Source organism: Esox lucius, chromosome 21 (genome assembly GCF_011004845.1).
Source record: "Esox lucius isolate fEsoLuc1 chromosome 21, fEsoLuc1.pri, whole genome shotgun sequence".
NCBI classification, from domain to species: domain Eukaryota; kingdom Metazoa; phylum Chordata; class Actinopteri; order Esociformes; family Esocidae; genus Esox; species Esox lucius.
Window position 1 is genome coordinate 19,647,082 of NC_047589.1, and position 57,371 is coordinate 19,704,452.

The 57,371-nt window shown below is 41.4% G+C and overlaps 3 protein-coding genes and 2 non-coding genes across 6 annotated transcripts; 3 read left to right on the forward strand and 2 right to left on the reverse strand.

Annotated features, from left to right (window-relative positions):
- Positions 1–5,136: 5,136 nt before the first annotated feature.
- mtrr (5-methyltetrahydrofolate-homocysteine methyltransferase reductase) lies at positions 5,137–30,114 on the reverse strand. 2 transcript variants are annotated; one of them, XM_010885670.5, is made up of 15 exons: positions 29,986–30,114; positions 29,523–29,670; positions 29,208–29,361; positions 28,958–29,075; positions 27,607–28,123; positions 27,354–27,467; positions 26,965–27,118; positions 26,697–26,785; positions 26,362–26,542; positions 23,175–23,217; positions 22,239–22,422; positions 22,027–22,145; positions 14,565–14,657; positions 5,633–5,818; positions 5,137–5,529 (listed from the first exon to the last, which is right to left on the reverse strand). In XM_010885670.5, the coding sequence occupies exons 2-15, from the start codon at positions 29,664–29,666 to the stop codon at positions 5,385–5,387; spliced, it is 2,241 nt and encodes a 746-aa protein (XP_010883972.2). In that variant the 5' UTR covers positions 29,667–29,670; positions 29,986–30,114; the 3' UTR covers positions 5,137–5,384. The 2 variants fall into 2 exon arrangements, with proteins under 2 accessions (XP_010883972.2, XP_010883973.2); XM_010885671.4 differs by having other exon boundaries at positions 29,990–30,107.
- A 2,136-nt stretch (positions 30,115–32,250) lies between these two features.
- Positions 32,251–39,732, forward strand: cct5 (chaperonin containing TCP1, subunit 5 (epsilon)). The gene is made up of 11 exons (XM_010885669.4): positions 32,251–32,355; positions 32,996–33,056; positions 33,216–33,380; positions 35,044–35,242; positions 35,443–35,635; positions 36,012–36,161; positions 36,658–36,777; positions 36,885–37,070; positions 37,243–37,380; positions 37,475–37,655; positions 39,265–39,732. Exons 1-11 carry the CDS (start codon positions 32,251–32,253, stop codon positions 39,390–39,392), a joined length of 1,626 nt encoding a protein of 541 aa, XP_010883971.1. The 3' UTR covers positions 39,393–39,732.
- LOC114829949 lies at positions 33,535–33,668 on the forward strand. Its single transcript, XR_003777752.1, has one exon. It is a non-coding gene; the product is annotated as a small nucleolar RNA SNORA49 (small nucleolar RNA).
- LOC114829952 lies at positions 35,777–35,910 on the forward strand. The gene has a single exon (XR_003777755.1). It is a non-coding gene; the product is annotated as a small nucleolar RNA SNORA49 (small nucleolar RNA).
- Positions 39,733–51,839: 12,107 nt separating the features above from the next.
- LOC105019453 (high choriolytic enzyme 1-like) lies at positions 51,840–52,619 on the reverse strand. The gene has a single exon (XM_034289430.1). It carries the CDS (start codon positions 52,611–52,613, stop codon positions 51,840–51,842), a length of 774 nt encoding a protein of 257 aa, XP_034145321.1. The 5' UTR covers positions 52,614–52,619.
- Positions 52,620–57,371: the final 4,752 nt, after the last annotated feature.

Consider the following 57,371-nt stretch of genomic DNA (forward strand, 5'->3'; position numbering starts at 1 on the left):
TCACAGCAGGAAGACTTGTGCCATCAGAAATGGAGAATCGACAGAGCACAAACATTGTAAACATAAGAAAAATGTATCTATTCTTTCTTTTACCATGTCATTCATACACATGAGTATTTGCACATTGTACATTGCACACAGTACTGGGCTAATAAAGTAACATAAATGCTTACTTACAATTTCTTATTTCACTTGTTTTAACAAAACCAACAAATATTTCCTAACCAAATAAAGCCCTTTAAATGGAATGGAACTGAGAGACAGAGAGTGAGAAAGAGGGAAATACAGACGCTTTGTCAACATTGTTACCATGGCATTGTCCTGAACATTGCGGCCTCAGAAATAGCCAGACACTGTCAGTTGGAATGACAGCCACAGAGATATGGGTTACGTACAGTATGAGTGGCTGGCCCACAAAGCCCTGGCACTGTCATGCATTCTGTACTTCTTGGCTGGAGCCCTAGAGGATTGATATTCCCTTTCAGAGGTGTGAAAAGTGTATTTGTACACACACACACTTATTTTTTTTGCCTCTAATTAAGCATTGCAGTGACGCCAATGCTTAATTAGAGTGGGGCCTCATTAGTCGTGTCGTCTCTGTCCCTGCAATTATCCCTGTGGGACCCAGCCTCACGATTCTCACATCATTACAGAAAGCTGACCTGGGTTTGAGGGGGTGGTTGTGTGGATGTGTGCACGTTTTCAATCCCTGCGTGTGTTTGTTAAGGCCAAAGTTATGCTAAGCACATACTTTTCTGGGGGAAAATAGCATCTGATCAGTAAAGGGGAGGCAGCCCTGATGCTGCAGCAGACACTTCGATATCTGTCCTGTCAGCACCGCAGATACCATATCAGTGACAGGACAGACCTGCACACAAACAGCTGAGTTAGAGAAGGAGGATAGTGTCTGTGTGTGTATGTGTGTGTCTGTGTGCGTGTCTGAACACTGCAGACTCGATAGTGCTTAAGAGTCGAGCAAGCGGGATTAAAGATCTTATGGAGTCATGAGGCTGATTTATATACCTAACATGTTAGGGTTATGTTAGCCCTTCCCTATAGGGCTATTGTTACCATAGCAATGTGTCATGTGACCATATCATGTTGTGAAAATAATAAAGCTAAAATTCTGTCAAGGGAGTAAAACTCGCTAATGTCGGATTGCCTTGGGTATTAGTACTGTACATAGCCTGAATGCTTTAGGTTGTAAGTGGTAATTATTCAGTGTATATATAGATTTTTCAATTAAACAGTAATCACTAAGGGAAGTCCCAGTGGACTCTTTGCATGCATTTGCTGTCGCTTTATACGGCTATGATTAATAACACAGGCTGTATATTCAACCCTAACGTATATCTTTGCTCCAAGCTCAACGTTCAACTATTAATGTTTGACGCAGACACAATGCAAAGGTACAATCTGATCTTCAGCCTTTGATTTATATTGTCAAATTCTGATGTAGAAACTGTACATTACAGACATTAATTAGTATTTGATTAGTTCCACACCCACAATGCGTCCATAATGTCCCCTGTGGTTTTCATGCTTGATATTCCATTCCCTCCTTCAGAGTTCTAGGAAGACGAAAACTCATCTTTATGTCTGGGTCACAGTGATCCACAGGTTATTGCGACCAGTTAGAGATCACTTAGCAACGGTCACCTTGACACCTGCTGTGGTAGTAACAAATAGCATCTACTTACCACTGCCTGTCTCTGTGTGTGTGTGTGTGTGTGTCTCCAACCATGGGGAGAGTTGTATGAGAGGTAAGTTGGTGTTCTGCCTTCCTGTGTTTGAGACTTTCTGCTCGCTTGCTCTTGCCTCCATTACCGCCACTACTCACACACCCCCTTGTCTTTTAAGTATTGTCAGTTTTTCTGACATTTATGCTCTGCACTCACTCTCTCCACGTCTCACTTTCCCCAGCACATAACACCAGTCCTGATGACACTACGTTCCTCTCTTCCTTCCTAACTGTTTCTCTCTGTCCTGGACATTAACCTGGTCCCGGATAACTTCATGTTATCTCAAACATGACACTTCTCCCCTAGCAGCTTATTTAGATCAGGATTAGACTGGAATGTTAGATGCTTCTAAACTTCTTAAACAGTAGGACATATAAGCAACCACACAAGAGAGTGAGACGGAAAGAGAAGAGAGAGAACGTCCAAAGCTCTCTGTATAAATACAGTGTATTAAATGCCAATACACTATGCGTGACGTGAGGCTACAGCTGCACTTGGGTCTACAGAACATAGACTTCCATGGAGGATCTTAGAGTCCGTCTGAACATATTGTGACGTTTGGAAGAGCGTATGCAAAGCTGCACCAAGCAATAGCTTGATGCAGATGTCTATGTGGAAAGCCTGCTGCGATCACCAAATTATCTGCATTTTTTGGGAGTTGTTGCTGCGATGATACAAGGCCATAGACAAACATCCACTCATACACACACACACACGCACACAGTCCACCCCTCAGTTTGAGCATGTGCCTCACTGGCCAACACACATCCCTCTGAAATCCAATTAATCACTCATTTGCATAAGTCATTATGTCTGTCAGGACGCAGATTGTCGTCAGTCGTAGGAAACATCTGAATGCTGCCGGTTGCCAGTTTATACACGCTAAAGCGATTTATGTTTCTACATCTTCTTGTCTTTGACTAATGATAATTGATTTTCCACAGTCAAATTTTTTATTGAGACGATGAGTATGTTTTGTGGAATCATTAAATAAGAGGTCCATTTCTTTCTGAGAGATGAATCCATATTTATCCATTAGCTTTCGTACTGTATTTACACAGCTGGACGTATTGAAAGCTGGGAGGTGGAACAAGTCGAATTCCTCAATCCGGCAATATCAATTATAACAAACGTTTGCTCTGTTTGATGTGAACCAGAGGTGTCCTCTGTCAATAAACCCAGGGCCCCATAGATAACATACATTTTCTAGTTTACACAGTGAGGATGGAGCAGAGCAGGGAAACAATAAGACAAGCCTCTGCTGTCTTGACAGACGCTGCAGAGAAAATATGTTGCCTCTGTAGTGCTGCTGGATCTCGCAGTGTTTGTACGTTTCCGTTTTGTTTTATGACTGAACAGACTGCAAAGTCTAGACAACATTTTCTCATCCACTTCAGGCCGGGAACTTAAATCTTATATCTATATTCATCTCACAGACGTTTATTACTGCATACAAAGCGGCGACTGAGCGTCAAGAAAAAAACCTGATCAGCAATGCATGATCAACAAATTAATGGGAGAAATGGATATAATTTGACAACTTTTAATGGCGCCTACCGGGGCTGACGTTTGTTTATACAGTGGCACCTCCATGACATCCCTCTTAAAAACCAATGACATCTCCCACACTGTTTCACCCTCCACTTCCACCTAATGACAGTCATTACCTTCCACACCCATCTTTCTGCTTCATTTAAGCCATTCTTAGACAGATCTATCATAACAAGATCCTCTGGGCCTTGCTACTCTCTCTCTCTCTCACTTTTCTCTCTCTGGGGGGAAAAGGCACCTTGAACCTTTTAATTAAGGAAAAGTAATTTAAAACTTCATCAGCTCTTACTGCGCCAAGCATCCCAGTGCCGGATGATCTGCGGGGCTCTCTGTCTTCAGGTGAGGGGGTCATTTTTCAGGTGGAGGTGAGAGGATGCTAATAGGCTAGGAAATATAAACAGTGGGGCGAAGAGTGATGCCGCTGCCCGCAAAAAAATCACTCAGCAGCGAAACAACATTGAGGGGGTGTTGGTTTCTCAAAGACATGGTCAAACTGACTGAAGGCTTGTTCTTCTTTATTACACTGTGACAGAGTTTGGTGCCACTTATCAAGCTTTTGTGTGTGTGTGTGTGTGTGTGTGTGAGAACATCCTTACCTGTGGAGAATAGACTAAGGGCCTACTTTGCTTTCTCACTGTAACAGCAATACTTTAATATTTTCCTACTTTTTGGTCACATGTTAGCGATTGCTAAACTTGGCTCAGAGCAATCGTCGATTGTAAATCATTCAAAACTAGGTATTTCAAATCCTGAATGCTGATTGGGTGATGACCATGGTATATGAAACCTCACTTTCTACTGCTCTAATTGCATTGTTACCTGGTTAAAAATAAGACCCCTTAGGGTCTGGCGGTATATTGACGACACACTGACGTGTTGTGCCTGAGAACAGCTCTCATCTGTGGCATACTGGCCACATACCACACCCTCCAAGCCTGATGTCTTAATTACATCTCTTAAACACTCTTCCGCCTCCTTCAGTGACATCTGAACCACCTGGGTTCCAGCAAATCCAGCATGTAATTCTGCCCTGGCCCTCAGATCGTCTTGATGGCAGCTTGGCTCATCTTTAACCAACTCCTTGTCTACAGACTACCGGTCGGCGGTCATAGATTAGTGACGTCAATATGTAGTAGGATGACCGTGGCGACTCAATACTAGCGTTCTATTGGATCCACCGACATGGTCATCATATACCCAGGCTACAGCTGTTAGTGGCTACTGAAAAGCTTATCCAGCAGGACAAATAACATCCAAACCCACTCTGGTATTCATCCAGCAGTGTTCAATTTGTACATTCGGAAAGCAGTTCTCCAGCCTGATCTAACGGACGGTCTTATACTTTTCTCTGAACGACGGGTGCGAGTTGATTTGTTCCCTTGGCATAGCTTTATTGAGCGTGAGGTTGTTGTCATCAACTCTCACCCACAAGCACGGCTCATCAGTGGAGACCGTAAAAGTTGTCCTTTAATCCTTAGAAGAGGCTTGTTGATATGAAAGACTACCGGTGCTTGAAGATTTCATTGTAAACATTCTCTAAGGTACAGTGAGACCCGACTACAGCTTCATCTAGAGGAAAGTCACCTTGAGCAATTGAATTATTCCCAAATTAAAACACCATCATCCTTAATCAATCAAAGCTCATTATCTTTGATGGTTATCTTTGAATGGGTTTCATCTAATCTTTTAAACAGGCCGAGTTACGTTTCAAAAAGCAGATCATTCATTACCATTATACAGCGAGAATCAGAAAATACATCAAAAGACTGTTTGAACGGACACATGTACACACACCGTGAAGAAAGAAGTATCGCATAACGAGGACATGAAGTAGGACAATAACGTGATTGTGACACCTTTATTTACTTGTGATTCAAGGCTCAGTTTCCCTCAGCTTGTACACAGGTGTAGTCTGTGGTGTACCTTGGTGATCTTCTATCATTTCACAGTCTCCTGTGTCCCCATTGATAACTACCTTATAAATGCAGCAGGACTCAATGGCCAGAGATGTGTGCGTTAGATAAATCCTATATGCCTACAGTGTGGTCCGGTGATGAGGTTCACAGTCAGAACCGAGACGCGATCGTCCAGTCAGTTCCATATGTCCTGTAGATAGCGTTTCTCCTCCCTGAGTCTAGCCAGTGCCTTCATGGCTTCTAGTTTGTCCAGCTGAAGCTCTGCTGCAATCATCTCCATCAGGGCGTCATTCACGTCTTTAGCCATGTTCTTCGCGTCACTGTCAGAGCAACGGGGACAAAAGCAAAGAGTTCAAATAATTAACTCAACAAAACAAACGGTTCCATTGTTCCCCTACTGACATCCTCATAAGCTGCGCTTACCCACAAACATATAGGTAACCATTTTCCCTGAGGAGGAGGTTGGTGATGTCTTTAGCATGGAGCAGCAGGTCGTGTTGGACGTATCTAGGTCCCGTCCGCGTCTCTGTCCCCTCCGGAGGGTCGCGTGAGAAACAAACCTTCAGATGGGTCAGGGTTCCGTTACCCACAAACCCCTGCAGCTCCTCTCTGTGTTTGTGTGTGAGAAAGAAAGTTATTTATACTTCAAAATTAGATACTCACTTCTAAAATAACATTTAAAAAAAACACTTCAAGCTCAATAAAGTCCCAACCCAGAAGTGTGTACAAGGCTACGCATAAAAACAAGCCGACCAATACATCTTATTTAACACTGGAGAAATGAAAAAAATATGGATTTCACAAACAAGGTCGAATCCCTCCTATAAGGATCTTTTTACAATCTGTCCAACTAGCCTTGGTGGTAGATAGAACATTCAGAGTGCGTGTGTGCCTCGCTTGCCAAGACTTGTGCCTAAACTTTTCTTTCTTTTTTTTTTTCTTTCAGGGCCTTGGGTAGGCAGAGGCAGGAAAGTCTATTGAGCTTTCTGGGCCAGTGAAGAACCTAACCCACGACACCATGGAGATGCCAACAGACAGACTAGACAATGTATGATGTGGGGCCCGGTGAAAGAAAGCAGGTTGAAGGTCTTCACCTGAAGAAGGGATGCAACGCTGCAGCTGGGAGACTTCCAAAAAAGTATTTTAATAAAATATGGAGGCCATGACAGGAATGAGAATAAACCACAGACTTAGACTTTTCTTTGCATCTGTCATATTGTGGCATCTGGAAGAGCACAGACAGCCCCATTGAGACCACCTCCATGTTTAAACATTTTATTTTATGTTTGATAAATGCATACAGCTTATCTTGCTGATTTACCACCAGCCGCAGACCGAGTTTGGAACTAAACATGATGCATCACCTCACGTCTGGACTATGGTATCTCACTGTTAGTGGAGGTTTCTGCATTTAAACCCACGCAACTTCTTTCAAAATGCCGTAGCCAGCCTGGAAATCAAGTTATCCCATTAAGATTAGTCAAGGTTTCCACTTCAGGTTAGGTAAGCGTTAAGGTTGGGGTTTGGAATAGGAACGAACACTAACCCTGGTCAAATGTCTGTTAGAAAATGTAAGCTCTGCCCTTAACAATGAGATAAGCAATTATATTTTTTGTCTTGGGTGGGGGAAAGTCTGCTTCAGAAACAAGAAAGGTGATGAAAAACAATAACCTGTCAATCCAGAAAATCACAATGTATGATTTTTAAATAATTAATTAGCATTTTATTGCATGACATACGTATTTGATCACCTACCAACGAGTAAGAATTCTGGCTCTCACAGACCTGTTAGTTTTTCTTTAAGAAGCCCTCCTGTTTTCCACTTATTACCTGTATTAACTGCACCTGTTTGAACTCGTTACCTGTATAAAAGACACACACACACGGTCCACCCACAATCAAACAGACTCCAACCTTTCCACACAGTCCAAGACCAGAAAACTGTGTAAGGACATCTGAGATACAATTGTAGACCTGCAGAGGGCTGGGATGGGCTACAGGACAATAGGCAAGCAACTTGGTGAGAAGGCAACAACTGTTGGTGCAATTATTAGAAAATGGAAGAAGTTCAAGATGACGGTCAATCTCCCTCGGTCTGGGGCTCCATGCAAGATCTCACCTCGTGGGGTATCAATGATCATGAGGAAGGTGAGGGATCAGCCCAGAACTACCAGACAGAACCTGGTCAATGACCTGAAGAGAGCTGGGACCACAGTCTCAAAAAAAAAACATTAGTAACACATTACGCCATCATGGATTAAAATACTGCAGTGCACGCAAGGTCCCCCTCCTCAAGCCAGCACATGTCCAGGCCCGTCTGAAGTTTGCCAATGACCATCTGGATGATCCAGAGGAGGAATGGGAGAAGGTCATGTGGTCTGATGAGACAAAATTAGAGCTTTTTGGTGTAAACTCCACTCGCCGTGTTTGGAGGAAGAAGAAGGATGAGTACAACCCCAAGAACACCATCCCAACTGTGAAGTATGGAGGTGGAAACATCATTCTTTGGGGATGGTTTTCTGCAAAGGGGACAGGACAACTGCACCGTATTGAGGGGAGGATGGATGGGGCCATGTATCTCGAGATCTTGGCCAACAACCTCCTTCCCTCAGTAAGAGCATTGAAGATGTGCCGTGGCTGGGTCTTCCAGCATGACAACGACCCGAAACACACAGCCAGGGCAACTAAGGAGTAAGAATCATCTTAAGGTCTTGGAGTGGCCTAGTCAGTCTCCAGACCTGAACCCAATAGAAAATGTTTGGAGGGAGCTGAAAGTCTGTATTGCCCAGCAACAGCCCCGAAACCTAAAGGACCTGGAGAAGGTCTGTATGGAGGAGTGGGCCAAAATCCCTGCTGCAGTGTGTGCAAACCTGGTCAAGAACTACAGAAAACGTATGATCTCTGTAATTGCAAACAAAATTTTCTGTACCAAATATTAAGTTCTGCTTTTCTGATGTATCAAATACTTTTGTCATGCAATAAAATGATAATGAATTACTTAAAAATCATACAATGTGATTTTCTGGATTTTAGTTTTAGATTCCGTCACTCACAGTCGAAGAGTACCTATGATAAAAATGACAGACTTGTACAAGTGGGAAAACCCACAAATCGGCAGTGTATCAAATACTTGTTCTCCCCACTCTACATAACTGTACATAGCAGCAGTTTTTTAAAAAAGTACTGTAAACTAGGTACTGTAACGTAAATCACATCAGTAATACACAATTTTATTTTTAAATGCAACTGTGAATTTAAATCAGTGCTTCAGAAAGGAACCAGTTACACTCAATATGAGCAAATTACTCTGAACTGTGTGTTGAGCTTTCTGGCATCCAAAGCGGAGCCATCACCCAAGTGGGTAACACACAAAATGGAAGAGAGGTCCAGCAGCTATAAGACTCGGCTGTTCTGCAGACCTCTACAAAACCACCAGCTGACTCCATCATCTAACATCTCCTCTGACCTCCACTCTCCACTCAAACCATGATGACTCACCTGACCTTTCAACTTCAGAGGATGCAACATTCTAAGACTTGACCTTTACTGGCTGACCAGTCATGAATGTTTTTTTTTTTTTGTTGCTATTGAAGCCTTTGGGATAGTATAAAAAAGTACTATAGAAGTTCAATAGTGAAGTGTCATTAATAATATTAGTAATAAAATAAAAAAATCCTTCAGGCAGACAAACCAATGCACCATCTGTTTGATTGAGTCTATTTCCGCACACTCTTCCCACTTCTCTCTATAAAATAACTTTTTTGGATATATTTTGGGTTAACTATAATAAGAAAAGTTTGCTCTTAGATCCAGGACATTGCTCCATTAGTCTCTGGGAAACAGGCCTTTAAATGCCCCCAACTGGTTTGAATATTGATGTGGATATTTTCTTCATCCAGTTTTTCTCTTGATATCCAATTTGTGATTAATGCCCTGTTTCATCACAGCAACTACCAGCGAGGTAACAGAATATCACGCTACACTGGTATCCTTACACAACCGAAGGAATGAACTGCCATGCCTTCTACCTTGATTCAAATCACAGCCACCACAAGGAGTCGCTAGAGCGAGATGAGTCAAAGTAACCATTTTGGATTATTAATAGTCCAAAACCTTGCTTAGCATATAGTTCGCCCAGGAACTTATGTGCACTGGTGTACATAAACAGTACAGTCTAACCTTTTTCTGTACAGTGAGTGTTTTGTCCGTGATGAGATTAATCAGATCCGTCTCTTAAAATGCATATTCACAAACCAAAAAATTTTGAGTATTAAAGACGTACACTTCTATAATATACATCAATATGAAATAAAATACTTTAGATCTCCCCATCATTTTATGCTAATACATGGAAGCCTAGCAGGCTGATGCTGTGAACGCACATCTGTTCCATAACACAAATATAATGAGGAAGGTACACACGGATGACACGAATGGAGTAAGTGCTTACATATCTCCCACACGTTCAGGCCTAATGTTCTCATTTTAATAGGCATTCAGCACCTGCTAAAATATATACTGTATATACTGTGAGTGTTAGAAAAAGCTTACGTTAGTATAAAAGAAAAGTGCTTATCAGGAGATTAGTTCATCCAGCAGTTACAAAGGCCATGTCTGCCATCCTCGCAATTCCAAGAAAAGGCAGATGTCGAACTTGCACTTAGGTTAGGTACTGCAAATGTACTCATCAGCTTGTATTCCTAGCAGTACAATAGCCCAATAGTACAATGCCCAGTATCACAACTTTTATTTTAAGGGTTAACATCCTGAAAGCAGGGGACCATCCAGGCCCCACTGTGCTGAGCTGCCGTCGGAGTCAAACCCTGGTGTGTCGGCAGAAGAAACAGCCCTGGTCTGGAGGTGGTGGCACTCTGGCCCTTATTAAGAACTCCACAACCCCATTTCCCTCCGCAGTGAAATCTCAAGCCGTGAAAAAAGGGTAAAGTGAATATGTAGGGAAGGAAAGAGGGAGGGCAAGAGAGAGGGAAAGAAAACAAGCGTAAACTGCCACCGGAGGGGGGTCTGCGCGTCTGGTTGAGCATAGCTGACTGGAGCTCAGATTGATGTTAAGTGTTGGGGTTGATTACGAGTGATCCCAGAGCCTGTGTTTATAGGGGACACTCTGGAAGGAACGTTATAATGTCACCCTCCGGATGTCAGGTCTCTGCCTCGGACCACAGAATGTATTTTGCACCAAAGTTACCTTTCAGACACCCAGTGATGGCCAGCATCGAGTTAGGTCAATACTAATTTTACAGCACCATGTTTCCATAATCGGCGACCGATTAACATAATGAGTTTGTTGCACTTTGAGAGAGGCGGTTTGAAATAGCACGCCGACGGGCCTTTTGGCGAATATAGTTTCATACTGTACATATCAATGAATCCAAAGGTGCCTTCCTACAGCGCAAGAAAAATCTTGTTTACGTCTTCCCAAAAATGCAGCATTTGGTTTTGATTGCTACAGCTGTTTCATGCTCGGTAGCACATGTTTAAATCGTCTCAGTTTTCACTGTGGGGCGTCCCTTTTGAATTTCCTCAGATAAAGACCCATGCTGTGACCAAACACCCATCATCCCTGGATACCTGGTAGCGAGGATGGATTTAACAAACAGATAAGATGGAGGGAAATATCCGAATACAGGAAGGTTTTCTTTGATTAAGTCTTCCGTGATTTCCAGGGAAAATTCATGAATTTCAGATCTGGTGAGGATACGGCTTTGATTGGTGCACTGGTCTTTAGAGGTTGTGTTGGACACTGCTAGGGGTTGTTTAAGGAGAGTTTTGGACGATATACAATCTGTTGTTTGGTTTGAGTCCACTGCAACTGCCTTGACAATACACTGCTGTAATGCAATTGCAGTGTTCCACTGGAAATAAAGACACTGGATACCAAAAAGGAATTTATCATGCGTTGGTAAAAATCTAAATAGCAAAGCAATGCTTTTTAAACAGCTAAAAGCTATACTCGTTTTAATATTCCAGGCATCCTTTTGTGTTTTTAAATGAGACTCTGGTTAATACGTTCCTGTATGTAGTAACTACAGTGGGGAGAACAAGTATTTGATACACTGCCGATTATGAAGGTTTTCCTACTTTCAAAGCATGTAGAAGTCTGTAATTTTTATCATAGGTACTCTTCAACTGTGAGTGACGGAATCTAAAACAAAAATCCAGAAAATCACATTGTATGATTTTTTTTATAATTAATTTGCATTTTATTGCATGACATAAGTATTTGATCACAAACTGTTGGCGCAATTATTAGAAAATGGAAGCTGTTCAAGATGAGGTTCAATTTCCTTCGGTCTGGGGCTCCATGCAAGATCTCACCTCGTGGGGCATTAATGATCATGAGGAAGGTGAGGGATCAGCCCAGAACTACACGGCAGGTCCTGGTCAATGACTTAAAGAGAGCTGGGACCACAGTCTCAAAGAAAACCATTAGTAACACACTACGCCAGAGGTGTCAAACCGGTTCCACGGAGGGCCGAGTGTCTGCAGGTTTTTGCTCTCTCCTTGTACTTGATTGGTTAATTAGGTCACTGATTGGTTAGTTTCTACCCTCACCTGGTTGTGTAGGTATGAACTAGGAACCAATTTATAGGAAAAACCAAAAACCTGCAGACACTCTGCCCTTTGTGGAACCGGTTTGACACCTGTGCACTACGCCATCATGGATTCAAATCCTGCAGCGCACGCAAGGTCCCCCTGCTCAAGCCAGCGCATGTCCAGGCCCGTCTGAAGTTTGCCAATGACCATTTGGATGATCCAGAGGAGGAATGGGAGAAGGTCATGTGGTCTGATGAGACAAAATTAGAGCTTTTTGGTGTAAACTCCACTCGCCGTGTTTGGAGGAAGAAGAAGGATGAGTACAACCCCAAGAACACCATCCCAACCGTGAAGCATGGAGGTGGAAACAACATTCTTTGGGGATGCTTTTCTGCAAAGGGGACAGGACGACTGCACCGTATTGAGGGGAGGATGGATGGGGCCATGTATTGCGAGATCTTGGCCAACAACCTCCTTCCCACAGTAAGAGCATTGAAGATGGGTCGTGGCTGGGTCTTCCAGCATGACAACGACCCGAAACACACAGCCAGGGCAACTAAGGAGTGGCTACGTAAGAATCATCAAGGTCCTGGAGTGGCCTAGCCAGTCTCCAGACCTGAACCCAATAGAAAATCTTTGGAGGGAGCTGAAAGTCCGTATTGCCCAGCGACAGCCCCGAAACCTGAAGGATCTGGAGGTCTGTATGAAGGAGTGGGCCAAAATCTCTGCTGCAGTGTGTGCAAACCTGGTCAAGAACTACAGGAAACGTAATTGCAAACAAAGGTTTCTGTACCAAATATGAAGTTCGGCTTTTTTGATGTATCAAATACTTATGTCATGCAATAAAATGCAAATTAATTACTTAAAAATCATACAAAGTGATTTTCTGGATTTTTGATTTTAGATTTCATCACCCACAGATGAAGAGTACCTATGATAAAAATGACAGACTTCTACATGCTTTGTAAGTGGGAAAACCTGCAAAATCAGCAGTGTATCAAATACCTGTTGCAGTAGCTGGATGTACTAATCAGCATTAAGCTAAAGAAGCATAATCCCCTTCAATTTATATTGTACAGTGGATTGCATAAGCATCCCCCACCACCAGATTTTGTTTTACATTTTGTATCAAATTTGTTGTTGATCTATACTAAATGTCAAATTTCAGTGAAAAACATTATAGAAAATTAACAAATCATGTAATAAGTGACACTGTGTGAAATAATATTGATTTACATTTCTCTTAAACCACCACCCGTTTTTCTTTACCGGTTCTGGGGCATGTTTTTATCAAGGATCTGTCTATACTTTGTCCCTTTAATCTTTCCCTTGATCCTGACTAGCCTCCCTGCTCCAGCCGCTGAAAAACATCACAGCAAATGGTTGTTGGAGTGCTACAGAGGTGGTTGTCCTTCTGGAATGTTCTCCCATCTCAAAACATCATCGGATTGTTGATCACCTCTCTGACCAGTTTTAGCTTTGTTATTATGGGGCACTGTGTGTAGATTGATGAAGACAAAATATAACCAATCTATTTTAGAATAAGGTTATAACGTAACAAAATGTGAAAATGTTAAATTAACATTGTTTGCAGGCTATAAACAATGCATTTGGAAAGTATTCAGTGTGCCTCTCTGACATCTGAACATTGGTTTTCTGTTTTGGAAATTCAAACTCTTGGCTATACAATACCCTAATGTTATATACCTTATATACATCAATGTTACAAACACTCAACATTAAATTCCATTAGAAGAAAAGCTAAAACAAACGAAAATGCAGCTAGTTACTGTCAATCTAGTTGTTTGTTTGATGTGACTGATCTAGCTAGCTAGCTAGAAACTGACAAAAATGTTAGCCAGCCTGCAGGAAAATCCGTCCATTTAACTATATATGGCAATGGCATTAACAACATGACCAGACAATACATTTTACAAAATGAATGACGTGTGAATGTATTGTTATTTGTAATTTCAATAACAATGAATTGTTAACAAGCTAGTAACAGTTTATAAAAGGAATAAGGCATGCAAAGTCCTGCTGTATCAAGAGCAGTTACAGGTGAATTGGTTGACTGGCAAACAAACCCATTTACTTGTGGCTGTATTCATTATAGAGCACTGCCTTGCATGCTTTAGTGCACAAACACATTAAGATGAAGAATTATTTACATAGTTAAAGCATGCTTAAAGGCAAATAGCTGTGGCCTATACACATTTTGACAATAAATGTTCCATGCCAAGCTCAAACAGGAAACATTCTCAAGTAAAGTGAAAAGTTAAGGTACACATTATATAAATGTATATCTCCTTGTGCTGTTTATCAAACTTTCATGAATGAGAAAAGCTTCTGTATCCTCCAAACCTAGCTATCAGCTTACAGTACCAACTCATGGGTACCTCCACTTCGCTCAGGCCCAACTGCGAGGAATTGATAAGTCATATCTGTTCCTATGGGGCAGCCAGAACATAGCTAATCTTGTTACATAAGTCATATCTTGTTTAAAATGTTCAGCATCTTCCCAAGGACCACTTTAATCTAACGGTCTTCTCAATCACACCACTGCTTTCAATGACAGAGGCAGTGACATGTTCCAGGATTCAATGACATCATGGAAAACTGCCTCCAGGTGCTTAGTTTGTTTGCATGACAACCTGCACTCTGACTGGCAGAAAGGTCCAAGGCCCAGAAAAATGGCATCCTCATATCATTTTGCAATTAATTTGATGCCTGGTCAAATATAGAATAATTGAGTAGGTAATAAAGTGCAATTTGCAAACATTATAGTCATAATTGTACTCACCTAAACAAGAAGTCTCTATCTCTATGGCGACAACCAAAGAAAAGCCAGGTTTCACCGAAAACCACTTCTGGGTTGTCTTCCCTCTCCTTCTCCCTGGAAAAAAAGATTAAAACGTAAATGCATACACACGCACACACGTGCACACGCACGCACACAAACACACACACGCACGAGGAAAGCCCAGAACCCAATCAAGAAAAACGGCAAGAGAGAAGAAAACGGATCAGTCCTGCTCACAGCAGAGGTGGTTAAACAGAGCAGTGACACTCCCCACAGCACCGACACAGTGGAGAGCCACAATTACCTCATGCATGATGGGAATGATGTAGTACAAAGGGGACCCAAATGACACGCTAGGAGAGAGATGGATTACACTTCACGTTACAGGGGGAAATGACAAGGAAAACAAGAACGCAGGCACTCCGGGTGTGTCTGTATCTCTCCCTCCACACCGCGGCCGGCTTCTACAAGACTGATTCCTCCTGTCGCCAGTGTGTCTTGGCAGGACTTCCAGAAGTCTTTTACGCTGACGCCCATCTGCAGCCATCTGCACCGCACGCCTGCTGGTCAATGTGACCGCCACGGACCTTTGGTATGAACATCTTTCTGGCCACCAAAAGGCAGAGCAACATCTAGGTATAGAGAGGGATCGCCCCGGACCACTATCAACCAATGACCCTTGACCAGGTCCAACTACCTACACCCAACCCTGCTTAGCTGGAAACACATGCACGCAGTCAAGCCTAGAAAACAAACATACGCTGCCACCTGTTCACGGGGTCTTCTACACGGCTTACGGCAAGACCCTAACTGGATTTCATGTGACATTTTAATCGGTGTCCTCCTCCACGCCACTGTTCCATAAAACCCAGCTCTAAAGAGCACTCGGTTACTAGTTGACATACGCACGGTCTCTCCCATCCTGACCGTGAAACTCTAGCACCGACTGTTACAATGGGATTTTGGGGGCTTTTCAGACTGCAGACCTTCTCGTCCAGTCGTTCAGTTTCAAGAAGGGCCTACTCGAGGCAAAGCCGCGTTTGTGCCCTATTCTCAACTGTTATGTAACAGTATTGAACCCTAGTCCGGGAATGTTGGCGTTGGCTTGCTTTATAAACTCCTTGGTCTTCATTCTGTGGTTGTTTGGATATGCTCTTTACCGTACTCTGGGACCTTCCAGGAACAGGTTCATTTAATCTGAGATCACGTAACACTGATTTCACCTAGATGGACTCATTTAACTGTGACTACCTTCTGAATAAAATTGGCTGATCCACTGCTAGTTTAAGTGTCATAGCAAAGGTGTTGAATCAGCCATGTTTAGGCTATGACAGTCAGTTAAAATTGTTATAAGTTTACATGAAATAGTATGGTATGAAGTGCCTCAAAATGGCATTGGGAAAAACAAAGTATTGTAATAATGCAGAGACAATAAATACACAAATGAAATATTATCATACTTGTGTTTGGCACATTAGTGTTGAGACTGTTAATATCATCAATTTATCATTTGTACTTGGTTTTGTTTACCCAGGACCTGCAAGTAAGGGTTTTGCAGTGTGATTTGCCTTGTCTATCCATCTGTACGACCAACAAAAGCATGCAATTTGACTTTGAATGTTTATAATGTAATGTAGAGACTTTTGGGACTGGACAAGGATTCTGATTTGGTCCAACTGTAAACCTTCCCAGCTCATGGTAAGTCCTTTAGGTGCACCAAGAGCCAACAAAGAACTGACATCACTCACCGTTGTACATCTGCAGTTCCTGAGCAAAAGTCAGTAAACTGATTTAAACTGGGCTCTTCACCACTCTTGGGTTGCCACCTCCCTGCAAGGATCAATATTAAAATGAAAAATCTGGCTTATATTTCTCCATTTCCACATACAACACTGCCCCCTCCTTCTCAATCCAAATCCCATCTCTGTATCAAAGCCATTTTGGGTCTAAAACTGATGATGACTGTGGTGTGGAATATGATTCAGCAAAAGCAAGGTCACAGCAAACCCACAAATTATTTTGATTTCTTGGCCCTTGATAACACTAAAACAGGTTTTGACACCCTGCTTTAATAGAGTTGAAAGTTTGAAGAACCTCATAAAATGTGCGCTAATTCCAGGAACTGCCAGTGGATTAATGTATCTGTACCTGTAATTTTTAAAGTGGGTGGTTGAATATCAAAGTAATTTACAATAACAAAAACTACCATCGTCATCAAATGAAGAATTCCAATGAATAATGTTGATCAGACCTCCTGTTGCTAACAGCATGTTTCACTGCATGTTTAAGTTTGTTACAACCCAGCCTGATTGTAAGGGAAGGTTATCCTGCTCCATTACTCATCCTTACGCTCAGACACGACTAATCAATCAGACAGCCGGAGGTCTCCTGGAAATCTACAGATCCCACCGAGCCAGTTATGACCTTTCTATCCATGCTTCACTTACGTGGTTACAAAGTGGCCCTAAGTACTTTTCAAAACATCGATTGACAAAGAAAGACAGAACGAGGCAGCAGGGGAGGGTAAGGGAGCAAGAGTTTATTTAAGCAGACCCATATAGTTTTGTTGCTAAGAAGAGGCTGACTGCCGATACATTACCCTGCTGTCAAAATGGCCGCTGTTACCTCCTATTAAAGCACCCACTGTTTGGAATGTAAAGCTGGGCATTGGACAAAAGCTTTCCTCATGACAGCTTCTTACAATCTGCCAGAACTATGCCCATGCACCAGGCAGGGGAAAGAGAAAAAAAAAAAGATAGAAGATAGGAAGATAGGAGAGTAAAGGAGAGAGGGCCTCAAAAGAGACAAGGGAGAGAAAATACAGGAGAGTAAAGGAGAGAGGAGACAGGTGAGCAGAAAGACCATTCCACACAGCTACTTCCTGCTCTACCCACCATGAAAAGCTTCACATATAGAAAAAGATTCTAACAAATATTACAATAAAGGCGAGAAAAGTAGTGTTTCTGCTATGCACTTGTAGTTTTCGCTACCTGTCTCCATTCAAAGCCAATCACCAGGGTTTCCTAAAAGTTGCAGAGTACCTGTATGCTACCGATCGGTGTTATTGTCAACATGAAGATGTTCACAATGCTATGAAGTACAATGTACCAGATATAACAAGGTGTGAAAGGAACTTGACAGCTATGTAGTCTGAGAAACCTTTCGCCTGTAAGAAGATTTTATACAGGGACCAACAAACTAGACTGCAATCATTTTGCAGTGCCATATCGAAAGACCCTATTACGATAACAATGTACAATGCATTACTACAGTCAAGTTGAGTGTCCTCTTGCATTTCCTTAGATGTATGTGTGTGTGTGTGTGTGTGTGTGTGTGTGTGTGTGTGTGTGTGTGTGTGTGTGTGTGTGTGTGTGTGTGTGTGTGTGTGTGGTAGGACTGTCAAATAAACACACACACACACACACACTTTGTCTGTCCCTCGTAGTCTGGACAATACTATCAAATTTAACTGGTCTCAACAAAAAGGAGTCAGTGAGGTGAAATGTGAGTGGGACCTTTCCCCTTCCCTATAAAAGTAGTAAGTGGTTGGTAGTAAGCACTTACAAATGAATTGGATCATCTCAGTATTTTGTTATGGGATGGTTTTAACGAATTGCTTCAGTGTCACATAAGATGGCATGGAATCTCCCATCATTCACAACTCTGTGTTTTAGGATAGAGTAGAGCACCTTCCTCTGTAGACAAATGAGACTTTCACCCACTTCACCATGATGCAACCCAGCAAGGGGATTGAGGTTCTACTTTATTCCCTTTGATAGCAAGGCTCCCTGCATCTCGCTGTGGTCCAGATAATGCTTCTCTGAGCTCTTATTCAGCTCCAATGAAACTTGGGCCATTATCAGACCTTATCAGACACTTTAACGCTGCGATAGATACATTTTGGCACAACATTAATCTTCTGTTTTCTAACCTTCCCCCGGTGACAGCTTCAGACCACACTATCAGGAATTACTTTTCTGCAGTCAGAGTTGGCACTCTTAATCCAAAACCAATTGTTCCTTCCCGCACGTCCCAGCTTGTAAATGTACTGTAGGGTGAGTTTTAATGCACGTTGATCCATTGACAATATAACTGCGCGCTTCATGTCTTCAGGCCTGTCTAACTTCCAGTCTCCCACACCTAATAACACACCACCTTTCAGCACAGGATCCCGTTTGAAGACATCACAGTCTCCTTTTACTGTGCATGATCCGTTTTCCAATACAAATATCTATGCAGCCAAACGGATATTGGTTATCCATTTTGAAAAGTGAAATCCTCCGTTTGAAAGCACAGTCAGGTCCCTCAACAGGCTGCTACTTCAGACAACCATCCAAACAGATATGGCAATGCCTAGAATTAAACATAGCAGCTACAAAGGGTCCTACTGTACTCATTATTCTTCAGCAGAAACAGCTTGGTAATGATTCGGTAACAGCACCAGCATCCTTTAATTCACTTGGGTGCTGTGTGACACTTCCAACAGGCAGAGTAAAGGAAAAAAAAGAACTACACTCACAAACATGTTCCTTTCACATTTTAATATCCACTCATTTGGCAGCAGTGATCATCCAACCGGTTTACATAACATCAATTGTCTGACCAGTTTAGACATTTCTAACAGGCCACCACAGAAGTTAAGATAATTCATTGACCCTTAGGTCAAAGAACACTTGGAAGAACAAACGACAAAAATCCAAATGAACATGGCTTGTATGTCTGCCATCAATGTGACTGGCTCCAAGGACAGTATTTGTGAGTTCTGGACCAGAAATCAGTAATAGTAAGTACCCTTCACTTATAAAGCAGCCAACAACGATGTCAGTGCTGAAAGGAAAAGTGTAAGCATTAGTTCAAGGAGTGGATGTAAGCAAGGACTAGTTATTTACCAGCCTCAAACAAATAATCCATTTAATCTTTTTGAGTAAGTGTTCCCATACATTCATGTGTTTGACCGAGGAAAGAAACCCAACCATCCACATACAGCATAACCTTCAAACACCTAGGTCCAAATAGATCATCTGATGTATTTAAGTCACCATGTCTGCTCCTTGTTGTCTAGAGTGTAAAAGCCTGAATAACAAGAGAGTAGAAGACACACCAATTGGCTCCAATGCACAGGAAAGCCTCTTATCTGAAGATGGGACATTGATCGTTTTTTTTTTTTTTCCTGGGTCTAAGTGTGTGTTGTGCCAAGAGACATTCATTACTTAGTCAATGGGTCACCTCAAGAGAATGTAAAAGCTCTGAAAGCACCGACCATCAGATCACCCCTGAGGTGACGTCATATGGAAAACCACGATCACCACCTTGACAGCTCGGTGTGGTAGCGGCAATATTAAGCATTCACCAGCCACACCAACAGACACGTAGCTGGTGCGTGGCGTGCCACTGTCACGGAAGCAGCGGTGTCCGTTCATCAGTCCAGTGGACTACAGGTGCAGAAAACTGACAACTCACCCCACTGAGAAACATAACACACTTTCTGGAAAACTCACCATTGTGCAGGCAGCCGCGCGCGCACGCACGCACGCACGCACCATTAACAACGCGGTGTGACCAGAAAACACTCACACAATTAACAACCAACCCGCATCCCCTCAGAATACTGAAACACAAACACACAAACAGCAATGAATACCAAACAACAGTGTCACCTTGGAAGATAAGACAACAAGAGCTGACTGGAAAACAGCTTTATTCATTTGGATTTGTCAAGTCAATGTCTGAATTACTTTTTTAGTTTTAGTATGGAAATAACTGCTTTTCTTGTAAAAACGCCTAGTGACTATGACTAGACTATTGTAGCTTGACAGTAATTATAACATGACAAGGCAAAAACGGAATAAGTTCGCTCCCCCCAGATGACCCACAACATTTGTCCAGTCAAATTACAGCAAGCAGCAAGTTATTATTTATGTCTTCCATCATTGTAAACGTCTGTTTTTTTACAGGGCAGACACAAACGCACAAAATGCACGCAGACACGCGCACACACAGGTCAATATGGCTTTTATAACTCCCCATTAATCACGGGCTATGATTTCAATTAAAGACAGACGGCCTACAGGCCTATTTACATTCAGATCAATATGTCTCCATGGGCCAGTGTGATCCATAACTGTTCATTACAGACCAAGTCATAAACAACTGACAGACACCAGCTCTGGGACGGCTTGACTTACAGCCAGAGGTGGGAAGTCACCTGTAGGCAGAGACCAAGGAAACCCTATTCAAACCCAACCAAACCTTATTCATTTGGGGCAGAGTGTAAAACAGGCCGCATATCACTGTTTAGAAAAAATATCTCATCCATGTCATTTCAGTGTCTTCTGAAGCAATGGCGTATTGCTTCAAACCACACTGATGGCGTAACCAGAAAGTGCTCGCCAGCACAACCACATAGTCTGACAACCATGATTACGCTTGCAGGCAACCCACCCACCAGAAGGAACTGCCCTACAACGACGAGAAAGGCATCCTTTGTCCAACACCAGCCACGGCAACACAGGGAGGTGTGGTGTCAATTTGAACAGTGATCGGCGTTAATCCACCGCCATGATTCACCTGCCCGTAATGACACAGCTGCACTGCGAGGGAGAGATTTTACCGCTGCACCATTTGGGAGCCCCAAAGTACCAGTGTTAATGCCAGATGTGATAACAGCCCTGTCTGCCAGATAATATTAAAACCACAATTATACCACCATCTGAAACCTATTGGACAGAGAGCATTGCAAATCCTCAATGGGATCTCTAGTGATGGAATGGACATCACTTAGTATTCGCCGATGATGTACTTTAACAATAAACACTTGACTACATAACACACCCGCTGAGACTACCTTTAGCATCATGGTTGTTATAGCAACTAGATGACCATGTACTTCCTGTATGTTCTTAACCAGCGGCTACAGAGTTAGCCATTAAAAGGAGTTAGTCATCTAAACTCACACTAGCATTCAAATGTTTGGGGATAGTTAGACATTTCCCTGTTATAAATGAAAACATACATGAAATGAGTTTGAATAGGAAATATAGTCATTGACTATAGGTTAGACATTTTTAATTAAAAGGATAATTGTTGTCCTTCAAACTTTGCTTTCGCCAAAGAATCCACCATTTGCAACTACAGCCTTGCATACCTGTGGTATTCTAGTTGTCAATTTGCTGAGGTAATCTGAAAAGATTTCACCCCATGCTTCCTGAAGCACCTCCCACAAGTTGGATTGGCTTGATGGGCGCTTACGTGCCATACGTTAAAGCTGCTCCCACAACAGCTCAATAGGGTTGAGATCTGATGACTGTGCTGGCTCTCCACTATAGACAGACCACCAAAAGTGACCCCAAACTTTTGAACGGTACTGTATACAATATTTACCCCTCATTACTTCCACAATAGGCATCCTTTAGAACAGTAGCCGGGTTACTATGAAACTTCAATTGTTGTAGGCTGTACATACCTTTGCTGTAGGAAACCAATGAAGGGCGCGACCCCAGTGCCTGGTCCAATCATAATTAGGGGTTTGGAGAGGTCAGAGGGCAAGCGGAAGGAGCAGTTCTGACGCAGACTTACATGGACCTGGGGTCAAAGATCAAGATGTGTTCATATATTTGTGTGTGTGTGTGTGTGTGTGTGTGTGGACACATGAAAAACACAGGGTTGAATGCATACCTTAGGGACACTGGACGAGGTGCTGGAGGACTGAACCTTCCCAGGGTGCAGCAGGATGGGATCGACAAGGTCAGAGAGCCAACCTGTACACAGGCCCCGCCTCCCACCAGGTCTCTCAATGCACGCTGGGAACTCAATGATGTTGAACACAAAGTGCAGCTGGCCTGGATGCCTCATTCTGGAGCTGGAGGAGAAAGGGAGGGAGACAGAGAATCAAAGTCACTACAAGGGGAAGTGATGAGAAAACATTTGGAAGACACAGATCTGGTTTTAACTAGGAGTATATTTAGTAGGGGATAAATAAACACACAGTACACTGTGGCTGACTGCATACCGCACTAAGGAAATATAAGAGTCTTATTAGTGCTCCACTAATTAGGCTATGGAAATAAGTGTGAAAGTTAATGCAGTACATCATTAGATAGATGAAACTGCCTGGGATTCGATATTCTACACTACACAGTATAAACAGGAGTTAACAACTATGTGGTTCTAATCCACAAACACAGCAACCAGACACGCTTTCATCTCCCCTTTCCCTGCCTGTCACCCTGATTCCTTTTGGGTGGGTGGGTTTCTCTAGCTCTTATCTTGTGGGCCTCTGGGGACCTCTATTGACCACAGTATCCATAATGCAGCAGACTAATGTCCCAGCTGTAACGAATCAACAACAGCCTCTCATATACACACCTAATGAGGATAATAGACCAGTGTGGACGTGTGTTTAGATGGTGTTGGTTGCACTTGAGTTGGATATGTTACTAATGGACAGTAACGTAGACATACACATCAACCTAAATCCCTGCGGCATTCACCCATATTAGGTTTGAGTTGAAAATAATAATGACAAAAATTTTAAAAAGCAAATGAAAGCCCAGGCCCAAAAATGAAGGAAAAGCAATAAACATTGTAAAGGACACTACTAGACCAGCTTACCTTGCCGCGGAGTACGGTCTGGGCTGCAGTTTGGGCAAATGTTCTAAAAAAATAAAGAAAACAGGTCAGAGTATATTCCAGTGAGATACCTCCAGCCCACTGTCACTAACTCTCTCAACGGACGGGATGGGTTGGGAAGCTACTTCGGCCATTTGACCCAACCACCAGGTCGTTTACTCTGCAGACACAGGTCCATCTGAGGGCTTACTTCTGTATTCATGAAATCATAAAACTGTAAAGTTCTACAATCCCCTGAGTGCAGATGTAGTGCCTGTAGGATGGAGATAGTTAATGTCCCCTCTATGTCAATGTCAGCCGGGAAGGTGCCCTCTTTTGGTGTAATGTGGTTCATGGGCATAAAGCATCCTCAAGAGGAATATGGTGTGGCGAAGGTTACTATTAATGTCCCAGGTCAATTCTCAAAATATGATTTTGGGGACAATACGAGATATAAGAGCAGGGCACAATCAACTGAAATCTAATCTTATCTGCTATTATACCATCAACCCTAATTTGTTCCTTATACAGCTCCGGAAACAATTAAGAGACCACTGCACCTTTTTCTTTCCTTTCCAAAAAAGTTGAAAAGGAAAGTTTTAAGGGAGGAACAGAAGCGTTCAATTTGCAGGGGTCTCTTAATTTTAACTCTTCTCTCAAAACCATCCTTTTCAACTTTTTTTTGGAAAGGAAAGAAAACCCTGTGGACTCTTAAAAATGCATCAGTTTGCATTTTTTGTGAATTCACAAGAGCTGTGGATGTCTAGTCCAAATTCTAGGCTTTGTGTTAGCATTTGGAGTCGGTTGCTTGTGGCTACACCAGAGACATATAGAAAGACAGAAAGCACTGGTGAACACCGCAATGACAGGTGGCCTTGCAGACAATCATTACCCACGACCTCCACAAATAGTATAAAAAGTATTCAGAAATGCCAATAATTCTTACAGAATTACCGCTGTAGCAGCCCTTGTTCCAAACAGAAAACCTTATCCAATAGCATCAGGTTCTCTCTCCATTTTAGTGCCCTCATTCTAAAGTGTGTCGCCACTAGCTGAAGTCTAATTCAGCCGTCTTAGGTTAGAGATTCACTCTAGCTAAAGTCTAATTCAGCCGTCTTAGGTTAGAGATTCACTCTAGCTAAAGTCTTACTCAGCCGTCTTAGGCTAGAGATTCCCTCTAGCCTAAGAAAACTGATATAGAAAAGGAGAGTGAGGAAGTATGAGGGAGAGCCTGCAGAACGCACGTCAGGGACAGTCAGACAGAAGCAGAGGACCAAAACATCTGTATTAACTGAGACCCTCTGGGGGGGGGACAGTACCTTGCACCCCCAGGCACTGCTGTAATTCTCTGTCCCTGCCATCCTCATCTCCTCGGTGGCAGGTTTAACATGCCCATTAACAGGCTCATTCCCTGTCTGTCAGTTTACTGCCCAGCCATGACTCATAGTTCTGACAGTTGACTTATTACCAAACACCATGACAACATGTCAGAACTGGGGACAATCCAATTATTACTTGATATCATTGGCAGGTTTATACAAGTAATATATTCTTGTAATCTTTTAAAAAAGTGATGCTGAGAATTCTCCAACTGTGAGTGACAGATTAGATGCCTAAAAAGAGAAAAATAAATATTTTGGGGGGGGGTGGGGGGGGGGGTGTCACATCATGTGAAGTGCTGTTGGTTTTATCCAGCACATTTAAATCAAATGAATAACTGGCTGATAATACAAATCAGGTTAGCTACACATTTGTTTATGTACAAAAACCTACATAAACCTAGCCCAGAAAACAGGGTTGGAGGTCCCTGCCCAATATCCAATCACACACCTCTAAAGTACCACAGTATCTAAAGCCAGGACATTAAACGAACCCCTTCTAAGCACAAAGCTTTACTGAACCTTAAACAAGTAAAGGTAATGGGGCGAGCCTAGTAAATTAGTTTTACCAGAAAGACAGTGAAACCTGCGGTGATAATTCACCCCGCCATGGCCTGCCCGAACCTTCAAAACTCTGGAGCTTTGTCCCTTTAAATGTAGTAGGACAGTCAATGACATGCCCATAGCAACAGCTGGTGGCCCCAAAACGCTTCCACCAGCACATTCTTCACCAGGGTATTAATGTCCCCATTTACAAACAGACACATTTCTGCTTCGTTTGGTTTCACTAATGGAAAGGTGCTGCAGTTAGCAAAAGTGACCAAAATAACTTGACATTGGATATTAGGCTGTGACACTGGTCTTTTGGAGGAGGAAATGTCTACCTACAAGAGCAAATGAGACAGTTGTGTACATATCCCATTTGAAATTGAACATTTCCACTCAAGCATTTGTCATGAGTATACGGTTACTAAAATTACTTTTGTGTATTGATCTTGTACAAATACCCCATAGGCTACAACCAAATCTACACAAGTCATCATCAAAGCAAATGTTATGCCATGAGTCTAAAATGAGGACATTCTGCAGCAAAATGCCTAACCCAAACACTGACATAGAATCCACTAGTTGGTCACAAGGAGTATATAACAATGATCTTTTTAGATTTTGATGCAGGAACATTGTTTGGGTCATTTGGGAATAAGTTGGGTAAGACAGAAAAATTAGCTATATCAGAGAAACTGATCTACATTAATTTACATTGAATTTCTCTTTACTGAAGCTATACTGCCCTCTGCTGGTTATAAAATGAATAAAAGTACATATGTTTATTGGTGACAGTTACAGGCTAACCATATGACAAGCGCAAGAACAGCCTTGCCCCAGAGAAACCCATTACTGTCAAAACAATGTGTAGCTGCTCTTTTCTAAACTTCCACGCACAGCAAGGTGGACACAGTGCCCAAAAATAAAGTTGAGTTGCACTAACATGAACTTTGACATGCACATTTTGACCCCCAAAAGCATAACCTTACAGTATGAGGTCAAGTGAATCCATGAACAAAACAGGTGTTTGTATCAGAGTCCCCACAACGATACAACACTCCACTGAATGCATGTTGGGACCTTAATAAGAAGGCACATGTATGGTAAGAAATGAGCAAAATGCAATAAAAGTACAGCAGAAATCCAATTTGAAGTTATCCATTGTTTGGCATATTAGAAACAAGAGAATTTCTGTCCCTCTAAGAGCTAAACAATGCACTTTGAATCCAATATTGTGATTGACAAGAGAGGATGGGTGTTCTGACCTATCAGGAGGCTGAGAGGGGGTTGGCAGGAGGGGAAAGCCCTGAGCAGGTCCAATATGCCAAGTCTGGGGTCTCTGACATAGAGGTTGTAGTCGGCTGAGCCCTGTTTGCTACAAAGCTCCTGTAGTCTCCTTTTCTCACCGCTTTCTTCTGTACACTCAACCAGAGACCGAATGAATGCCTAAAAAAATAAATAAAGCAGTAACGTTCAGTTAGGACATCCAGTAATGTTCAGTTAGGACATCCAGTAACGTTCAGTTAGGACATCCAGTAACCTGTAACAGGCTGGTTCTGGACACGGTAGTTCAGGTATAGGAAGTGAAAGTAACATGAACCTTTTTAAGGACACTCCTGATCTCCAGACACCAGGTGAGCAGGTACTGCAGTGTGCTGTTCTCTGGGATATAGGAGGGGATCTGAGCAGCTGGGTCAGAAACAAAACACTGGGTCACACTTTACACTGACTAAAGGTTGTATGCGTCTGTGAGGTTACAGGCAGTTTAAATAGTGTTTAAACATCAAGACTTAATCAAAATGTCATTAAGTTACAGTAAATAGAGACTACAGATTAAACTGTCTTGTGGAGGAGTTAGAACCGCATACCTTTCTTCTTGGTATCTTTTTGCAGAGAGAGCTGAATACAATGGCTCTTCCGGTCCATTAGGCCCAGTCTCAGGAGCAGCTCACCCACCTCGGAGACTCTATTTGGGCAGAGCACATCAAGCGAGTCCCCAGGCTGGTAGTCCATAGGATGGGCCTTTGTACACAAAGGAGGTGGTTTATTTATTTTCTCCTAGCAACAACTTTGCTGATACCCACCACATTGGTAGTTTATGTGGTCAGCCTCACTATTTTAAGATTGATGCATTAACTGTAAATTGCTCTCACTAATTACTATTATTGTTTTTTTAAGTTTCACTTACACTTTATTTCTACCGGTCTATTTCGGTCTCTTCATCAAACGACGTATTGAGAGAGGGACTGCCACTCACCGAGATGTCAAGCTCTACCAGAAGGGCTGTTTTAACGGAGTCATCACTAGTCAGCTTGGCTGACCTGGAGACGGGAACTTCCTGAAAGCCCTCCTTCATGACTGGAACACCCGTCTGCGGACGTGCAGGAGACCGAAGGAGAACGCGGTAACGTGATAATTATTATGAGCAAGGCAACTTCGAATTCAAAGATCAAAACAATTTTTAAAAAGATAGCGCCGACAGAAGCCTGTATCACCGCAACACAACCCACCTCTTCTCGTGTGGTGGCTTCCTGCAGCACAACATCCAGATACGGCGGAGGGAGATTAGGGACGTTGAGGGCGGACTCGGAGAGCGGGGGGAAGGAGAGCGTCAACGAGGCCTCCGCAACCGCAGCGGGTACACCACTCGGTGTCCCTAACACTGACTTGTGATCAGCGATGACACAGCTTCGATTAGGAGATGTCTGAGTGGTGTCTGTCACTGACACTGGTCTGAGATCAGGGACTGTGCTCCCAGTCTCAGAGGCTTTAACAGCTGGGGTGGTTGATTCTGTCTTAGCCCTCCCTATCTCTTCTTGTTTTCCTAGGCATTCGGTGCTCGCCGGTTCTGGTTCAAGACTCAGGAGGTGGAGACTGACGTCTGTCGCTAATGACTCGAAGGTTTCCTCTGACGATACTCTTGTGTCTGTGACATCCCTTTTAGGCTGAGGGGCAGACATTTTGGATAACGCTCTTCTGATTGCCTCCCACAGTCCTTCAAGCCAAGGGTCTAACACCAACTCAAGCCTGGGGAGACAGATGGTTTGGATTAAGGCTTTCGGGTTTCTCCTTTTCAAAATGATATCAACAAAATGCAAAAACAGCATTATATAAAGAAACGACAATTATTTAAAATACACTAATCACAAAGAAATACTCCTAAACAAAAATTAATCAATATATAAATATTTAAAGACATATGAAACGGCAGTACAAAATTACACAACAATATAACTGGAGATTTATAAATGAAGTGTCAGCTGACACACTTTAAAAGTTCTCTGGGCCATTCTTGTTAGCTAAACTTTAGGGTGGCTGGCCCACTGTGAAATATGCATCAACCAATAGGTCAGTAAAGCTGTTGCACATGATTCAAAGATACTTTTTAACATGTCCATTTTAACACTGCACTAAAAGAAACAACTGAAATGTATCACTTCTGTGGACAAATCCTTTATAAACCAATAACAAATGGTGTTGTTTCCTACTCTGACTTAATAAAACCCTTTCTTTGCAAAGCATCCTGGTGAGAAGCAAGCACTCACTCTGTGGGGATGGCAAAGCACTTTGAGAGTACTCAAAATACAGAAAAACAGCACCCACTACTGGCTATTAAGGTTGGATCTGGTGGATTTGATGGATTGGCTAATCGAGCAGCTCCAATGTAGCATTTTATCACCTGAAAGAATATCTGCAACATATTGGTGATGCTTCTTTTTTAAAAACAGATCAGCCGCCATGACTTTAAACCTTTGTTAACTTTGCCACTACAGGCCCCAAGAGTTTCTCAAATAATGGTATCAACAAATAACACAATTATTTTCCCTCAGCCATGATGGAAATGAAACAAATTGGCATTACCCTACACCGTCATCTGCATATCCTGTGGCATAGAAATGTTTAGCACCCAGTTCCTGTAGACGGCCGTCAATAGTCTTTCCACAGTTACAAAAGTTAGCATAGTTTGTATCACCCAGAGCTGGGGGAGAGAGAAAAATATTTATTTTTTTAAACATCGCAATCTATTACTCTGGTATCCATAAAGATCCACCAAATCAGTGAAATATGTAGCAATATATTTTGTCACTACGCATACACACTCCTTCCATACCTAGAAGAGCATAGCAGAGGTGGGCATAGTGGTCGCTGGACAGGGTCTTCTTCTTGATTCTCTTAACAAACTTCAGAGCATTGTCTGGTGGGTCCCCGTCCCCAGTAGTCGACACAACAATTACCACAGGAGCACGCTCCTTCTCCAAGTTAAACTGATACACCATACATACAATATAGGATCCGTATTTAAAAGGTTATTAAGGAGTCTAATTCTTTTAAACATATAGTAAATAGTTACTTTAGTTTAGTAATGAAGCATGTTTACAGAAAAGTCCCAGTTGGATGAGACTACTTTGAGATTTCTGAACTTCACCTTATCTCCTTCGCTCACGCAGCAGATTTCAGCAATCAGTCCCTTCTCTTCTGCCTCGTCAGCTATTCCTTCAGCAATTGACTGTGCCTGGCCTTTCTGAGAGCCATACAGAACCAGGATCCGGGGCTTCACCTCACAAGGCATTTTGCTGGACAAGTGGAATAACCAGAAATCAGGTAGTTCGAAACGCTCTGATACTCCAGAAAAAGGGCTTGACCAGCGATGTACAGTATCAACAATAAGACTTATACATGCTGACAGTGTCTCGCATCTGTGTGTCATTGCTGTCACCATAGTCAACAAAACCACATGAAGAAATTGACATGTTGGACTGAAAGCTGGTTAAGATCATCCAAACTCACTGATCATTCCATATAACATAACGAAGAAAACACAAGTATGCTTTGAAAACCGAAATAATAATCCTGAGCTAAAGAGCCACAAATAATGCTATATACTTTACCTACACAATCCAAAAGTTGAAAAGCTTTTTGAAGATCCTCGTTGACTTCCTTTCGTAACATTGTATAACACGTTCAGCTCAAAACATAATTACCGGAACTTACATCAGCCTAGACGCTCACTCAGATCAAGCGTTTCTTCTTTCTTCTTCTTCTGTGGGGTTTAAAGGCGGTTGGCATCCAACGCTATTGGTGCATTACCGCCACCTACTGTAAAGGAGTGTGGCCCAGATTCAGAGAGGACCTAATTTCTCCCTGCCAACCCAGTTTCTCTAAGGAACACAAACAGACACCTAACCACTGCATCCAAACAGCCCCTCCCCAACATAGATTCTAGACTCAACACGTGCACCCCCTCTGCCCTCAGACCCTGTTGCAACATCTCCCTCTCATAGTGTCTGCACTGCCTCAGGAAGTGATCCACCGTCTCCACTTCCCCACAGTAGTCACACAACCCAGTCGGACTTCTCTATCATGTGTAGCGTCTCGTGCAAACTCACAACTGCCCTCTTTCCATCCCCAATCTCACCCTGTATCTGGAACAAGCGCCTTCCTTTGGTGTCCGCATTCCACTGGTCCTGCCACACCTCCCTCACCTCATTCCACACAACCACCTTAGCTTCTGCCCTGCTCAAGGACAGCTCCACGTCCACCACCCCCCTCACCAGGGCCTGTTTCAACCCCCATGATTCCGAGTTTAATCAGCAGACCCTCCTTCCACAACATGTCATACGCTTTCTCCACGTCCAAAAAGACAGCCACCACTGCCTCCCCATTTACCTGTGCCTTCTTGACCTCCGCCTCTAAATATAGAACAGGGTCCATAGTACCGCTTCCCTTCCTAAATCCACTCTGATACGGAGCTCTCCATGAAATACACCAATCTCCCCACAATCAACCATTCCATAACTTTACAGAGATGTGATGTCAGTGCTATCGGCCTATAGTTAGACGGTCTTGTCGGATCCTTCCCAGGCTTCCTAATAGGCACCACCACCGACTCCTTCCATGCCACCGGTAGCTTCCCCTCTACCCACACTCTGTTAAACAGGCCCAACACCCCATCACTGAGATGGGCCAACATTACATAACACACCTGATCCTTCCCAGGAAAGATTATCCGCACTTTATACAAAGCCCTCTTCACCTCAGCCACAGTGAACAGCACATTAATATCCCCCACTACGTCCACCCTCCTGTCCAGTGCCCCAGGATACTCGCCACATTGTTCCATCCCTTCCCCGTTGCTCATCCCCAGATAAGTTAAACAAGATATGGACCCATACAAACACTTTAGCCAACATTTCTGCCTTTTCTACATCCGAAACTGCAACCTCATCCCCATCAACCAGCACTGGATAATCCCATTCCCTCCTCACCCCACTCATCCTCTTGATCATACCCCATATCTCCCACACCGGTGTTTCCCATCCAATAGAATCACAAAACCTCCTCCAACAAGCCCTCTTGGCCTGCCGAATAGTTCTCCTCAGCAGGGCCTGACTCTGTTTATACCTAATCATACTCTGGAAAGTGTGTCCTTTTTACCACCCAGATCAAGCGCTGTGCACTTGGTGTCAAAATATTTGTCAGACACATACATACATTATTGGAAAACTATTCAGCTTGGTCAATCCTTCTGTAGTGCTATTATTAAACCACACATATTTGATAAGCCTGACAAATAAAACAAATTCCAGTCGTTATTACGGACATTGGAATGGACCCATCCAAGAGGCAAGAGACAAACGGTCACATATTTGTGTCCAATAAAAGTCTTAAAATTAAAACGTAGTATCAAATAAACTGTACAGATTGCATTTTCCTCAACTACAAACACCCAAATTAAACAGTTATATGTGTTTCTGCATTTGGCTATTAGTGTTATATCCACAACAAGAAGCATAATTATATCGCGAGACTTGAAGAAACCATTTTGCCATGATATGACCATGATAGGACTTTTAGGTTTATTTCGAAAATAAACTAAATTCAGAATTGTTTTGCCCACATATAATTCATACTGATACCTGTATAAATGTGACCAGTGAAAAAAAAATATGTATAGGCTCAAAATATTTCTTGATAATCGAAGCATTGAATAATTTATAAACCTCCCCTCTCCATTCTTGGTCTCGCCCCCCTTCTCCCGAGATCCTTCCAGAAGTCGCCGGCAGACCTCTGCCTAGCATCTCTCCATATTACATCGATTAAAGTCTGAATTTTATCCGTGGACACTTTTGAAGTGTCTCCGTGTTTCGGCAAACATGTCCGCTATGGGGCAACTCGCTTTTGATGAATATGGACGGCCGTTCATCATCATTAAAGACCAGGATAAGAAGACTCGGTTATCGGGCCTTGACGCACTGAAGGTACAATGCCAGGCTGCCAGTAGTTAGCAAGTGCCGTTAGCTTGCCTTCATGCGTCAGCATCTTTGCTAGCAAAGCAATTGCTGAATATATGCAGACCCGGTTGATTCATTTAACAAAAACTTGGTCTATATACCTGATTTTTACTATTATGGGCCAATGCACGTGTATGTACAAATTATGTTGTAGAATTTGGCTTGCTACCTATCTCGTTAATGTTAGCGGATTAGCAACATCATGCTAGTCTGCCCATGTGCTTTTCTGGAAGCAGAAGTGAGGCGCGGCTGGTTGTCAAATAAACAATGGAAATTGCTTTGTGCAACCATGAATAAGTTATCACTTCTGCCTAATTGACACAGTGAAATAATTAGTTACCTATTGTGCCAGTCCTAGACATGTATATCCTGTCATGTAGCTAGCCAAGGACTGTAACGAACATAAATTAGCTTGCTATATAAGCCTAGCTGAGAATGTCATTTACGTATTCGAATGAATTGGGAACCTTGAACACTAACTTTTATCAAATCAACATTTTTACGGACATTCCTAACTAACTAGCGCTTGACAGACAATTTGGTTCGGGTGTCTAGAGAATTTCCGGAGCCGCAGTATCAGAAATGTAACTTTATTTCTGTTTTGCAGTCTCACATCATGGCAGCAAAGGCCGTTGCCTCGACGCTAAGGACGTCACTAGGACCAAACGGTAAGCCCTAAGAAATACAGCCACTATGAAGCCATTTCATTATTAGAGATCTGAAGTTGCATTTAGTATTGTGTGCAACTGCCTTCCTTATTTAACACTAATATAAAGGTAAACATTCAACCGAATTACATTTAACCAACAATTTTGTCATTCTCACAGGTTTGGACAAGATGATGGTTGATCGGGATGGGGAAGTGACCATCACTAATGACGGAGCCACTATCCTCAGTATGATGGACGTGGATCACCAGATTGCCAAGCTCATGGTAGAGCTCTCTAAGTCTCAGGACGACGAGATTGGAGATGGGACCACAGGGGTTGTTGGTGTGTATTTTTGCATCTCCGTGACTGACTTATTGGCTAATTTAACAAATTCTTTATTGATCTCAATGTTATGATCATTGGATAATGTTCTTTTGCTGGCTCTTTTTCTTTCTGTGCCCATGTTTTACATTGGGTTAATATTGCCTATGCTCCTCCTCCCCTTCCTTACTCCAGCCGCTCTGTCCCCAGTAGTGTGGTCTGGCATTGACAGGGGATACAGCACTCTGGCACTCTCACCTCTTATTTAGGAAACTCATCTTACATAGGGCGTGTGAGGGAGCTGACAATTTCTGAAATTGTGTGTGTGTGTGTGTGTGTGTGTGTGTGTGTGTGTGTAATTTATTTATTTGTGTATTGTTTTTTAAATTCTGTTGATTAACCCTTTCCAGGCTGAATGTAATGTTCCATCTCTTTATTGATCGAGAGCTGCTGTTGTATTCATGAATATAATTTGGTGTGGCAACAGCCTATTTGAGAACATGATACATCCTTAAGAAAGCTTAGAAAAAGCCCTTTTAAATCATGTACTATAGGAACCCATATAAGAACTGGTGATCAGAAATAATACCTGTGGTAATATTAATTATTAAAATCAATTATTATTTTCCCAAACAGCCATTTACACTACTTTCTGATTAAGATAAAAACGTCCTTGTTTTGTAAGGTTTGGACATCTGAAGTCAGAATAGAAATACCTCTTACCGTTGAAGTTACAGCCGCTTAAGTGGCCAATTGTGTTTTACAAAAAGTCTATGGAATGTTCGCTGACAAGAACATTCGTATCTAAATAGTATATTACAACTTATCTTCACCAAAATCTCTTACAAATAGCATTTAGACTTCCATAATAAGGAAAGATATAAACAAGTTTAAATATTAATACAATTTTATTAAAATAATAAGGTTTGGGAAATCTTTATCGTTACCGTATCAAAATAGAATACATTATCTAAAACCAAATTCATACAAATTTCATGTAGTTATATTATGAAAGGAATTGTACTGTATTTTCCAACATCTATTTTCCATATCTTGGCCTGTAACCTATTAATGCAAATCCCAAGCTCTAATTAAGTCATGCTGCCATGCATGTATGTGATAAAGGAAAACATACACGTATGAGGAACACACCTCAAATTACTCATGCAAAACATTAGGAAGATTTACTAGCAAGCCAGCTTTGTGACAAAGAAAGTAATTTATCTCCCATTCTGGCATGGTTTTTAGCTTGTGGCTATAGTACTGTATCTAATAAACTAAATTCAGTGTATTTACTTGCTCAAACTAGTGACGTATCTTGGTCATTGACCCATTGCTGTGCACAAGCAATTTTGTTCATTTACATTGTCATATATAGAGAAATAGTCTCTTTCATTCAATAACTGTAATAAAGTGGGTAGCTACTTCAGTTAGAACACGTCAAATAGGTTCTGTCCACCTAACTTAGCAAACATCAAACTGGTAGTTATTCAGTGCTGAAAAACAACTTTTTTTTAATCTATCAAGTGAGACCATGAGCAAAACATTGTAATAAGCAATTTTATATCTTCCTTACCTCATGATTGACTTCGTTTACACATCAAGTCTGCAAAAGTAATACTCCACATCCAGTCTTCTGACCGTGTAGACCTCTCAACTTACAATTGCCCCGCCTGTTCTGTAGTGCTAGCCGGTGCACTTCTGGAGGAAGCAGAGCAGCTGCTGGACAGGGGCATCCACCCCATCCGTATCTCGGACGGTTACGACCAGGCCGCTAAGATCGCCATCGAGCAGCTCGACAAAATCAGCGAGACTTACCCTTATGACCCTGAAAACACAGAGCCGCTCATCCAGACTGCCATGACCACGCTGGGATCCAAAGTGTGAGTCTCACTTGCTGTCGCTGCTTTTTGTGGTTGCCGCGGTCATTTTTCAGGAGTTCCACTCGTGCTCCGACTAGCTTTTGGGAACTTGTAGAATTTAAAGATGTGTTAATTTAGCCCGTACGTGGCAGAATGAATGTGTTTGTGGACCTGGCAGTTGGATTCTTAAGGATTTACACCAAGATATTTCTCCCTTTCAGGATCAACCGCTGCCACAGACAGATGGCGGAGATCGCCGTAAACGCTGTCCTGACTGTGGCAGACATGAACCGCAAGGATGTCGACTTTGAGCTAATCAAGATGGAGGGCAAGGTTGGAGGCAAGCTGGAGGACACCCAGCTCATCAAGGGAGTCATTGTAGACAAGGAGTTTAGCCACCCTCAGATGCCCAAGGTACAGCACGCTTCAGGATGCTTGACCTGATGGCATGGCCTACGTCAGTGTTTCATAGAAACTGGTCATGATGGAACACCTACCCCGTGCCCTCAGGTCCAAGAATGACTGTTAACTAGGATTAATGGCTTAGTTGGGGTTCTTCCCTTTCCTTACTCCAGCTACTCTGTCCTCAGTGGAGTTGTCTGGCATTGACAGGGGATACAGCACTTTGGCTCTCTCGCCTCTCAGTTAGGATCTTCTTCTTACACGTGGCTTGTGAGAGAGTTAACAATTTGTCTGGTCATGTATAATTTTGTCCATCCAAATCTCTTCTGTATTTAACTTGGTAAGTCATCCAGTACCAGGCTCAAATCGTTCTCGGTTTTCCCTTCAGCTCCTGAAAGACACAAAGATGGCCATCCTGACCTGTCCGTTTGAGCCCCCTAAGCCTAAGACCAAGCACAAGCTGGATGTGACCTGTGTTGAGGACTACAAGGCCCTGCAGAAGTATGAGAAGGATAAGTTTCTGGAGATGATCAAACAGGTCAGTCACAAGACCTTTGTTATAATAATTAGAATGGTAATGCTGAAGTTGTGCCTCACCCCAGTATGTCTATGGAGTCAGCATGTGTTTCTTGGACTTACTAGCAATGAGCCTTCTATGTAGATCAAGCAATGTGTCCTGGGCTAACAATTATCTAGATTCCAAACTGAATCTATTAACTAGTTGGCACCACCACAAAATAATCAGAGGTCAGGTGATGGATAACCCCAAGTCCTCTACTATTGGTCCTTGCTCCCTATACACTCTTTTGGAAATTGCAGATCAGTAGGATCCAGCTCTTGTTACTGAAGACCATTTGCATTTACAATTCAGTGTCCCACAGGATGCACAACAAACGTACTAATCTTACTGTCAAACGTACAGTCTTCGAAAATGTTTTCACTGTCATACAGACTGCTCCTTTCCCCCTTTTTAATGTGGATCTAATCCAATCAATTGAATGCAGTATAATGCAATATTCCAACTATTTTGTCAGATTAAGGACACCGGCGCAAACCTGGCAATCTGCCAGTGGGGATTTGATGATGAGGCGAATCACCTGCTGCTGCAGAATGAGCTGCCTGCTGTCCGCTGGGTCGGAGGGCCCGAGATCGAGGTGAGACACAATTACTCACAGACATCCTGTTGCACAACTTTTTTTTTCTTTTTTTTGCACTATGTTCCCGGGTTGCTCATCTTACGGTTCATCTCTCCCTCCCTCAGCTGATTGCCATAGCAACAGGAGGCCGCATTGTTCCTCGGTTCTCTGAGCTGACTGCCGAGAAGCTGGGTTCAGCCGGCGTTGTCAGGGAGATCTGTTTTGGAACTACAAAGGATCGCATGCTGGTCATCGAGGAGTGCAAGAACTCCAGGGCTGTCACCATCTTCATCCGTGGGGGAAACAAAATGGTGGGTGGACTTTGGGTCTGGTAATGTTGAATTGATGTTGCTGAGAGGATTGAAAATGTTGACAGCTGGGTGAATAAAATAAAGAAATCCCTAATAAGTGTTATTTCTATGTTGATGGGCATGGAGGCCCGACCAAGTGTTCTCCCACTGACCAACTCCGTTTTCCTGTCAGATCATCGAGGAGGCCAAGCGTGCACTGCATGATGCACTATGCGTCATCCGTAACCTGGTCAGAGACAATCGCATAGTCTATGGGGGTGGTGCTTCTGAGATCGCCTGTGCCCTCGCCGTCAACCAAGCAGCAGATAAGGTACTCCCTTTGACACTCATACAGTTTGGTCAAGCCTTTGCCTGGCATCAGGAGTTCTCTGGATTCTGATGCAATGTACTCATGCTGTCTCCAGTGCCCATCCCTTGAGCAGTATGCCATGCGTGCATTTGCTGATGCCCTGGAGGTGATCCCAATGGCCCTGGCAGAGAACAGTGGGCTTAACTCCATCCAGACCATGACAGAGGTCCGTGCCAGGCAGGTGGCTGAGTCTAACCCTGCTCTGGGTATTGACTGTCTGCACCTCAACACCAACGGTAAGAATATGGACATAACCTGGTTTTAGATTTTCATGTATTTTGATTAAATATTTTCCCCAAATGAAAATGTTCCAATCTTTTTTTTGTGAATTAGTGGATATAAAGTCTACAAACCCCTGTTAAAATGCCAAGTTCTTGTAATGTAAAAGAATGACAAATCATGTCAGAATGTTTTCCACTCTTAATGTGACCTATAATGTGAACAATTGGATAACAAATCTTCGAGGGGGGAAAATAAAAAAAACTCTCAATAACCTGGTTACATAAGTGTGCACACCCTTAAACTAATACTTTGTTGTAGCACCTTTTGATTTTATTACAGCACTCTTTTTGGGTAGGAGTCTATTAGCATGGCACATCTTGATGTGGCAATATTTGCCCACTCTTCTTTGCAAAAGCGCTCCAAATCCGTCAGATTGCGAGGACATCTCCTGTGCACAGCCCTCTTCAGCTCACCCCACAGATGTTCAATTGGATTGAGGTCTGGGCTCTGGCTGGGCCATTCCAAAATGTTAATCTTTTTGTGGATTTGGATGTGTGCTTTGGGTCGTTGTCGTGCTGAAAGGTGAACTTCATTTTCAGCTTTCTAGGGGACACCTGAAGGTTTTGTGCCAAAATTGCCTGTTCATAATTCCCTCTGACTAAGTCCCTGGTTCCAACTGAAGGAAAACAGCCCCAAAGCTTGATGCTGCCACTACCATGCTTCACGTTGGGTATGGTGTTCTTTGGGTGATGTGCAGTGTTGTTTTTGCACCAAACATACCTTTTGGAATTATGGGCAAAAAGTTTAATCTTGGTTTCATTAGACCATAACACATTTTCCCATGTGCTTTTGGGGGACTTGATGTTTGTTTTTGCAAACTTCAGCCGGGCTTGGATATTTTTCTTTGTAAGAAAAGGCTTCTGTCTTCCCACCCAACACCATAGCCCATTCTTATGAAGATTATGGGTGATTGTTGTCACATGTAGCACACAGCCAGTACTTGCCAGAAATTCCTGCAGTTCCTTTAATGTTGCTGTAGGTTTCTTGGAAGCCTCCCTGACCAGTTTTCTTCCTGTATTTTCATCAATTTTGGAGGGATGTCCAGTTCTTGGTAATGTCTCTGTTGTGCCATATTTTCTCCACTTAATGATGACTGTGTTCCATGGTGTATCTAATACTTTGGAAATTATTTTGTACCCTTCTCCTGACTATCTTTCAAACGTGAGTTCCCTCTGATGATTTGGAAATGGCTTTTGCTCTGAGATGCAACTAAGAAAATGTCAGGAAAATCCTACTGGAACAGCTGAACTTTTTGTGATTAGAACACAGCCACATCCCCAGTTATTAGAGGGTGTGCACACTTATGCAACCAGGTTATTGTAAGGTTTTTATTTTTCATTTTCCCCCTTTGAAGATTTCAGTTTGTTTTCCAGTTGCATTGTTCACATTATAGGTCACATTAGAAGTGGAAAAAGTTCTGACATTCTTTGTCTCATTCTTTTACATGACACAAACCTGGCATTTTCACAGGGGTGTGTAGCGTTTTTTTTTTTATATCAAATTTACGTATGATAATGCACATTGAGCTAAATATGTTGTTGATGTGGACCTTCGCTTCCCTAGATATGAAGCAGCAGCATGTGATTGAGACTCTGCATGGAAAGAAGCAGCAGATCTCTCTGGCCACCCAGGTAGTCAAGATGATCCTGAAGATTGATGATATCAGAAGCCCTGGAGAGTCTGAAGAATGAGCCCCAACCAGCCATCCACCCAACTGAGCGCCTGTCAAACCCGGCTCTGTGTTCTGTAACTCGTTCTAAACTATGATCTTTTGAAACCGAGGTGTTCTAAAATCACTAGAATATTCTGGAACTTAACTGAAAAGCTCTATAATCTTCTTGTATTCTAGAAGGGCCTTGAGGCACTTGCCAAGGACTGTGTCCGGCCTTGCATACTGTTATTTATCATTTGATACTGAAACCACACTGCTCCCTTACTCTGCAAAAAGTTGTAGTGCTGAACTCATCAATAAAATGTTGGTCTGTGTAATTTCACTGCCTGGTGGATTATCAACCTTGTTATAAAACATGATTATTCAATACTGTTGGTGCCACTTCATTCACATAAAACCTGGGTAAGAGCTGAAAATAAATCTACCTCCCCTCTAAATGACATCTCAGTTCAGCTGTCTCGGGTGCATAATAATTCTGTAGTGACGTTTTTATACAGGTCCGCAAGTTTATTAACCGGAGCGGTAATGTACTCTGAGTCTAAACACCGTGTTTCTTGTTTGCATTGGTCCTATCAAAGCCGTTACTGACAAAATCATTACAAAGAACTTGGGGTTGATTTGACATTCTGTAACAATGGACCACTGATGGCAGATCAAAGCTTCAAATTCACATTACATTTCAGACAAATGTCTCATTTGTCCCATCTACAAGGGGAGGAAACTGAATTGTCCCGTTCAAAAAGGATATCAAGGATCAGAATCCATGCAGAAAGGGTTTTTGTAGTTAATGTACAGATGTTCCTTTTTGTTAAATGTACATTTAAATTACAGTGAATGAGCCAAACACCAGAAAAACAAAATCAGGACTGTACAACACATTCAATATATTTAACTTCGAAATTTTTATTCAGAATCATTGTATCTAGATCTCACAATGTTTGATGACTAATGCTATGGTGTATAGCATGAAAAATATCCAGGTATTTATTTCAAAGCTGCAGCCTTCCCTCCACAAAGCAACCTACCAACCTTTACAGCATGTGTTGGAAGTAGAATCTTCTGAGCCTTCTGACTTGTGTTGACGAACAGCTCTGAAGTCTCGAATCGCCCTCACCCAGTCTCCAAATAGCAGACATGGAAAACAGAAGAGTGTCTTCTTTTGTATGCTAACCGTTTGCCACTTTTTCTTCAAAAACCACTGCATGTTAAACCCGCGGTTGCTTTTACCAGCCGTTGGAGTGATGACAATATCCCGTGGCTGATGGGCACCAAGTCGCTTTACTTCAAGTTTCTCCTCCAAATTAAGGGTTTCAACCCGGTGCTCAAGTATGAAATATACTTAATAAATGTTCTCAAGTTATCTGGCGTTTGTGAAGCTAACAAGCTAGCTATCTACTCTTCTTGCCGATTAATGTTGGCGCCAGACAGCCAGACAATCAGGTCTGAAATACGAAATGACGCTGTAATGGGGCTACCGGCTGTCAGCCCCACTTGGCATCAAATTTGTGTGATCTACATTGATCACACTAACATTCTGAGCGTGCGTATTCATATTTTCACATGTACAATGTAAATTGCATTGTGAGAGATGGGCTAGCCCCACATTCACACTCAGCCTATTGTCTAATACTAAGAACTTGAATCAGCAGAATGCAGTCTAAAGCAGCAAGACAGGGACCAATGAACATGAAATAAAACCCTAACACAAATTATATGCAATTCAGGAATATACTATATTCATAGATAACAAATGATAGGAAGTCATCTTCGAGAAAGAAAAATAACACAATTTTGTTGCAGTTCTTTCTGTCAACAACAGATGGCTGTGCCCCACCTAACCCTAATGACCAGTCGCCCCTGATTCTATGTTTATAAACATGTACCTATGTATGTGATTTCTACCCTAGTAGGCAATCATTGGAATGTTAACAGTTAACAGATATTTTGGTAAGGTGTGAAAGCAGGGACAAAAGGTTTGCTTGTTATGGACTAGCTGGCTTTCTTCTCGAGATACCACCACTCTGTCATATCAGACTGTGCTCTTTTAGGTAAGGTACATACTGTCCATGCTGTATTCTAATGTCAAAGTTTTGGGCTGTTAAGAGCTTCCTTGAGTGTTGTACTCTAATTCGAATTCTAAACTAAACATTTATTAATTGTAGCTATTCTATAATTGTAAACTGTTTGAGGACGAACGGTTACAGAACATGTCCCATCCAATGACTGTTCTGTGTCATCTTGTTGCAGCATCTCCCAACAGGACGGGCATCAAGTTATTCCACAATGCATGTTCAAAGAAGAAAAATCAGTCAGACCAGCATGAGCAGGATAGACGACCACAGTTAGCTTTTGCAGGCCCCCAAGGGACTCTAGAATGCAATAAGGAAATCCCGTCTGACAATGCCACAGGTACCCTGACTGATGATTGGCCTGTATGCATTGCCTAAAGGATCTCCCACCAAAATAACAACAAGTGGCAACTAAAAATAACACAATCATAAATAAAATGTTAATTGTTAATACTTTGTTGAGAATCCTTTGCAGGCCAAGAGTGCTTTAAGTCTGGAATGCATGGACATCACCAAACGTTGGGTTTCCTCCTTTGTGATGCTTTGCCACGCCTTTACTGCAGCTGTCTTTCATTGTTGTTTTTTCGTGGATCTTTCTGCCTTAAGTTTTGTCTTCAGCAAGTGAAATGCATGCTTGATCAGGTTGAGATCAGGAGATTGACTCGGCCATTGCCGGAATATTCCACTTCTTTGCCTAAAACTACTGGGTTGCTTTCGCAGTATGTTTTGAGTCATTGTCCATCTGTAAAGTGAAGCGCCATCCAGTCAACTTTGTTGAATTTGGCTGAATCAGAGCAGACAATATATCCCTATACACTTTATTTATTTGTCTGCTTCGGTCTTCTGTCACATCATCAGTAAACCCAGGGCCATTGGAAGCCATGCATGCCCATGCCATCACACTGCCTCCATCGTGTTTTACAGATGATGTGGTATGCTTCGGATCATGAGCCATTCCAAGCCTTCTCCATACTTTTTTCATTCTGGTACAGGTTGATCTTTCAGCTGTCCAAAGAATGCTGTTCCAGAACTGGACTGGCTTTTTTAGATGTTTTTTGGCAATGTCTAATCTGGCCTTTCTACACCTTGCGGTGAACCCTCTGTATTTGCTCTTTTGGAGTCTTCTATTTATGGTAGACTTGGATAATGATATGCCTACCTCCTGGAGAGTGTTCTTCACTTGGCTGGATTTTGTGAAGGCGTTTTTCTATACCATGGAAAGGATCCTGCGATCATCCACCACTGTTGTCTTCATGGACATTCAGGCCATTTTGTTTTGCAGAGCTCACCAGTGTGATCTTTTTTTCTTAGAATGTACCAAACTGTTGATTTGGCCACTCCTAATGTTCCTCCTATCTCTCTGATGGATTCCTAAACCCTTCCTCCAATTTGGATTTGAATAAATTAAATCTGAGACTGCAACAAATTAAATCTGAGACTGCACTTTAAGCCCGTAGTTATTATTTAACTGTAACTTGAATATATTTAGGTGAACAGCCAAAATAACAAAACGTATGTCAGTGTGCAATTATTTCCGGACCTAACTGTAACGTCTGCAACGCGTGGCACGGCTGCTCCTCTTCCTCTCGGGGGTTCCACCTCTCCAGTGTACTAACCACCGGCTGGAGACTGACAGCAGCAGCGCACCCCAAAGACACGGTAAGTTCTGCTGACCTCCTCTCTGTAAGTGGTGTCATCGTTGTTGGAGATGAGACCCAGAATGATTGTGTGTTCCGCGAATCTGGTGAAAGGTATGTTTTGTTTTGGCATACAATGTGTTGTTTGTACCTAAAACATCCCAATTGTACAAAATTCAGTGCTCCAAAGCATTCAAAGAATGTGATCTTGACATTCTGGAGCCATCAGGAGATGACAAGAGGGAAGATTGGATTTGAACTCTCATGGGGAGTGGACAAGCCCATGAACATGTATTTGATCATGATTGTCCCATAGACCAGACAATGCATCCATATTTACTATAATGGAGTCTGAGTTTGTACATTGCCATTGAAGCCATAGGTTGTTTTAATTTAGTCAACCAGGTTGGACTTCCAACTTGATTTGACAATACAATTTGAAGACCTGAGTTGGCATGACTATAACCCATAGATATTCCATGGAGAGCCTGGTAGTGTTTGCGGGTTATAGTTTTTTCCTTATTATTGGTGCCCATTTCAGACATAAATAACCAGGTGAAGGTATAATCTAACCAATAAGTGACCTAATTAATCAATCAAGCACAAGCTGAAAGCAAAAACTTGCAGAAATTCGGCTCTCCGTGGAATCGGTTCAACACCTGCACTTTAACATGTTCATCTGTAAAGATCAACCAATTAATTTGAAACCCCCTCTCTGTTTGACTTTATAAATTTCCTTCAAGCATGCCTTCAAAGTGCCATCCATCCTTACAAACTCTATAATGGGCAATATGGTGCATTCTTTTATCTGTGAAAACATGATTTATTGCATAAATAGGGGTATGGAATTTTCCTGTTAGCATAAAAGGCTTTCAAATGTGCATGTTTTTAATCTATTCTGGAAAAGCTTGACTTCTAGGCCGATTTACTGTCATGTTACACATGCCATAGGCATCATGTGTTTTGCATTCACCCATATGGGTAAAACAAAACCGACCCAGTTTTTTGTCTGTTCATCAGTGTCCTGCCCAAACTCTTTCATAAAGATCCCTCTTTTCCTCGGTTCATTAAGTACCCAATTATTTATCCATGATTCTGCTTACCTATTTGATTTAACCAATGTAACTAGGGGTTCACTTACTTTTGTACCAGTACTAATTCCCTTCACATTTTTCCTCAAACCAACATAAGGAACTGGTAAATATAATCCTGTTATGTCATATAAAAAAGACTGGTTCTCATTAAATAAAGATTTCATGGTTAAGTAAAAAAAAAATACAACTTTACAAGGTTTTCATATACAGTACTTTCAAGCTGCATTGTGTATCAAAGACACAAATAAACCAGAATAATGGTACTGTTTACCCAATGGTTACCACTAGATGGAGTACTTCAATCAATAAAACATCTATCATTTTGTCTTAATGACATTATTTATACCAATGCCACTTTTAAAAAGAGCAACATACTGGAAAATGGTGTATTCATGTGCAATTGGTTCATGAAATGGAACATAGTTGATGCAACACAGATGAAAAGGTGTTCTAGTTAACTGGAAGCATTGCTCGACAATGAAACACGGGGTTCATTTGAACTTCATGCTGGCTTAAATGGAGGACAACAGCAATGGATCGCGGACAGGTCAGTCACACTAGCTGTGCCAATCGTTCTTTTTGGGACATGATTGCTCTTTGTCCTGTGTGTGGTTATTGACTAAACAAAGGATTCTATGCCGTGTGTGATGCCAGTATTTTTGGGCATGAATGCAGACACTGCTGTGTATACCTTAATCTCTGACACAGTTTATCGTCAGAATATATCCTTTATGGTTTGTCCTTGCCTTTTGGTGCCCAATTACTGTATTGATATAATACTGTGTAAGCCAATTTGTGCATATAAAAAGGGTTTGGGATATAAAAAGGGTTTGGGAGCCATGTTTTCAGTGGCTTTGCTGATGTTTTTCAGGTCGATTGACTAATCCAACAATGTGTTTGAGAATGTAACTTTTCTAAATATTTTGAATTTTAATCACAGATATCAGTATCTTTTGTACTGTATCATACTATTGTCTGATGCTTTGTCAAGTATTTCCTCTCATAGATTTAGTGACCTTCTGACCCCTTAAACAAAGTACATACAATGAATTCCAAAATAAATTGGACTTTTTTCTTTTTTTGCATTCTACCACTTTAGATTTGTAATGGTACAATGAATATAGCTTCACTGAAGGTATTTATTTCATTTAGAAATGACAGCTAAGTTTATACACATATCTTTAATTTTGCCAAAAGTGGACATATTTAATATTGTAATGTTTTGTACTTGATCACATATTCTTATCATGCAATGATTGGCTGAAGTATATGACCGATAGACATCCCAAGACTCTAAGTATTTTCCATTGTAGTTCTCTGCTAGGCCTGTACATGTTTACAAAATTAAATAATAATGTATTATAAAAATATACAAATGTAATCCTATCAAAATCACTAGGATTATTATTCATTAATAGTCTGGTTTAATATTTTCTCTTTATGAGTTTGTTGTTGTAAAGTGCTATACCCCTATAACTGCTATGTTATAACTGCTATGTTATATAGTTTTATTGCAGCTATGTTTTCCTTCTCTGACATTGTTATTATTTTGCTCTGTTGTGTTGAATGAAAATAATTAGGCAACTTACTGTTAAAACGTTTCCTTCTGAACATTCAGTGTCTGGTGTGTTTGGATGCAAAATCGTATTGAGATTGACTGCCCAGAAACATTTGGAATGAATTAGTGTCTCCCTGACATATGGGATGCAAATGTAATGAGTCAGTCCTCAGAGTTTTTTTTATTTTTATAGCTGTTTAGTTCTTTTTTTTTTCCACACCAGTACTTATTTCTATGTAACAGAAATAATTAAATTTCAATGCAATAGATATATAAATATATAGAAAAAGTATCATGAATGTGAAGGATATGACGCTGCTAAGCAAGTACGTCTTTCTCCATTCTCTGACTGCCCCACCCCAGTCTCCAGCCAGGGGCTCCCTCAAACATCTTAACTACAGTGCCACTCAAAAACTGGTGAGTGGTGCAAATGCCAGATGTACAACCACAGCTTCAAATCAAGCCAGATGAGAAACGGAAACACCATCGGATCCTCCTTTAATTACTTCAGTGTTGTTTGAGTTTTCTTAGGGTTCTAATTGGTCGCTCACACTTGTTTTTCATTCGCCAGATTTACAACCTCACTACCAGACCAGAGGATCCTTCTGATTTGATCCAAGATGTCTTCCACTGAGGAAAGAAGTTGTCTTGTCAGTGGAAACATTTTGCTGATGAGGGGAATTGTGCTGATATGGGGAAACTTGGTTTTCTTGTCTGTCTGGAGTCTTGGTTGGCCTGTCTAAGATTTGAGTTAAACTGCACCTTAATCGTATTAGGCTCAATGCTAAATATCTACTTAAATCCATACTCGCAGAAAATTATGAAGTTTAATAGTAGTGTTTTTTATTGGATTCACAGATTACAATCCTGTGTCGCATAATTGAGAAAGGACATAGAAAACACACACACACACTGTCACATCTGTCATTTTGGTATTTTGGGAAAATACCAAATACCAATACCAAAGCATTAAGCTCTAGCAGTAGTGCCACACGAAGCTAAATAGAACTTGCTCTACTATCAATGCATTTATACTCAAAAATTGGGAGAAGTATAATGTAATATATTATCATGAAAGGGGAATAAATGTAAATCAAAAATATAAAAAAAGGGTGTACATTTTCCTTTTAACTATGCATTAAACTCACAGCTATGGTCACACAAACACAAACATAAAGAACTTTCTGGTGTGCAGCTCTCAGGACCCCCACCGGAGAGGACATTCAGAGTCAGTTGTACTGTGTGTGCCGGGTAGTGTGAGCCCTGCCTGATGCCGTGTGAAAACAGACACCCTGTGAAGAAGGGATTCCCTGTATTATCATGCCTGGCTGCCACTGCCAGGACCCGCCAAATGTGACTAGGACCGTACAGCTCCTGAGGCAATAGCTTTAAAGACTCTAGTTTGAGTGTGTGTGTTTCTATCTTTTCACAGCATGCAGTGGTCTGTTTGATAATAACGTGTGAGACAGAACATGTCAACACCAGGTCTTTGGTACGGTAGCTTATACACATTCAAGACACCCCCCACCTGTCCTCACACAAAAATGAACACACACACATTAACAAATATGAAAAGGCTTTGGTCTACATTACTGTGCAAGTCTTAGGCCAAATGTATTTATCTTGGCAGTATGTGTTAATTTGGTTTTAAGAATACTAATGAATGATAAATACTGCATTTTAACATTGTTTTGTTGTGCAAAAGGTAATTGTTATTGAATTCGATGGCAAGAAAAAATTTCATAAAGAGATTTGAAGAAACTGGACAATTTGATGAACGAAAAATACAGTGGAGACCCATAAAGATGTAATTAAAGCTCACTTGCAAGATGAACCAAAGGAAATCCAATGAAATGCTCTGCATTTATTGCCAAGGTACTCTTTGTGATAGATGACTCTGGTAGATACTGAATTGACAAAAACATTATCTTTAACAATATAATGACCCAAAAAAACAACAATGAAGACCTACTTTAGAACAGCCTACAGACAGAGCACCATGTATTAGACTGACCACAATTGTACCTTGACTGAGCTTACAGATGCCCAAGCTGCCACAGGTTGTCACTAGAGCACGACATGGCAACCCAACTCAATTACTAGCCCATCAAACCTGGATGGTGCTGGACAATTGCTATGTCCTCAGCGGGACTCCTGGGCTAATCCGTGAGACGGATTTAAACCTTATTCTCACAATAACACAGCTAACTCCTGGGATTTATCATTGTGACATTCAGGGTCCATTCTTAGCTAGCTTGATCAGCCTCTTGGTCATTCAGTTTGGAAGGACAGCCTGAAACTCTAAGGCACTGACACTATCATTGTTCTTTTCTTTTACTTTCTATAGGCAGTTTATATATGGCACATTTAGAATTCAAGAATTTAAGTGTAGGCCTATTTGGTCTATGTTTGCCCTTCAGAGGTTTCTGACTAAACTCATTAATCTTAATTGGATATTTACTTCCACTATATTGCGTCTGCCATATTAGGTCAATCACCAGTAATCTGCCTGTAAAATATAATTTCTGTTTATAAATGTACCGTGGTAATTTCATTAGTTCTTTCTTTAAGGGATATTAGGGATGCGCAAATAACCTGTAAAACTCTTAAAAGAAAACTCCTTTGAACACTTTAAAAAAAAAAGTTTAATGGTTCCTCAAAGAGATTTTGGAGCGGATGTTCAAATTGTTCTTAGAATAACAAGTAGCCTATAAACAGTTCTTCACAATCTACATTTGACATTTTGGCACAACGAACTTTGACCTGTGAAGCAAATATTTAACAGGAAAATAGCCTAAAGCAAGGGACAATATACAACCTCTTCTACAACTGTTTCCTGTAGATTGCTGGTGCAGGTTTGTGCTAACGTGTGTGTGTGTGTGTGTGTGTGTGTGCGGCATTTGTACTGAACAACTGACCAACAGGTTCCATCTCAGAACTCATTTTACAGCTACAGGCATGAAGACTGGCAAATAGTGGTGATTTCTGGACTTTTCCCAGAAGTTAGACAATCTATGGTTATCCTTTGAATGTTTATCACTACACACTCACAGAATTGTCATGTAATTCAATCTCTCCCAAACAGGAATGCATCATAAGAATGCAGTAAAATGCCAGAATACACTGAGCTCACAGGAGGAGGGCAGACCGGCTCAATGCACTGTTTATATTACATCTTATATAGTAACCAATGAAACATGACAATGACACTTTTACAAGCGCATTCAATTACTGCAAAACATACTAAAAAAATACTGTGACAACATGGCGTGTTTGTGAAAGTTGTTTGTCTCACTAGACAAGGGGGTAACTCACATGGCAAATGACGGTTACAACGCGTGGCAACTCGAGTGTTCATTTGATCTTAGCGTTGTGTGGTGACATTGACATCAAATGAATGTAGGGGACCAGTGGCAACGCAAACAGAGGACATCCAGTCAATGAAGCCTTTCACCGTTCATTACAGACGATAGCTGGCACGCTACTGGATGCAAGGGGTTAAGACCATGGTACTGAATCCTAGTACGAGTGTGGACCAGGTTGCGTGCAAAGGCGTGTTTTTGTTACCAGACGAGAGCTTACTGATTCTAAAGCTCAGGCTAATCTTAATGGCGACTATGGTAAGGGATGCAATGGGATTTACATTGATACTAAAGCCTGCTTTAGCAGCAGTGACTGACAGTGTTGGAGGACCACCTAAATAGCTAAAGGCCTGCATTCACACAACCGTAGAGCACACATATTTGTTCATACCCCATCACACAGAGTAAGACACAGAGTGAAACTGCCCAGATATTAGCACACAGATATAAAGGATTTTTCAGTGCTGTCGTGATACAATGGGCTACATGAGATGGCTTTGGACAAATTGTAAGTAAATCTGTTAACGTCTTGTGGACATTTGGCCGGAAAGACTTGCCTGTAACTTGCAAAGAGGGGCGATTGGAGCTACTTGTTCCAGTTCCAATCTAGTTCTATTGTTTATCTTAATAGGTGTGGACGCCGGACTTAATCAAGCATCTGATTACTTACATAAGACTCTTGTTCTGGGTTATCTTACCAATTACACAAGACTTTAGTTCTGAGTTATCTGAGATTAGGCCCTGTTACAACAACAAAAATAAATGTAGCCTTTTTTGTTACTATGCAGACACTGAAAATCCAGAGAAACTTACAGTAGTGGGTCCATACCTTTCCTTCTTACAGTAGTATGATACTGGTCCCATGGGAATCAGGCCTACAGCCCTGGTGCTGCAAGCATCATACTTTATCAACTGAGCCACACAGGACCTAATGAAATCACATGCAGATCTGCTTCTACTGTACAATATCTTATTTTGTAATGGTTTTTGTGCACTATTGCGTATTTCCATAGTAATAGCGGGTAGACACCCTTTTGTCTTTTTTTGATTTTCAATACCCCAAAAAACAAGTACATTTTAAGTGTACTCAAGTACTATAAAGTACTTGTAGTATGCTTACATTTAAACACACCTAAATATACCAAAGGGCTATTATATTTAATACAATATATTAAATACAGTAACATTGTCATATACATGAAATTAAATGTTTACATAAAAAAAAAGCATTTAATTTATCAGTAAAATGTATTACACAACAACATGTGCAGACAGTTTCAGGGTCTGAATATGTGCTTTGGGGATGCTTCTCAACACTAGCGACTGGGCATCTTTAAGTGTAAGCAAAACAAAGGAATATATTGCACAAGATCCTGCATCAGTCCGCTAAAACATTGTAGCTTGGGAGAAAATTCATCTTTGAGCAGGACAATGATCTCATGTACCAGCCAAAGCAACATTGGAGTGGGTCAAGTACAAGAAGGTGAATGTCCATAAATGGGATGGTACTGTAAAAGTCCTTATTTGTAACGTATTAAGAATCTGTGTCACTACTTAAGAGTTGCAGTCCACAAGTGTTGTTCAATCAATCTGAACAGTATGAAGCAAAACTGAATGTGGTAAAATCACTCCAAAACAGTGAGCAAAACAGTGGACCATTTACAATACACTAATCTGAAAGAATTGGTCAGAGGCTTAAAGACCTTTGCAAAGCACTGTATTTTCAGTGCCACATGGATGATTTATTTAGTAATAAAGCTAAGTCACATTTTCATCTGAAGGCCCCCTGGCAGCTCTTACAGGCCCCCTGGCACCTCTTACAGGCCCCTTTAGGTGTCTAGATCCACTGTTGGAAACCACTACACAAGGCTACCCTCCTCCTTAAAAAATATGCTAGCAGAAATCTAAATCTAGAGAACAGGGAGCCAGCCTTGTATTAGGGAGATTCAGGTCTGTACTGGTTGATTAGCTGTTTTTGTAATAACAAAGTAATAGTTGATTTGCTGTCTCTGTAATAACGATGTAATAACGTTTAAAGAATTATTAGACACTGTTGATATACTTGGTTATGATTGATCTACAGTGACGGTATTTTTGAATGCGTGATGCCGACCTGTTGTGCTCTTTCTTTGCAAATTATGAACACTGGCTTTCATGCAGTGTCATCTTTTAATTGATGCAATTTACCATTCTCAAGTTAAGTAAATATATTTTTTACAATGTGTTTTAAAGATTTTGAAATTACATTACAATCCTGCTTGTAATGTAATTACAGTGGCAGCATTATAAGTTTTGTGCTGTATTTTTCTTATTTGATATAACATTTGTAATATTTACTAATTTGCAAGGAAGTATACCGAAATGAAAATATGGGTGAAATAAATTTAAATATATTCTCAATTAGTATAGTGAAGTATATTTACAATAAATATAGAAAATATATAATATGTAATATTATCAAGCATACCTCAATTAAGTAAAATACAAGTAACTATAATTTTGTTGCTTGGGTATGTTGTTTAATTACCTAAAAGAACACACATTTTGGTTGTTTGGAATTTATTTATTAATTTATTTATTTTCACACACCTGAAATTCATCCAGTGTTTATTTCAAAACTGGGTCATTGACACAACCAGGAGATAGAGAACAGAGAAGGAAGATTGAAAACAATCAATCTGGATCCTGCTCCTGGTCTCCTCCTGACTTCCTGAGGTTGTCACCATCACCCGGTGAGGGTTCTCCTCTAACATTTATAAAGCCTCTTGAGACGGTTAATGTCATTCTGGCTCATCTCGGTGGCCTTGCCAATCTCCACATTCTGGTTGGGAATAGGCACCATGGTTGCCTTGTTGTTTTTGGAGAAGGCAAACTTGCCGTAGTGCATGACTGATTTATAGTCATAACCAGTGTTCTGGTTAAGTGTGGCGATCTTCTTGAAGTTGTTCTCCTTGCCAGAAATGACGTTCTCCAGGTGGATGCGGATGTGACTGTCACGGTCGCTGCGCTTCTGCTCGTGGTGGAAGCCCAGGGCATGCAGCACCTCATGTTGGGTGGTGCCATGGTAGACACAACCGGAACGAGCTAGGGACACAGTCTGGGCCTTGCCCTGACGGCCGATGAAAGAGTAGCAACCTTCCAGGGACTGGATGGCAAGGTAGTCTTTTTGGTTGGTGCGCTTGATGAAGCGGATGCAGGAGATCGTCGCGAAGGACTGCAGACCACGCTCAATGACAGACCTCTCCCTGTCGCTGTACGCGCTGGATAGGGTGTAGGGAACGTAGACCTTGCCATCGCTGGACTTGGGCCATATGCAGCTGCGGGATGTGCAGGGATCAGCGTTCCGCTCATCCTCATTGCTGTAAGCAATGTCATCTTCCACCAGGGGTTCATCTATGGTATGGACAACGTCCTGGTTGGCCTTCTCCAGCAGCTCAGGGACCGAGAGGTCCTCCTCCTCGGCATAGGCTGCCACCACAAGCAGGGCCAGAAGACCCAGGGTGTACCTCAAGGCAGACATGTCAGCAAACAGTCTTCGAGGGATTGAAGTGGAGTGGGTAAAGAGGTACAGAGACTGGACCTTATATAGTGAAATGCACAGTGAACAACTGTCCATGTTTGGACACATGGCAATACATTGAACATGCTATCTAATCTTTTCCCAATTCCCAAGGCCTATGTAACACATCACTGTTGAGACAGGTGCCTGTATCTAAAACTTTCCTAAGAGCAGTCCATTGTTCACTTCAGTAAATTTTTATTAATGTTATGTTTATAAAATAATGTTATCACTGGGCATTCACCTCATTTTTGTTGTATTATAGGGTTATTTTATAATTGATTAAATAAAGTCCCACACAATACCACAATGACAAAGCGAAAATATGGTTTTAGACATTTCAAGCAAATTATTGAAAATTAAAAACTGATATATCTTGTGTACTCAGACCCTTTATTCAGTACTTTGTAGAAGCACTTTCGCCATCCAACCATTTTTAGATTGGTAGTTTTCTGGTTAGCTACTTCCACTAATCATAAACAAATCCGGATTAATGACATTCAGTGTGCCCCCATCGAATTCAGTTATTCATTCTTCCATAGATATCATATATTAACATGATAAGTCAAGTCAAACGTTTTCAAATTAGCTTTAGTCACAACATTCACCATCACTGCGAAACTAACAGAGTTACCGGAAATGTGATGCAAAATTGAAATAATCTCTTCCCCTTATGGCAAAAAGTAAGCTGTTAAAGTATGTGCTCTTGTAACTTTAGGCTAGTATGCTTACTTAAAAATAACTGCTGGACCAATATGTTATTGAATAGATTTCTGATGTTTTTGTTTACCATTTACCCCCCACACCCAGTCCTAGAGAAATACATGCCGGCAAACTACAAGTGGCAAACTACTTGTTTCATTACACGTGTAGACTGCTACTATTATACCCTATTTTAATTTTAACGAGAAGAATTAAGGTTTTGGCAACACCAAGAAAGAACTAATTCACACCCCAAAAGCAGAGCAACCCCTCCCACCCAGTTAAATGCTAGAGACTAAAGCAATTTCTGTAATACAGAACATAAGTTTCCCCTCTCAGTATTACAGATAAAAAAGTCTGTCTGTGTCCCTGCCTGTGTTTTAATTAGTATTTTTACTTTGTGGCAAGACCTTATGTAGACAAACACTTCTTGCATTTAGGTCATTTTTATATTTGGAAGAGCTAACAGGACCAGTGATAATGACTTAACAGCTATCAAACATTCCATCCAAATTAAAGAGCACAAAGATGACCCTATATACAAAGGAAATGCCCAGCAAGTCAATTTCTGCCACTAGCTGGGAAAATAAACAGCTGCCGGAATATAGTGTGCAGTGTTTTTCACTGAAGAAGATAAGTTGAATTACTGACACCTTCTAACAACATATACAGTGGGGAGAACAAGTATTTGATACACTGCCGATTTTGCAGGTTTTCCCACTTACAAAGCATGTAGAAGTCTGTCATTTTTATCATAGGTACTCTTCAACTGTGAGAGACGGAATCTAAAACAAAAATCCAGAAAAATCACAATGTCTAATTTTTAAGTAATTAATTTGCATTGTATTGCATGACATAAGTATCTGATGCATCAGAAAAGCAGAAGTTAATATTTGGTACAGAAACATTTGTTTGCAATTACAGAGGTTTCCTGTAGTTCTTGACCAGGTTTGCACACACTGCAGCAGGGATTTTGGCCCACTCCTCCATACAGACCTTCTCCAGATCCTTCAGGTTTCGGTGCTGTCGCTGGGCAATACAGACTTTCAGCTCCCTCCAAAGATTTTCTATTGGGTTCAGGTCTGGAGACTGGCTAGGCCACTCCAGGACCTTGAGATGCTTCTTACGGAGCCACTCCTTAGTTGTCCTGGCTATGTGTTTTGTGTCGTTGTCATGCTGGAAGACCCAGCCATGACCCATCTTCAATGCTCTTACTAAGGGAAGGAGGTTGTTGGCCAAGGACTCGCGATTCATGGCCCCATCCATCCTCCCCTCAATACGGTGCAGTCGTCCTGTCCCCTTTGCAGAAAAGCATCCCCAAAGAATGATGTTTCCACCTCCATGCTTCATGGTTGGGATGGTGTTCTTGGGGTTGTACTCATCCTTCTGCTTCCTCCAAACACGGCGAGTGGAGTTTAGACCAAAAACTCTATTTTTGTCTCATCAGACCACACGACCTTCTCCCATTCCTCCTCTGGATCATCCAGATGGTCATTGGCAAACTTCAGACGGGCCTGGACATGCGCTGGCTTGAGCAGGGGGACCTTTCATGCACTGCAGGATTTTAATCCATGACGGCTTATTGTGTTACTAATGGTTTTCTTTGAGACTGTGGTCCCAGCTCTCTTCAGGTCATTGACCAGGTCCTGCCGTGTAGTTCTGGGCTGATCCCTCACCTTCCTCATGATCATTGATGCCCCACGAGGTGAGATCTTGCATGGAGCCCCAGACCGAGGGAGATTGACCGTCATCTTGAACTTCTTCCATTTTCTAATAATTGCGCCAACATTTGTTGCCTTCTCACCAAGCTGCTTGCCTATTGTTCTGTAGGCCATCCCAGCCTTTTGCAGGTCTACAGTTTTATCCCTGATGTCCATACACAGCTCTCTGGTCTTGGCCATTGTGGAAAGGTTGGAGCCTGTTTGATTGAGTGTGTGGACAGGTGCAGTTAATACAGGTAATGAGTGGAGAACAGGAGGGCTTCTTAAAAGAAAACTAACAGGTCTGTGAGAGCCGGAATTCTTACTAGTTGGTAGGTGATCAAATACTTATGTCATGCAATAAAATGCAGAATAATTATTTAAAAATCATACAATGTCATTTTCTGAATTTTTGTTTTAGATTCCTTCTTTCCCATTTGAAGTGTACCTATGATAAGAATTACAGACCTCTACATGCTTTGTAAGTGGGAAAACCTGCAAAATTGGCAGTGTATCAAATACTTGTTCTCCCCACTGTATTGTATCTCTAGATGAAAATGTCAAATCTGTTTCAAGGAATGTGCATACCACATTCTTTGTTTAAATGTTTTTAATGATGATTTAAGTGAATTGAATGGTTTGTTGTTGTAATTAAATGTATTTATCAACAGTGTAACACTGTTACAACTATGCACTTCTTGTTTGTAATTAACATGTTTTTATTTAAAAGTTTTATTCGATTTAGGCATATGTCACATGTGATTATGTTTGCATAGTGTAGCTATTATCACCAGATGTTATCATCATTCATGCATAAGCTGACAAAGAATAATCAGTTATACATGTATTACATAGGCACAAAAGTCCTTTAAGTTCTTGCAAATCCAAAAGAATACTATCAAGTATGAGACATTTAATGGTAAAGTGAAAATGGATTGTACATTTACGCAATGCCTCCAGGGTAGAAATGAGGCACATAAATAATGTAGACGCATTACTGTGGTGACACTCTTTATACAGGAAGGAGGTTGATCATCATTCAATTAGAAAAGTGTGGTTTCTATGGTCTACCCAGTGTCGCCGGTCTGACACCTATTATCTATAATATTTTCCTAAATGTGACAATAGCACTGAACCTGTTTCATGAAACCTGTCTGTGTCTGCAATATTTCGATGTGAGTAATTTAGCAGACACTTATCCACAGTAGCAAACTTCATACTTTTTCACTCTTCATAAATATAGATAATGCTTTAAGTTGGCTAGCTTGCTGAAATTATATCAGAAATAATAGGTTTTTGGATCATGTCCTTGTTCCATGTCCAAACATTGCCACCTGGAGTCTGACACAGATTAATCGGCATAATCAGAATCTGAAAAATGTCGTCCCTGAACATCTTTACAGTGTCGTGTATGCACAGTTCAGTTGAAATACAATCCATCTTGACAGGTAAACACAAAATCTTTTTTTCAAGGACATTTCTATTTTCACTAAACTTAAAAGTATGCCTGTCCTAAAGGGTGAATATATTTTATAGCATTATTTTTTTTATAGCATGTTAGACCTAGTTTGCCACTTGTTGTGTTGAAGCATCTTCCAGATAATTGTTTTTCCCAAAGTTCTATTACTGGGATTTATTTAGCTGTCGAGCTGCATGCACAATCCATATATTGCAATGGGCCACCAAATTATATATTGGGGCACCAAATGATATATTGGGCCACCAAATGATATATGATATATCTTTATTTTATGAAGATGTGTTGTCGCTTTTACCGTTAATAAGGTGATACAAAATGCAAATGCCAACTATTCTATTAAGAATGTCAGCTAAGTGACTGCATGGTTAAATATAAACATTTTGTCAAGTCTCAACTATAATTTACACAACCATCTTATGTCTTTGAAGTGTAATAGACCTCAAAGACATGAGTTAATAGTGTTAACCCCACTTTTTAGCACTTCACTGTTTAATCTGTATATCAATGTATAGCTATACTGCCTGGATAAATAAGCAAGGGTTGATATGTCTACATCACTGAACGTATCATGGCTGTAGAACCAAGTCGTTTTTCTTCAAATGCACAACTAGTGATCAATGGGCTCCAGAAAAATTATGCCTTTAGAATTGAATGTGTGAACGGTTGGGAATACATTCTACAGTGAGTCCAACCACTACAGTATGTGGGTGTGGAGCTTGACAGACAAAAAAAAACTCAGAAATTGAACTTTGACCAAAACAACTTTCTGGACAATGCTTCAACACCAAAATGGAAGAAATGTAATCTTACATGCTAAAAACTTAAATATCCCTTTAA

Excerpts from the sequence above, each read along its gene's own strand:
- mtrr (XM_010885670.5), bottom strand. The coding sequence starts at position 29,666 with ATGCCTTGTGAGGTGAAGCCCCGGATCCTGGTTCTGTATGGCTCTCAG. Across the intron at positions 28,124-28,957 it reads TATGCAGATGACGGTGTAGG|GCTTGAGTTGGTGTTAGACC; the intron begins GTAATGCCAATT and ends CTGTCTCCCCAG. Across the intron at positions 26,786-26,964 it reads AAAAGATACCAAGAAGAAAG|CTGCTCAGATCCCCTCCTAT; the intron begins GTATGCGGTTCT and ends TTTCTGACCCAG.
- cct5 (XM_010885669.4), top strand. The coding sequence starts at position 32,251 with ATGTCCGCTATGGGGCAACTCGCTTTTGATGAATATGGACGGCCGTTC. Across the intron at positions 36,162-36,657 it reads TTCTGGAGATGATCAAACAG|ATTAAGGACACCGGCGCAAA; the intron begins GTCAGTCACAAG and ends CTATTTTGTCAG. Across the intron at positions 37,071-37,242 it reads TCCGTGGGGGAAACAAAATG|ATCATCGAGGAGGCCAAGCG; the intron begins GTGGGTGGACTT and ends TTTTCCTGTCAG.
- LOC105019453 (XM_034289430.1), bottom strand. The coding sequence starts at position 52,613 with ATGTCTGCCTTGAGGTACACCCTGGGTCTTCTGGCCCTGCTTGTGGTG.